This window comes from Salmo trutta, chromosome 7 (genome assembly GCF_901001165.1).
Source record: "Salmo trutta chromosome 7, fSalTru1.1, whole genome shotgun sequence".
NCBI classification, from domain to species: Eukaryota; Metazoa; Chordata; class Actinopteri; order Salmoniformes; family Salmonidae; genus Salmo; species Salmo trutta.
In genome coordinates, this window is record NC_042963.1 from 56,147,736 (window position 1) to 56,211,713 (window position 63,978).

The 63,978-nt window shown below is 43.8% G+C and overlaps 2 protein-coding genes across 2 annotated transcripts; both read right to left on the bottom strand.

Moving 5' to 3' along the window:
• Positions 1-3,920: 3,920 nt before the first annotated feature.
• LOC115196597 (cAMP-regulated phosphoprotein 19) lies at positions 3,921-6,503 on the bottom strand. Its single transcript, XM_029757460.1, has 3 exons — positions 6,284-6,503; positions 5,584-5,706; positions 3,921-5,314 (listed from the first exon to the last, which is right to left on the bottom strand). The coding sequence occupies exons 1-3, from the start codon at positions 6,335-6,337 to the stop codon at positions 5,138-5,140; spliced, it is 354 nt and encodes a 117-aa protein (XP_029613320.1). The 5' UTR covers positions 6,338-6,503; the 3' UTR covers positions 3,921-5,137.
• Positions 6,504-19,608: 13,105 nt separating this feature from the next.
• On the bottom strand, positions 19,609-56,229 carry LOC115196645 (protogenin B-like). The gene is made up of 20 exons (XM_029757490.1): positions 56,146-56,229; positions 54,849-55,148; positions 48,799-48,943; positions 47,578-47,714; positions 47,213-47,393; positions 46,861-46,976; positions 45,633-45,792; positions 45,091-45,338; positions 40,094-40,258; positions 39,369-39,674; positions 38,640-38,828; positions 28,941-29,036; positions 28,535-28,721; positions 26,721-26,848; positions 25,484-25,654; positions 24,017-24,205; positions 22,476-22,599; positions 21,928-22,060; positions 20,336-20,443; positions 19,609-20,196 (listed from the first exon to the last, which is right to left on the bottom strand). Exons 1-20 carry the CDS (start codon positions 56,213-56,215, stop codon positions 19,609-19,611), a joined length of 3,741 nt encoding a protein of 1,246 aa, XP_029613350.1. The 5' UTR covers positions 56,216-56,229.
• Between the last annotated feature and the right edge of the window lie 7,749 nt (positions 56,230-63,978).

The following is a 63,978-nucleotide window of genomic DNA, read 5'->3' on the forward strand; positions in this document are numbered from 1 at the left end:
TCCAGATTTGTCAAATTACAAATGTGTCAAGTAAGTAAAATAAATAACCCCTTTTAGGTTATCAAGCTTCCAATAGCCATTTAAAATTAGAAATGGAAAAATAATTGGAAAACGACTTTGGGTCGCTACATATGTATTATTATTAGAAATCAACTTTGTTTCAATAGTTCTGTTTTGAAAAAAATAAGCCAAAACATGTGGGATACTGGATTAATCAATCTGAAAAGAATACATCAATTGTGTTTTGTTCCCCAGTTTCTGTGTTGTGATTTTGTTTGTATGTGTGTGTTTCAGGATGGCTTCCTGAAATTCCCCCAAGCAGCTGATTGGTCAGCCCCATTGCAAATTGGAGCTGACCCCACCCCCTTCATCAGGATACACCTGTATCCCATTAGACTCCCTCTAGCTACATAAACCAGTGTTACATTTACATTTAGCAGACACTCTTATCCAGAGCAACTTACAGTAGTGAATGCATACATTTCATACATTTTTTTTCTTTTTTTTCTCTCCGTACTGGTCCCCCATGGGAATCGAACCCACAACCCTGGCATTGCAAACACCATGCTCTACCAACTGAGCCACACGGGACTGTTGCGCAGATGGATATATCCTATATTGGTTGTAGCTGAGAGATGATGAGTGTGTCCTGTCTTGGTTGTGGCTGAGAGACAGGTTTTGTTAAGTATTTTTGTAGCTGCTGATATGAGGTATGTGCGTGCCTATAGAACTGTGTTTTTGATTCTTGAAATTGTTTAATTACATTTGGATTATTCTGTTTCATTTGTTGCCAGGGGGGTAGGGGGAAGGCATCTAGGGAGTGCTTAGGCCAGAGGCCCGTGGGCATACATTACCCGTAGTATTCATTGTCTATGCACACTAGGTCAGACCTGAGCAGACCACCCCCTGTATTTTGGTTAGCGCACCAGGTGGTGGGTAGGCAGGTAAGGTAGGAGAGGGGGCTTTGACATTTACTTTGGTTCCATTCAGCCCCTTTTCCTCAAATTTACCGTGTGAAGGAGTAAATTCCCAGTAAACGGTAAATTCTCTGCCTTTTGCCATCCTTACTTGCACCTACAGTCCCATACCTCTATACCTCCACCTACAGTCCCATACCTCTATACCTCCACCTACAGTCCCATACCTCTATCCCTCCACCTACAGTCCCATACCTCCATACCTCCACCTACAGTCCCATACCTCTATACCTCCACCTACAGTCCCATACCTCTATACCTCCACCTACAGTCCCATACCTCTATACCTCCACCTACAGTCCCATACCTCTATACCTCCACCTACAGTCCCATACCTCTATACCTCCACCTACAGTCCCATACCTCTATACCTCCACCTACAGTCCCATACCTCTATACCTCCACCTACAGTCCCATACCTCTATACCTCCACCTACAGTCCCATACCTCTATACCTCCACCTACAGTCCATTACCTCTATACCTCCACCTACAGTCCCATACCTCTATACCTCCACCTACAGTCCCATACCTCTATACCTCCACCTACAGTCCCATACCTCTATACCTCCACCTACAGTCCCATACCTCTATACCTCCACCTACAGTCCCATACCTCTATACCTCCACCTACAGTCCCATACCTCTATACCTCCACCTACAGTCCCATACCTCTATACCTCCACCTACAGTCCCATACCTCTATACCTCCACCTACAGTCCCATACCTCTATACCTCCACCTACAGTCCCATACCTCTTTACCTCCACCTACAGTCCCATACCTCTATACCTCCAACTACAGTCCCATACCTCTTTACCTCCACCTACAGTCCCATACCTCTATACCTCCACCTACAGTCCCATACCTCTATACCTCCACCTACAGTCCCATACCTCTATCCCTCCACCTACAGTCCCATACCTCTATACCTCCACCTACAGTCCCATACCTCCACCTACAGTCCCATACCTCCACCTACAGTCCCATACCTCCACCTACAGTCCCATACCTCTTTACCTCCACCTACAGTCCCATACCTCTTTACCTCCACCTACAGTCCCATACCTCTATACCCCCACCTACAGTCCCATACCGCTATACCTCCACCTACAGTCCCATACCTCTCTCCCTCCACCGACAGTCCCATACCTCTATACCTCCACCGACAGTCCCATACCGCTACCTACAGTCCCATACCTCTATACCTCCACCTCCAGTCCCATACCTCTATACCTCCACCTACAGTCCCATACCTCTATCCCTCCACCTACAGTCCCATACCTCTATACCTCCACCTACAGTCCCATACCTCTATACCTCCAGTCCCATACCTCTATACCTCCACCTACAGTCCCATACCTCTACCTACAGTCCCATACCTCTACCTCCACCTACAGTCCCATACCTCCACCTACAGTCCCATACCTCTACCTACAGTCCCATATCTCTATACCTCCACCTACAGTCCCATACCTCCACCTACAGTCACATACCTCCACCTACAGTCCCATACCTCCACCTACAGTCCCATACCTCTATACCCCCACCTAGTCCCATACCTCTATACCTCCACCTCCAGTCCCATACCTCTATACCTCCACCTACAGTCCCATACCTCTATCCCTCCACCTACAGTCCCATACCTCTATACCTCCACCTACAGTCCCATACCTCTATACCTCCAGTCCCATACCTCTATACCTCCACCTACAGTCCCATACCTCTACCTACAGTCCCATACCTCTACCTCCACCTACAGTCCCATACCTCCACCTACAGTCCCATACCTCTACCTACAGTCCCATATCTCTATACCTCCACCTACAGTCCCATACCTCCACCTACAGTCACATACCTCCACCTACAGTCCCATACCTCCACCTACAGTCCCATACCTCCACCTACAGTCCCATACCTCTATACCCCCACCTAGTCCCATACCTCTATACCTCCACCTACAGTCCCATACCTCTATACCTCCACCTACAGTCCCATACCTCTATACCTCCACCTACAGTCCCATACCTCTATACCTCCACCTACAGTCCCATACCTCTATACCTCCACCTACAGTCCCATACCTCTATACCTCCACCTACAGTCCCATACCTCTATACCTCCACCTACAGTCCCATACCTCTATTCCTCCAACTACAGTCCCATACCTCTATACCTCCACCTACAGTCCCATACCTCTTTCACTCCACCTACAGTCCCATACCTCTATACCTCCACCTACAGTCCCATACCTCTCCCTCCACCTACAGTCCCATACCTCTATACCTCCACCTACAGTCCCATACCTCTATACCTCCACCTACAGTCCCATACCTCTATACCTCCACCTACAGTCCCATACCTCTTTCACTCCACCTACAGTCCCATACCTCTATACCTCCACCTACAGTCCCATACCTCCATACCTCTCTCGCTCCACCTAGTCCCATACCTCTACCTACAGTCCCATACCTCTATACTTCCACCTACAGTCCCATACCTCTACCTACAGTCCCATACCTCTACCTACAGTCCCATACCTCTACCTACAGTCCCATACCTCTATACCTCCACGGGGAGTTGAGTTGTAGCAGGGTGTTGCGTTCCCTCTTCCTGGAGGCGTGCGTAACAATTGTCAAATGCAGATGAGCTCATAGAGCCAACCTGGTTCCAGATCAGTTTGTGTTCTTGTCAGCTCCATTGCAGTCATTTGGCATGACAATTCCATAAGGAGTTGGCAAGAGAGCAAACAGACCATCACCCAGACTAATAAATTGATGGATTTGAAGGTAAATGGGTCTATTATATTCTCTTCCATGTTCAGTGTGTTCTTTGCCAGTGTTGGTCAACTTAGACACTACAGCTGTAGTATTATGGCTACTGTGAAAATCAGCAAACAAGTAAAACATCAGCCAAGAGAATAAAGTTAAGTCAAAACAAAAGCTATTGTGCAAAACTATTTTATATACAAATGGCACAACGTGACCGCACACAGTCAATGCACATGCACACCGTTCAAACCGACACTTCATTTAAAGCGAGTTGCTCGACTACTAAACCTAAATGACCTGAGTCTCAGATATAGAGGCAGGCAGGCATTCCTAGGCTAGATTCACAGAGGCTGTGTCATCAGAAATGGCATCCTATCCCCTATATATAGTGCACTACTTTTGACCAGAGCCTCACAGGTAGTGCACTATATATGGATCCATTTCAGACAAGCGGAGATTCTCTCACTGGAGTGAGTGAGCAAATATTGCCCAAGAGAAAAACAGCGGCTCATAAACTGTTAAAGGCCATTTAAGAGGTTTAGATGAGATTCATAATATACATGACAGCTACTGTGCGATACAGGCTATTTTCAATCAACGCATCAAAACAAACATAGCTTTTGGACAGTGGAGGAGGGCATTAGACTGACGGTACCAGATCGGTTTGTGTTGTCTAGACAACAGAAATAGATTTGGAACCGGAACAAGAGAGGATTCTAGGAGTAATCAAGAATTCTCATCGGTTGGTTCTAGAATATTACCTCATAATTTAAATATCAAAATGGAAGCTATAGAAGGTAAAACATGTCTAAGATATTGACCTGGCCTCTCCCATACATGGTGATAGGCTACGATACAGTTTACATCAGTCACTACAGTAGATACAGGCCACTTTGAAGTAGACTTGGCAAAAATGTGTTCCTTTAAACCAATCATTTCAATCACTATCCGAACACAATCACCCTCTGGCAGCAATATCTCTCAGGAGTCTTTCTGCTTGATTCTCAAAAATATTATTTTTCAGAATTCATATAGGGAAGGTGGTGATGGTGATGAAAAAAAAGGGGGGGGGGAAGAGGCAGAAGACAAGTCTAGGAAAGAGAGAGAAAGAGAAAGTGAAAGAAAGAGAGAGAAAGAGAGAGAATGCACTGATCTGAATTACCTCTCTACCTGTTCCCTTTAGTCCTAACCTTTCAATGTTTGCAAATCTGTAAGGTTTAGGTACTGTGGTGGAAGCGACAGCAAGATATATCAAACATTGAAGGGTTAGGGCCAAGAGGTAAAGGAAGTAGGGATTCAATTGGGACCAGATAGAGAGAGAGCGAGGGAGAGAGAGAGATGGAATGGTAACACCAGAACAGGTCAAAGTTCCAAAGCTTCCCTAGTTCCATCAGCCTGCCAGTTTGCTGGCCACAATGGAGGGCTTCCTCTGGGGGATGTCCTGGGGTGTGGGGATGTGGTCCCCGGTTATCTCTGCCTTCTCAGCCGGCGTCACTGCAGGCAGCTGCTGCTTGTTCTTCACCTTAGCCTTGGCCATGTTGTAGTCCCCAGAGTCAAAGAACTTTTGCTGCACAGAGAAAAAATATATATATATATAAATAAAATCACAGATCAGATATGTTACAGCCTTTACAAACATGTTTGTGTTGTCCAAGAAAATGAAAACCAATGCTTATAAAAAACATGACAATGATTCCATAACAAAAAAAATGCATTGCTGTGAAAGTAAGTGAATGTAAAGTGTAAATAGGCTGAACATGCAAACTAGGCTAACTAGAAGCATCTACAGCTACCAAAGTGTTGTGTTTGCAGGGCACAACCATAGGGCCATATTACCCCTTTCTGAAGGCGTTTCCGGAGCAGGTCTGAGCCTCCAGGCTTGGCTCCAAGATGAGGGAACCTGGCCTTCAGTTTCACCTCCTCTGCCTTCTCCGGGCTGAGGACTGTGTCATCCATCTCCTGTGTTGACAAAACAATACCGAGTAGAAACACAAATTAATGGGGTTTGGGGTGACATGTTACCATCGTTACAGTTCACACAGCAACAAAATTATGTTTTGTCAATCTCGAGGTTGACAAGTCGATTAGCTTAGCTACTGGTTATGATTCAATCAGATAAATGATGGCCTTTGATTTGATTCTCAAATGAGTGGGGAGGTTTAGGTTACTATCTGGAAACATAACCTTCTGCTTATCTGCAATGTGGCCCAAAAAAACCATAGCTTTGCGGCATGCATGAACGCAGACAGACACGAATGTGGAAAACATCTAGCTAAGCTACATAGCTACATAGCTAGCAACCGGTAAATTGATAACGCTATCACTGTGTTGCTAACTAGCTAACCACTCATCGTGTAGGTAAAACAAATAATGGTTATTTGCACAGTTCAATACACGGTGATGATACATTTGAAAATAAATTAAAGTTACTAACTAAACTGCTGCTTTGATGAGCCAGATTTGACATAACCGTCATGTCTACTAGCAATGCATCATTAACTTAGCTCGTTAGCATCAAAATAATACAACTCTTAACCTCACGGGTTGCCCCCCCGATGGCAGGCCTTGTTCCTTCAATCTCCTCGGACATGGCGAACTATGGAAATATCCAGTTTTCTACTAAAACTGAAGTTTACACCAACAACACTAGAGACACACAGCTACTAGCCAGACCGCCTAAACACACACACACACAAAAAAAGGCCGTGTGTTTAGACGCTCCCTCCCTTTCTCTTGTATGTAGATAGTTTTGGGGTTTTATTGGCGGACTACATCCCAAAATGTGTGTTGCCGCCACCTACTGGGTGGAGTAAAAACTGAGATGCATACTTTTTGGGGTCGTTAGAATATGGAACCAACAAGGGACGGTCTAAAAGTACCGCATCACAGTACTTGAGGTATCACTACAGACCCAGGTTCGATCCTGGCTGTGTCACAGCCGGATGTCACCGGGAGGCCCATGAGGCAGAGCACAAATGGCCCAGCATCGTCCAGGTTTTTAAAAACATTTTATTTCACCTTTATTTAACCAGGTAGGCCAGTTGAGAACAAGTTCTCATTTACAACTGCGACCTGGCCAAGATAAAGCAAAGCAATGCGACACAAAACAACAACACAGAGTTACACATGGAGTAAAAACAAACATACAGTCAATAATACAGTAGAAAAATCTATATACAGTGTGTGCAAATTTAGTAAGGTTAAGGAGGTACGGCAATAAATAGGCCATAGTGGCAAAAATGTATTTTTTTTTTATTTCACCTTTATTTAACCAGGTAGGCTAGTTGAGAACAAGTTCTCATTTGCCACTGCGACCTGGCCAAGATAAAGCATAGCAATTCGACACATACAACAACACAGAGTTACACATGGAACAAACAAAACATACAGTCAATAATACAGTAGAACAATAGAAAACAAAAAGTATATATACAGTGAGTGCAAATGAGGTAAGATAAGGCAATAAATAGGCCATGGTGGCGAAGTAATTACAATATAGCAATTAAACACTGGAATGGTAGATGTGCAGAAGATGAATGTGCAAGTAGAGATACTGGGGTGCAAAGGAGCAAAATAAATAAATAAATCCAGTATGTGGATGAGGTAGATAGATGGGCTGTTTACAGATGGGCTATGTACAGGTGCAGTGATCTGTGAGCTGCTCTGACAGCTGGTGCTTAAAGTTAGTGAGGGAGATATGAGTCTCCAGCTTCAGAGATTTTTGCAGTTCGTTCCAGTCATTGGCAGCAGAGAACTGGAAGGAAAGACGACCAAAGGAGGAATTGGCTTTGGGGATAACCAGTGAGATATACCTGCTGGAGCGCGTGCTACGAGTGGGTGCTGCTATGGAGACAAGTGAGCTGAGATAAGGCGGGGCTTTACCTAGCAGAGACTTGTAGATGACCTGTGGCCAATGGGTTTGGCGACGAGTATGAAGCGAGGGCCAACCAACGAGAGCGTACAGGTCGCAGTGGTGGGTGGTGTAAGGGGCTTTGGTGACAAAACGGATGGCACTGTGATCGACTGCATCCAGTTTATTGAGTAGGGTATTGGAGGCTATTTTATAGATGACATCACCGAAGTCGAGGATCGGTGGGATGGTCAGTTTTACGAGGGTATGTTTGGCAGCATGAGTGAAGGAGGTTAGGGGAGGGTTTTATAAATAAGCATCAACCAGTGGGTCTTGCGACGGGTATACAGAGATGACCAGTTTACAGAGGAGTATAGAGTGCAGTGATGTGTCCTATAAGGAGCATTGGTGGCAAGTCTGATGGCCGAATGGTAAAGAACATCTAGCAGCTCGAGAGCACCCTTACCTGCCAATCTATAAATTATAAATTAACTTTAGCCTGCAGCTTTGATATGTGCTGAGAAAAGGACAGTGTACCGTCTAGCCATACTCCCAAGTACTTGTATGAGGTGACTACCTCAAGCTCTAAACCCTCTGAGGTAGTGATCACACCAGTGGGGAGAGGGGCATTCCTCTTACCAAACCACATGACCTTTGTTTGGGAGGTGTTCAGAACAAGGTTAAGGTTAGAGAAATATTTTTGGACACTAAGAAAGCTTTGTTGTAAAGCATTTAACACAAAATCCCAGGAGGGGCCAGCTGAGTATAAGACTGTATCATCTGCATATAAATGGATGAGAGAGCTTCCTACTGCCTGAGCTACGTTGTTATTATAAATTGAGAAGAGCGTGGAGCCGTGTGGTTAAGCGAGCAGTGTGTCAAGAAACAGTGCGGCTTGGTTGGGTTGTGTTTCGGAGGATGCATGGCTTTCGACCTTCGCCTCTCCCGAGTTCGTAGGGGAGTTGCAGCGATGGGACAAGACTGTAACTACCAATTGGGGAGAAAATGGGGTAAAAAATCAAACAAAAAATAGATCCATTGAGCCCTTTCTTCCCCACTTCCTGGAAGTAATCCCTAAACACTTATCCCATATGAACATCCATTTATGACAAACAAAATGTAAGTATTTTTCTCATAACATTTTGAAGAAGGAATTAGTGAGTACAAATTAATGTAACGGAGGTTTCATTCACCAATCATGGGTTGCATGTTTCGGCACAATATAGTTTAGAACTGATGTCCGACTGAGCATTCTACTCATTGCATCATCAGTGAGCGCTGATTAAGATTTCATCAAAAGTGCATTACAGTGGCTTGGAAATACAAGGACATTCAAAACGAGGCAAATTATTAGTAGGAAAACCTTTTGTCATCATATTGATGTCACCAGAGTGGCTTTAGATGCAGTATAACCACAGATAAAACAATGAGACAGATATTTCGCCGGATGTATAAATGTGAAGCATCCGCGCTTGGCGTTTCCACTCGCTACCAAGTATGGGTATTGAGAGGAAGCTCAGTGGTCCGCCAGTGGGAGAAGATGGAACGAGATGCATTTTGGCCGACATTCTGCTAATTTTCTCATCGATGAAACCTTTGATCTCAATACGGTTATCCGTTCCCAAAACTGAAATCTGTTACGAACAGAGTGGACAAAGTTTTTGTAGACTTTATCCTTTGCCAAGTTGCGTTATTTAGGAATGCAAAAGCAAATTTAGTTATTGCACACGCACACTTTAGAGTAGGCGTTCCCATATGCAAATATAACACGGCCAATAGGATCTCGCTAACTCGTGCTTGGCTCTGCCCACTATGACTCATTTGTTCCCACTTGAAACGACAGGCCGCGGTCTATCTTGGTTTAGTTATAAAGATCTTTGATATAACGTTAGCATTGCTAGCGATTTTTGATAAACTTTGCTTGTTTAATGACAACATTTGTTGTCTAAAGTAAATTTGACTACATGATGGCAAAGTTGTTAGCTACTAAATATGACTACTTTAGCAATGTCTTCGTATTTCCAAACACTATAGTGTAATTTAGACGAAACAGCTGCCTCCGTCCAGAATGACTGGGCTTGTCACTACTTTAGGGCACCACTATGATGCAGCTCATTGGTGGCTTGAAAACGTTTAGAGGTGCAACCTACAGTATCAATAACATTCGCTGTGTTTGTCACACCACAAACAGTGGTAGACACTGTCGTGGAAATATAGAATTTTCTCCTACAACACAAATATAAGAATGTCAATGGCAAGTAACAGAATACATACATTTCCCCCAAACAGATAAAATCACATTTTATTTGTCACACGCTTCATAAACAACAGTGTAGTCTAACAGTTAAAACGCTTACTTACAGGTTCCTTTTTTAACAATGAATTTACGATAAAACATTAAATAAATAGAAAATGAATAGTGGCACGAGGAATATAACAAATTTACATTTTAGTCATTTAGCAGACGCTCTTATCCAGAGCGACTTACAGTAGTGAATTCATACATTTCATTAAAAAAAACGTCTCCGTACTGGTCCCCCGTGGGAATCGAACCCACAACCCTGGCGTTGCAAACACCATGCTCTACCAACTGAGCCACACGGGACCAAATAACAAATGACTAGTAACATCAACCTCCATCTCCATCTACAGGCTGTATAACCTAGAAATGTTGGTCCCGTGTGGCTCAGTTGGTAGAACATGGTGTTTGCAACGCCAGGGTTGTGGGTTCGCTGAACCTACCAGGTACAACCCCAAATCCGTAAACACGGGCATCCTCATAGATATCATCCTAACTAACTCGCCCTCCAAATACACCTCTGCTGTTTTCAACCAAGATCTCAGCGATCACTACCTCATGGCCTGTGTCCGTAATGGGTCTGCGACCAAACGACCACCCCTGATCACTGTCAAACGCTCCCTAAAACACTTCTGCGAGCAGGCCTTTCTAATCGACCTGGCCGGGGTATCCTGGAATGACATTGACCTCATCCCGTCAGTAGATGATGCCTGGTTGTTCTTTAAAAGTGCCTTCCAAATGCTCACCTTCGATGGCCACTGTCGTGCTGGAGAAGTGTGTTCTTCACGGATGAAACCCGGTTTCAACTGTACCAGGCAGTGTATGGCGTTGTGTGGGTGAGTGGTTTGCTGATGTCAATGTTGTGAACAGAGTGCCCCATGGAGGCGGTGGGGTTATGGTATGGGCCCCATGGTGGAGGTGGGGTTATGGTATGGGCCCCATGGTGGAGGTGGGGTTATGGTATGGGCCCCATGGTGGAGGTGGGGTTATGGTATGGGCCCCATGGTGGAGGTCGGGTTATGGTATGGGCCCCATGGTGGAGGTGGGGTTATGGTATGGGCCCCATGGTGGAGGTGGGGTTATGGAATGGGCCCCATGATGGCGGTGGGGTTATGGTACGGGCCCCATGGTGGCGGTGGGGTTATGGTATGGGCAGGCATAAGCTACAGACAACGAACACAACTGCATTTTGTCGAAGGCAATTAGAATGCACAGCGATACCGTGACGAGATCCTGAGGCCCATTGTCGTGCCATTCATCCGCTGCCATCACCTCATGTTTCAGCATGATAATGCAAAGCCCCATGCCGCAAGGATCTGTACACAATTCCTGGAAGGTGAAAATGTCCCAGTTCTTCCATGGCCTGCATACTCACCAGACATGTCACCCATTGAGCATGTTTGGGATGCTCTGGATCGACTGCATGTTCCAGTTCCCACCAATATCCAGCAATTGTGTTTGCAATTGCAACAAATAATCTGCTCAGACCCCAACCAAGGAGCATTAAAAGTCGTGCTATAAATTCTCAGACAACCCAAAGATTCCTTGATGCCCTTCCAGACTCCCTCTGCCTACCCAAGGACGTCAGAGGACAAAAATCAGTTAACCACCTAACCGAGGAACTCAATTTAACCTTGCAAATACCCTAGATGCAGTTGCACCCCTAAAAACTAAAAACATCTGTCATAAGAAACTAGCTCCCTGGTATACAGAAAATACACGAGCTCTGAAGCAAGCTTCCAGAAAATTGGAACGGAAATGGCGCCACACCAAACTGGAAGTCTTCCGACTAGCTTGGAAAGACAGTACCGTGCAGTATCGAAGAGCCCTCACTGCTGCTCGATCATCCTATTTTTCCAACTTAATTGAGGAAAATAAGAACAATCCAAAATGTATTTTTGATACTGTCGCAAAGCTAACTAAAAAGCAGCATTCGCAAATGGAGGATGGCTTTCACTTCAGCAGTAATACATTTATGAACTTCTTTGAGGAAAAGATCATGATCATTAGAAAGCAAATTACGGACTCCTCTTTAAATCTGCGTATTCCTCCAAAGCTCCATTGTCCTGAGTCTGCACAACTCTGCCAGGACCTAGGATCAAGGGAGATACTAAAGTGTTTTAGTACTATATCTCTTGACACAATGATGAAAATAATCATGGCCTCTAAACCCTCAAGCTGCATACTGGACCCTATTCCAACTAAACTACTGAAAGAGCTGCTTCCTGTGCTTGGCACTCCTATGTTGAACATAATAAACGGCTCTCTATCCACCGGATGTGTACCAAGCTCACTAAAAGTGGCAGTAATAAAGCCTCTCTTGAAAAAGCCGAATCTTGACCCAGAAATTATAAAAACTATCGGCCTATATCGAATCTTCCATTCCTCTCAAAAATTTTAGAAAAAGCTGTTGCGCAGCAACTCACTGCCTTCCTGAAGACAAACAATGTATACGAAACGCTTCAGTCTGGTTTTAGACCCCGTCATAGCACTGAGACTGCACTTGTGAAGGTGGTAAATGACCTTTTAATGATGTCAGACCGAGGCTCTGCATCTGTCCTCGTGCTCCTAGATCTTAGTGCTGCTTTTGATACCATCGATCACCACATTCTTTTGGAGAGATTGGAAACCCAAATTGGTCTACATGGACAAGTTCTGGCCTGGTTTAGATCTTATCTGTCGGAAAGATATCAGTTTGTCTCTGTGAATGGTTTGTCCTCTGACAAATCAATTGTAAATTTCGGTGTTCCTCAAGGTTCCGTTTTAGGACCACTATTGTTTTCACTATATATTATACCTCTTGGGGATGTCATTCGAAAACATAATGTTAAATTTCACTGCTATGCGGACAACACACAGCTGTACATTTCAATGAAACATGGTGAAGCCCCAAAATTGCCCTCGCTAGAAGCCTGTGTTTCAGACATAAAGAAGTGGATGGCTGCAAACTTTCTACTTTTAAACTCGGACAAAACAGAGATGCTTGTTCTAGGTCCCAAGAAACAAAGAGATCTTCTGTTGAATCTGACAATTAATCTGGATGGTTGTACAGTCGTCTCAAATAAAACTGTGAAGGACCTCGGCGTTACTCTGGACCCTGATCTCTCTTTTGAAGAACATATCAAGACTGTTTCAAGGACAGCTTTTTTCCATCTACGTAACATTGCAAAAATCAGAAAGTTTCTGTCCAAAAATGATGCAGAAAAATTAATCCATGCTTTTGTTACTTCTAGGCTGGACTACTGCAATGCTCTACTTTCCGGCTACCCGGATAAAGCACTAAACAAACTTCAGTTAGTGCTAAATACGGCTGCTAGAATCCTGACTAGAACCAAAAACTTTGATCATATTACTCCAGTGCTAGCCTCCCTACACTGGCTTCCTGTTAAGGCAAGGGCTGATTTCAAGGTTTTACTGCTAACCTACAAAGCATTACATGGGCTTGCTCCTACCTATCTTTCCGATTTGGTCCTGCCGTACATACCTACACGTACGCTACGGTCACAAGACGCAGGCCTCCTAATTGTCCCTAGAATTTCTAAGCAAACGGCTGGAGGTAGGGCTTTCTCCTATAGAGCTCCATTTTTATGGAATGGTCTGCCTACCCATGTGAGAGACGCAGACTCAGTCTCAACCTTTAAGTCTTTACTGAAGACTTATCTCTTCAGTAGGTCCTATGATTAAGTATAGTCTGGCCCAGGAGTGTGAAGGTGAACGGAAAGGCTGGAGCAACGAACCGCCCTTGCTGTTTCTGCCTTGCCGGTTCCCCTCTCTCCACTGGGATTCTCTGCCTCTAACCCTATTACAGGGGCTGAGTCACTGGCTTACTGGTGTTCTTCCATGCCGTCCATGGGAGGGGTGCGTCACTTGAGTGGGTTGAGTCACTGACGTGGTCTTCCTGTCTGGGTTGGCCGTGGCGGAGATCTTTGTGGGCTATACTCGGCCTTGTCTTAGGACGGTAAGTTGGTGGTTGGAGACATCCCTCTAGTGGTGTGGGGGCTGTGCTTTGGCAAAGTGGGTGGGGTTATATCCTGCCTGTTTGGCCCTGTCCGGGGGTATCATCGGATGGGGCCACAGTGTCTTCTGATCCCTCCTGTCTCAGCCTCCATTATTTATGCTGCAGTAGTTTATGTGTCGGGGGGCTAGGGTCAGTCTGTTACATCTGGAGTATTTCTCTTGTCTTATCCGGTGTCCTGTGTGAATTTAAATATGCTCTCTCTAATTCTCTCTTTCTTTCTTTCTCTCGGAGGACCTGAGCCCTAGGACCATGCCTCAGGACTACCTGGCATGATGACTCCTTGCTGTCCCCAGTCCACCTGGCCGTGCTGCTGCTCCAGTTTCAACTGTTCTGCCTGCGGCTATGGAACCCTGACCTGTTCACCGGACGTGCTTGTTGCACCCTCGACAACTACTATGATTATTATTATTTGACCATGCTGGTCATTTATGAACATTTTAACATCTTGACCATGTTCTGTTATAATATCCACCCGGCACAGCCAGAAGAGGACTGGCCACCGCTCATTGCCTTGTTCCTCTCTAGGTTTCTTCCTAGGTTTTTGGCCTTTCTAGGGAGTTTTTCCTAGGGAGTTTTTCCTAGCCCCCGTGCTTCTTTCACATGCATTGCTTGCTGTTTGGGGTTTTAGGCTGGGTTTCTGTACAGCACTTTGAGATATCAACTGATGTACGAAGGGCTATATAAATACATTTGATTTGAACTTAGCACAGCCATTGAAGAGGAGTGGGGAACAACATTCCACAGGCCACAATCAACAGCCTGATCAACTCTATGTGAAGGAGATGTGTCGCGCTGCATGAGGCAAACGGTGGTCACAACAGATACTGACTGGTTTTCTGATCCACACCCCTTGTAACGCCCTGCCCATAGAGAGGGTTTTTTTGTTATTTATTTTGGTTAGGCCAGGGTGTTACATTGGGTGGGCGTTCTGTTCGTTTTTCTATGTTGGTTAGTTTCATTGATTGTGGCTTCCAATCAGGCACAGCTGAAGTTCGTTGTTGCTGATTGGGAGTCACACAATAGTGCCTGTTTTTCCGTTGGGGTTTTGTGGGTAATTGTTTCTGTTGAGTGTTTTACACCTGACAGGGTTGTTTGGCTGTCAGTTTTCTCGTTTTGTTTTGTGTAGTGTTCTTTATTAAATTAAAATCATGATGAACACTAACTCCGCTGCGCCTTGGTCTACTCTCTGTCCCGACAGCCGTTACACCCCTACTTTTTATTAAAGGTATCTGTACTCCCAGTCATGTGAAATGTATAGATTAGGGCCAAATGAATATATTTCAATTGACCGATTTCTTTATATGAACTGTAACAAACATGATCTGAACTTCAGCACAACTGGGTAGTTTTTTTGTGTTTTGGTAACTTATCTTTTGTGATGTCCCCACAATGTTCCCAATAACCTAATGACACACGCTGGTAACCTTCAAAATAACAGATTAAATATTTTCTAGGAATGTCCTTGTAATATCAGGCAAATGTTTTAATAAAACAAACATTCTATAATCATCAGCACGACTAGACAGTTTTTGAGTAATGTGATCATTTGCTGCAAAAAGTTCCCAGAATGCAATTTTCACACAGAACCATTTTTTTGGTTTGCTGGGCAGACTTAGATCCACATAGACGAACCAATTCTGTATCTGTTGACACTGTATAGTGTATTTTGGTGACATTGAGGTAAAACTGTCCTCATCTCATCGATATCAACTGAGAATGATTAAAAAAAAACTATCAATGGAATACTTTTTTCAGGATTTTTTTTTATTCAAATGATGAGAGGATCAAATATTGTGGTTTTGTAACAGAAACACTGTTTGCTTTAATACTTGCCAGAAAGAAATACATGATATGGTAAATATGCATTACAAAAAGCAGGAAATTACAACAAAAACATACGTTTAAATAGTAGAATTAAAAGGACACATTCAAATTGGTATCCGGGAAAAGGCAGCAAACTCCCCTAGCCGACAAAACCTGTCACTGCCGCAGGCTCTGAGAACACAGTCTTTTCTTATATCCACCTAAGGCCGTGTCTACACTTTGGTATTCTGATCATGGAATTCCGTGTCTAAACCTACATTTAAATGTGTCCACAGTGTGTCCGGATTCCCCTTTTTCCTGCGCTATATTCAAATGCCAGTATGCATTTTACAAACGGTGGAATAGGCAGAATATGATAACAACACAACAACAACAACTGATGGCAGTAGCTAGCCAGCAAGCTAACCTCTGTAGCTAGCCAGCAAGCTAACCTCTGTAGCTAGCCAGCAAGCTAACCTCTGTAGCTAGCCAGCAAGCTAACCTCTGTAGCTAGCCAGCAAGCTAACCTCTGTAGCTAGCCAGCAAGCTAACCTCTGTAGCTAGCCAGCAAGCTAACCTCTGTAGCTAGCCAGCAAGCTAACCTCTGTAGCAAGCCAGCAAGCTAACCTCTGTAGCTAGCCAGCAAGCTAACCTCTGTAGCTAGCCAGCAAGCTAACCTCTGTAGCTAGCCAGCAAGCTAACCTGTGTAGCAAGCAACACTAAAGGGATTGCAAAAGGGTTTGCGTAACTCTAGCCCCCCCCCCCCCACCCCCCCACAAAAAAAAGCTTTTCTAAAAATTTGCTTGTTGGCTAGCATTTCTGAGGCCAGCAAACACATTCCTCACTAACAATGTATGTCCTCCAACATTATAATGAAAAAAGGCGCCTCTCGATTTCAAAACAAGCTTTCTGGAGACTTATGGGAGGAGTGCTGAGGACGTCGCCCACTGTATGCACTTTCCGTAGCCGGTTTGTGTCCAGACTGAGGAGAAATCCGCACACAACGCATCCCTGACCAACTCCTGAAGTGGTAACCAGATCTGAACACAATCAGACCACAAAGCGACTTTGGTGCGTTTAGACCCGTTTTTTTTTTCAATGCGACGTTCGTATTCTGATAGCAGAAGTCACATGCAAGTGTCAAGTGTAGACACGACCTAAGAAAAATATGCTTTAACACGAAATAAAACTATCCTAAAATATACAACATGTTTAAACAGTCCCACAGTAAACTTTTAACATATTTCAGGTGAAATCTCATAAACACGATCCAATTGACAACTGAACACTCTTTGACCTCTCAAGCCACTCAAAACAAAATGGAACTTGGCATCACAATGATTCAACTATAAAAATGCCTTTTCTAATGAATCGAAATCCTAGAAACTTATAACACATTATACTGTTATGTAAAAAAAAAAGAAAGTTAAACCAAGTAACTAATTATTTAAACAACATCTTCTTTGGTCAAGATTATTTGCTTTTCAAAGATATAAAACTTGATTATGTCGCTCTTCATACATAGGGGTTATTGATTTGATAGTCAGAATCTTGTGGTATTGTCAAACTGGGGTCTGTAGCCTGCTTCCAGTCATTGTCATTGTCATGGGTGGCATGCTACACAGCACAAACAAATCTGGTACCAGGCTAGAAATATAGTGGATACAAATATACATTTCTCCATCATACAACATTCATTAAAAAAAAAGTATATTCATGTGAATTGTGACCACAGGTGATATCAGCTTGATGAATGCAAATTCAAAAAAAGCAAAATGCTTCACCATTCATCTACTATCACTGTCAATACACTGACTGGATTCTTTGTTTTGGTGTGAGGCAGTGTTGGGCTTAATTCCATTCCAATTCTGTAAGTTAACTGAAGTGTAAAAATCCCAAATTTCCCTGTTGAAAAGCATTGGAATTTCAGTTTACTCCCAGAACTGACTGAATTGAAATGGAACTAGCCCCAACCCTGGAATCTCCTGTGACATCATCCCAAGGATCTATCTGGAGGACCCATGAGTCCTCCCATCTGATCTATCTGGAGGACCCATGAGTCCTCCCATCTGATCTATCTGGAGGACCCATGAGTCCTCCCATCTGATCTATCTGGAGGACCCATGAGTCCTCCCATCTGATCCATCTGGAGGACCCATGAGTCCTCCCATCTGATCTATCTGGAGGACCCATCAGTCCTCCCATCTGATCTATCTGGAGGACCCATGAGTCCTCCCATCTGATCTATCTGGAGGACCCATGAGTCCTCCCATCTGATCTATCTGGAGGACCCATGAGTCCTCCCATCTGATCTATCTGGAGGACCCATCAGTCCTCCCATCTATCTGAATCCCCCCATCTGAGGAAGTAGACAACTCTTTGGCATCTAACAGCACAGTGTCAACGCTGCGTTTAGCATCAATGATCTACTGTACATAGAAGGCAAATGGAGAACACTCGTCTGAAAGACAGAGCACTAAAGCTTTCAACAAGATATAAAACGCGTCTTGAAAATGTACAATAAGAATTGTATTCAACTCGATAATTCAACGAGAAATATACATACTTGACACGGCAGCAAAATGATTCAGAGTACACTTACAATACTGTACGGCTGTTATGTCACGTGTTCCTACTCTTTCTTTGGTTCTCTGTATCTACAATCATCGGCAAAGCCCTTTTCCACGTAATAAGGCCATTTTAAAGCTTTTAAGGTCCGCTGCACTGGAAATGCCAGTTCAACGTTTAATTTCAGTTACTTGATCTTACTCAAATAGAGACTGGTGATACAGTATCTAATGCACTTCAATGTTAGAACTATACTGAAAAGACTCATCATTAAAAAAACATAAAAGCTTTTCCAACCTTATAAAAACAACAAATAATTCCAAAAGGAATTTTCACAAATCTAAAAAAAAAAAAAAAAAAATCTGCCTATATAACTCCTGCAGGTAAGACAACATGGCTTTGAAATGTTTTCAACCTCATTCCCTGAGTTAGGGAAAATAATACTGCACAATAATACTCTTAAAATGAGGTAGTAGTATAATACGGTACTGCACAATATATTGTTAAAACGAGGTAGTAGTATAATACAGAGTCAAAGTAACTGAGGTAGACAATCAGCAATGAGGGGGGTCACCAACTAAACCCTCTGCTTCAATGGAAGAAAACAATCTACTTAATTATAGAAGTAAACGTATCATAAAGCGATATATTTTTACATTCTTTTGAACATTCATTGTTGGGTGGGCTTTGGTTTAGGATAGACATTAAGGACTGGTTTCCCGGACAAAGATTAAAGCTTAGTTTGGTACAACAACAAAAAGAGAAGCCCTTCCAATGTCCAATCTTCACTGAATATGCTTTTCAAGATCCCATAACATCCCTTTCACCAATTCATGACAAAGCGTCATCTGTGTGATGTTTCTTTGTTTGTTGTGCTAACGGGGGGTGGGGGAGGTTCTCTCCTACACTGTTCAACCAATCCTGTAAATGTAGAGGAGGAGTTAAGATGGAGTGTCGCCTTGTTAACGTCCAAAAGCGGGAAGGCTCTCTTTCCGATTCCCCTGAAAACCGGATGCATCCGGTTGTCACCGATCCCGATTAGGTTGGTGTCTAAGAAATCATCCCTAAAGACCTGACACAAAGACAAATACCAGACAGACATGAAAATAAGATACAAATGAAAACAGGAAAACAACAACATTCATTACAAATATCTTGAGGTAGACCTGAAGCGAACACCCATTTCCTCCATAAATCTTCAACTTCCTGATCCCTCTACGTAACTGTATGTTCTTTGCCCAAGGAACTATTTCAAGAGGCAAAGAAGCGAGAAAAGCGGGCTGCTTCAACTGAAAATAAGCCACATTCAGGTTGGGTAACCTATCACCAGGACGAGCCTGCTGACTGGACGGTGGCCTGGGCAGGATAAGCAGCTTCCTCAGCCGATAGGGAACAGGAACGTGAGGGATGCTGGGCGGTGGCCTGGGCAGGATAAGCAGCTTCCTCAGCCGATAGGGAACAGGGACGTGAGGGATGCTGGGCGGTGTCATGACCAGGCTGGTGGAGACCATGGTGGTGACGGTAGGGATGTCTTGGTGGCGTCACCTCAGAATCCACTTTAAAACCAGGCTTTTCTTCTTCTTCTTCATCTGGAGTTGGGCTGTCATCCAACTCCGACCCGAAGGACGGAGGCCGGGAGTTACAGCCTGAGGTGGCGGTGGACCGGTTGCTCATCTCATTGCTTATCTCTTCGTTGGAGTAGTGACCAGAGTCTCCTGTCTCCTGACTCCCCTCGCTGGTCTCAGTAGTCCCAGAGCTGCTTCCCTCACTGAAGCCCCCGGAGCTCTCCAAGTCCCCTAGTGGACCGAACAGGATCTGCAGGCTGGAGGGTGGGAGGGGCGACGCGCCCTCCCTCTCCTCATAACACAGAACGGTCTTCCCTGCCTCGTACAGACATGCTCTGTTCTCAGCCTAGAGATAAGGGAGAGGAGCGATATTTGTTAGTTTTGTCATTGTAAAACAAATTACCAATACTCAATACTGTAAACTCTATGTTGAAGACTGGTATTTTAATAGCAGCAACAGGATTGGTTCGTGTCTGAAGACCTACCTGGCTTGTATTTCTATTGTGTCTCTCCGTCTTAAAAAACTGCCATGTCTTACTACGGTTGATACCGCAGACTGGACCAGTTCCTGTAATCACCAGGTTTGTCCCACCCTGAAACAGAGAGATAACCAGATTAGAAACAGATAAAGGAGTAGAGCACATTCAGAAAGTATTCAGACCCCTTTGACTTTTTACACGTTTTGTTTCGTTACAGCCTTAATTCTAAACTGAATTAAATAAATAAAAATCCTCAATCTACACACAAAACCACATAATGACAAAGCAATTTTTTTATATATATATATATATATATATATATATATATATATAATAAAAAAAAGATTGATAAAAAAACAGAAATACCTAATTTACATAAGTATTCAGACCCTTTGCTGTGAGACATGAAATTGAGCTCAGGTGCATCCTGTTTCCATTGATCATCCTTGAGATGTTTCTACAACTTGAATGGAGTCCACCTGGGGTAAATTCAATTGATTGAACATGATTTGGAAAGGCACACACCTGTCTATATAAGGTCCCACAGTTGACAGTGCGTGTCAGAGCAAAAACCAAGCCATGAGGTCGAAGGAATTGTCCGTAGAGTTCAGAGACAGGATTGTGTTAATGCACAGATCTGGGGAAGGGTACCAAAACATTTCTGCAGCATTGAATGTCCCCAAGAACACAGTGGCATCCATCATTCTGAAATGGAAGAAGTTTAGAACCACCAAGACTCTTGCTAAAGCTGGCCGCCCAGCCAAACTGAGCAATCAGGGGAGAAGGGCCTTGGTCAGGGAGGTGACCAAGAACCCAATGGTCACTCTGACAGAGCTATAGAGTTCCTCTGTGGAGATGGGAGAAACTTCCAGAAGGACAACCATCTCTGCAGCACCCCACCAATCAGGTCTTTATGGTAGAGTGGCCAGATGGAAGCCACTCCTCAGTAAAAGGCACATGACAACCCGCTTGGAGTTTGCCAAAAGGCACCTAAAGACTCTCAGACCATGAGAAACAAAATTGAAACCAAAATTGAATTCTTTGCCCTGAATGCCAAGCGTCACATCTGGAGGAAACCTGGCACCATCCCTACGGTGGAGAATGGTGGTGGCAGCATCATGCTATGGGGATGTTTTTCAGTGGCAGGGACTGGGAGACTAGTCAGGATCGAGAGAAAGATGAACGGAACAAAGTACAGAGAGATCCTTTATGAAAACCTGCTCCGGAGCCCTCAGGACCTCAGACTGGGGCGAAAGTTCACCTTCCAACAGGACAACAACCTTAAGCACACAGCCAAGACAATGCAGGAGTGGCTTCGGGACAAGTCTATGAATGTCCTTGAGTGGCACAGCCAGAGTCCGGACCCGATTTAATACGTTAGCAAAAACATTTTAAAACCTGTTTTTTCTTTGTCATTATGGGTTATTATGCAGGTTGATGAGGGGGGGAAAAAACAATTTAACACATTTTAGAATAAGGCTGTAACCTAACAAAATGTGGAAAAAGTCAAGGGGTCTGAATACTTTCCGAAGGCACAGTATATGACATAAATACAGTCTCATACATACACGGCCTGTGTCTGTGGAGTCATGTCTCACCTTGGCATCAATGAAGTGTGGTGCCATCATGGGCATCAGGGCCTCTATGTTCTCAGCCTGGGCCAAACTAGCATGTGGACCATGGGTTCCCTCACCATTCACTACATCAATTATCTTACAGATGGAAGATTTCCTATTGGAGTAAAGAGTAGAAGTTAAGGGACAATAGGAAAGAATCTATTTGAAGAGAGTTCTTTCAAAAATGGCTGATGCATTAGAATGAGTAAATGGACTATAGTCTGAGAAGAAGAAGGAGAAGAAGAAACAGAAGCAGAAGAAGAAACAGAAGAAGAAGAAACAGAAGGAGAAGAAGAAGAAGCAGAAGGAGAAACAGAAGAAGAAGAAACAGAAGGAGAAACAGAAGAAGAAGAAACAGAAGAAGGAGAAGAAGTAACAGAAGAAGAATGAGAAGAAGTAACAGAAGAAGAAACAGGAGAAGAAGAAGAAGAAACGGAAGGAGAAGAGACAGAAGGAGAAGAAGAAGAAACAGAAGAAACAGAAGAAGAAGAAGGAAAAGACTGTTACTAAGATGAATATTGTGTAAATACCTGGATCTGCCTTTGCTGATGAGGATGATGGTACACATCACTATACAGGACAGAGCGATGCAGACCCCCACGATGATCCCTGTCATGGAATTCTGCTCTGTGTGGTACAGGCCGTCAGAGAACACTGGAAGATATGGGAAATCATGTCACACTGAGTAATCACATCAATTTAATAACTCTACCTACATGTACATATTACCTCAATTACCTCGACATCGGTGCCCCCGCACATTGACTCTGTACCGGTACCCCCTGTATATAGCCTCCGCATTGACTCTGTACCGGTACCCCCTGTATATAGCCTCCACATTGACTCTGTACCGGTACCCCCTGTATATAGCCTCCACATTGACTTTGTACCGGTACTCCCTGTATATAGCCTCCACATTGACTCTGTACCGGTACCCCCTGTATATAGTCTCCACATTGACTCTATACCGGTATCCCCTGTATATAGCCTCCACATTGACTCTGTACCGGTACCCCCTGTATATAGCCTCCACATTGACTCTGTACCGGTACCCCCTGTATATAGCCTCCACATTGACTCTGTACCGGTACCCCCTGTATATAGCCTCCACATTGACTCTGTACCGTAACACCCTGTATATAGCCTCCGCATTGACTCTGTACCGTAACACCCTGTATATAGCCTCCGCATTGACTCTGTACCGGTACCCCCTGTATATAGCCTCCACATTGACTCTGTACCGGTACACCCTGTATATAGCCTCCACATTGACTCTGTACCGTAACACCTGTATATAGCCTCCACATTGACTCTGTACCGTAACACCCTGTATATAGCCTCCACATTGACTCTGTACCGTAACACCTGTATATAGCCTCCACATTGACTCTGTACCGTAATACCCTGTATATAGCCTCCACATTGACTCTGTACCGTAACACCCTGTATATAGCCTCCACATTGACTCTGTACCGTAATACCCTGTATATAGCCTCCACATTGACTCTGTACCGTAATACCCTGTATATAGCCTTGCTGTTGTTATTTACTGCTGCTCTTTAATTATTTGTTATTCTTATCTCTTACCTTTTTTTTGTTTGTATTTTTTTTAAACTGCATTGTTGTTTAAGGGCTTGTAAGTAAGCATTTCACTGTAAGGTCTACGTTAACCAATCTAATCATGTGACAAATACAATTTGATTTGATTTAAACAATGCCTACTAGAAGCACTGAAAGCAGGTAAAGTAAGAGACTGTATTCTGTTTAGGGTCATGTTGTCATCAACTGCAGTATGCTCAAAGTCCAAGATATGACAGGTCCTATGTCTCTGCAGTCCAACAATACTGACCACAACACTAACTTCAATACTCTCTAGTCCAACAACACCACAACAATACTAACTTCAATACTCTCTAGTCCAACAACACTACAACAATACTAACTACAATACTCTCTAGTCCAACAACACTACGACAACACTAACTACAATACTAACTACAACACTCTCCAGTCCAACAACACTAATAACTACAACACTCTCCAGTCCCAACAACACTACGACAATACTAACCTGTGGTGTCTGAGGAGGATCCGCTGTCTGAGTGCCTGGGGCTCTTCCCTCTGTGTCTAGACCCAGGCCCCGGGGCCAGCTCCACAGTAGTAGAGAAGGGCCCGTCTCCCACCTGGTTGGAGGCAGAGATCTTCACCAGGTAGATGTTACCAGGCTCCAGACGCTCCAGCAGGGCCATGGTGTTACTTCCTGTAGGGACAGCAGACAGGTTTTTAGAGAGGACTGGAGTAGAATGCATCATAACACAGCCATTCCCAAAAACCCCAGACACAAATCTTGGATGGACACTGGCCAGATACTCAGAAATGTTTAAATCTGCACTCAACGGACTCAAACAGTAGCTACAACACTCTGCTGTCAAAGCTTCTGCCCAAGTCTGTCTCCAGCCCCTCCCCTTCAAAAACATCCACCTGTGTTTACAATTCCTCTATAATATCTAGCTGTTCCACTCACCCTCCCTCTGCAGTGTCTGGCTGATCCACTCACCCTCCCTCTGCAGTGTCTGGCTGATCCACTCACCCTCCCTCTGCAGTGTCTGGCTGATCCACTCACCCTCTCTCTGCAGTGTCTGGCTGATCCACTCACCCTCCCTCTGCAGTGTCTGGCTGATCCACTCACCCTCCCTCTGCAGTGTCTGGCTGATCCACTCACCCTCCCTCTGCAGTGTCTGGCTGATCCACTCACCCTCTCTCTGCAGTGTCTGGCTGATCCACTCACCCTCCCTCTGCAGTGTCTGGCTGATCCACTCACCCTCCCTCTGCAGTGTCTGGCTGATCCACTCACCCTCCCTCTGCAGTGTCTGGCTGATCCACTCACCCTCCCTCTGCAGTGTCTGGCTGATCCACTCACCCTCCCTCTGCAGCGTCTGGCTGATCCACTCACCCTCCCTCTGCAGCGTCTGCCAGTATCTAGCTGTTCCACTCACCCTCCCTCTGCAGCGTCTGCCAGTATCTAGCTGTTCCACTCACCCTCCCTCTGCAGCGTCTGCCAGTATCTAGCTGTTCCACTCACCCTCCCTCTGCAGTGTCTGCCAGTATCTAGCTGTTCCACTCACCCTCCCTCTGCAGCGTCTGCCAGTATCTAGCTGTTCCACTCACCCTCCCTCTGCAGCGTCTGCCAGTATCTAGCTGTTCCACTCACCCTCCCTCTGCAGTGTCTGCCAGTATCTAGCTGTTCCACTCACCCTCCCTCTGCAGCGTCTGCCAGTATCTAGCTGTTCCACTCACCCTCCCTCTGCAGCGTCTGCCAGTATCTAGCTGTTCCACTCACCCTCCCTCTGCAGCGTCTGCCAGTATCTAGCTGTTCCACTCACCCTCCCTCTGCAGCGTCTGCCAGTATCTAGCTGTTCCACTCACCCTCCCTCTGCAGTGTCTGCCAGTATCCGGCTAGCCAGGCCCTCTGCAGCGTCTGGCTGATCCACTCACCCTCCCTCTGCAGCGTCTGCCAGTATCTAGCTGTTCCACTCACCCTCCCTCTGCAGCGTCTGCCAGTATCCGGCCAGCCAGGCCCTCTGTGAGGCGTACAGGATGGTGTAGTGCGTCACTGCCAGGTTGTTCTCCTCTGGTTCTCTCCAGGAAACCAGGGCTGTGCCGTCCTCAATCAGACTCACCCTCACACCTTCAGGAGGGTGGCTGGGCGCTGATGAACAGAAACGGGTCATTTGAGTCTCTTAACCTTAAATGTATCTTGGTCCGTCATCTAGTACCAACGGCTTTGATTGGTGAATGTTATTGTGTGCACACGGGTCGTTGGTTCTCGCCCATCTCAAATAAAATAACGTTTATTGTCGCATACACAAATGTGTTATGTGTTATAGCAGGTGCTATAGCAGGTGCTATAGCGGGTGCTATAGCGGGTGCTATAGCGGGTGCTATAGCGGGTGTTATAGCGGGTGCTATAGCGGTTGTTATAGCAGGTGCTATAGCAGGTGCTATAGCGGGTGCTATAGCGGGTGTTATAGCGGGTGTTATAGCGGGTGTTATAGCGGGTGCTATAGCGGGTGCTATAGCGGGTGCTATAGCGGGTGTTATAGCGGGTGTTATAGCGGGTGTTATAGCAGGTGTTATAGCAGGTGCTATAGCAGGTGCTATAGCGGGTGCTATAGCGGGTGTTATAGCGGGTGTTATAGCAGGTGTTATAGCAGGTGCAGCGTAATGCTTATGTTACAAGTTCCAACAGCGCAGTAGAATGTCTAGTAAATACAATACAAATACACAAATAATCAAAATACAAAAACAACAACAAAAAAATGTCAGAATGAGTCCGACAACCTAGAGGAGATCTATCAGTGTGAACAGTGTCTGAATACACAATATAAAATACGTGCTGTGTTTAGACAGCAGATCGTTTGGATGAAAATGGTATATACAGTAGTAGGTATATTAGAATAAGCTATGTTAAGAATACAGTATATACATAAACAGTGAGTCAACAACAGTATATACACAGAATATGAGGTGACCAGTGTTCAATAACACTATCTATATAATCGGGGCATTAGTCTCAAGGTGCAGAGCAGAGTACCGGCCGGGTACATCTCAAGAGTAGACTGGGAAGGAAGCTATACTGTTGATGTCACTTAAAGTTAAATAAACTCCTTCATAATGTATAGATCATGAAGGAATCTTTATCCTTGTTATCCTTGTTATCCTTGTTATCCTTGTTATCCTTGTTATCCTTGGGAGAGAATAAGAGGACTGTTTACCTGCTGGTAGAGTCCTCTGAAAGACAACCGTGCTCCAGGGACTGGCCAGTTGGTCGACATGAAGACGCACCACTAACTCGTAGCGGGTGTTGGAGTCCAGGCTCTGTATCAGCACACTCTGGTTGGTACTGACGAGGACAAAACAGACATCACAGAATAAATATTAGCAATCAAAAAAAATCGGTCAAGTGTTCATAACAATGTTGCGTTTCAGTCTCTTGTCAGAAGTAAAGTGTAAAACTAGATCACCACATGCAATATCAATTTCCATGATCTGAAAAATGACAATAGCATAGTAGTAAAGTACACTGCAACATGTAAAGTGTTGGTCCCCATGTTTCATGAGCTGAAATAAAAGATCCCAGAAATGTTGCCATACGCACAAAAAGCTTATTTCTCTAAAATGTTGTTCACAAATTTGTTTACATCCCTGTTAGTGAGCATTTCTCCTTTGCCAAGATAATCCATCCACCTGACAGGTGTGGCATATTAAGAAGCTGATTAAACAGCATGATTATTACACAGGTGCACCTTGTGCTGGGGACAATAAAGGCCACTCTAAAATGTGCAGTTTTGTCACACAACACAACGCCACAGATCTCTCAAGTTTTGAGGGAGCATGCAATTGGCATGCTGACTGCAGGAATGTCCACCAGAGCTGTTGCCAGATAATTTAATGTTAATTTGTCTACCATAAGCCGCCTCCAATGTAATTTTACAGAATTTGGCAGTACGTCCAACCAGCCTCACAACCACAGACCATTTTATCGATGGCAATTTTAATGCACAAAACTACCGTGACGAGATCCTGAGGCCCATTGTGTGCCCCATTTATTTAAAAGGTATCTGTGACCAACAGATGTATATCTGTATTCCCAGTCATGTGAAATCCATAGATTAGGGCCTAATTTATTTATTTCAATTGACTGATTTCCTTATATAAACTGTAACTCAGTAAAATCAATTAAATTGTTGTATGTTGCATGTTGCATTTATATTTTTGTTCCACCTAGTGGTTAGAGCGTTGGACTAGTAACCGAAAGGTTGCAAGATCGAATCCCCGAGCTGACAAGGTACAAATCTGTCATTCTGCCCCCTTGAACAAGGCAATTAACCCACTGTTCCTAGGCCGTCATTGTAAAATAAGAATTTGTTCTTAACTGACTTGCCTCATTAAATAAAAGTAAAATAATAATCTTAGTATTAATATAGTAGTAAAGTATTCTTCTTCTTCAACAGACGCCAGGATACAGGTATAAACATCATAAGTATCTTGTATAAAGAGGAGGCAGGGAAGCGCTACTAAGGTCCACAATAGTAAATGTTGGTAGACAGAAGGTGCTCTTTGGTAAAAAGGGTGAATTGGTCATCAGAAAGAAAGGAGGACCAAGGCACATATAATTATGTATTAATGATTATTTATTAATTATTATTAATTATTTACTAATTATTCATTAGTATGTATTAATGATCAATTATTATGTATTAATGATTATTTATTACTGCTATTATTTATTAATTGTTATTTACTAATTATTAATGATTAATTATTATGTATTAATTATTATTTATCAATTGTTAATTATAATTTATTAATTATTATGTATTAATTATTAATTATTATTGACTAATGATTCATTATTATGTATTAATGATCAATTATCAATTATTTATTCATTATTATTTATTCATTATTATTTATTATTATTTATTCATTATATGAAGAGTGCCTTGGTCCTCCTTTCTTATTGATGACCATAAATATCTCGTTGAACTCGAGCAGTTCTGTTGCAGAACATCGGTCTTGAACTCACGTCTGTATGTAGCGTATGGCTGATGCGTTCATCAGGCCCACAGGTGTACAGCGAGCTGTGTAGCTGACAGCCTTCCTAGAGGCGAAGGCAGGACGGCTCCAACGCAGGTACACCGCTGACGAACTGTTAGCCACCGCAGTCACATGGTCCGGGGCTGGAGGGGAGGCCACCGGATGATCTCGTACAGCTACGAGACACACCCACACACAGATGGAAGAAGAAGAAGAAAAAAGGTCACAAACAAGAAAAATACCATTTCCTGGAGAAAACGTGCGCTTGCTTCAGCTGTCGAGAAGTATTTTTATGGTAGTGGGAGATGTGTTAGAGGCCAATGTAGAATTCAGGATGAACAGAAACTGAAGCAGATCAATAGTAAAGAATTGATCCGATTTTTGTGTTTACTTACACACACATCCTGGGGTGCTGAGTGTCTGGTCGGCCTGGTAACCATCTCCTACAAGGCTTAACGCCAACAGTTTCACATGGTATTTCCTCCTTGGGTCTGGAAAACAATAAATGGTAGATTAAAAAAAATTATTCCTGTGGAAATAAATATTATATTTTCTGTCTATTGTCAACTGACCCACATACGCGTTAAAAACATCGGTGCAAACAAAAAGGCACATCTGAAATGGCCTTTTATCAGTCAAAACATAAGAAATAAATGAAAAGTTAACAAAAGTTTGCTTTTTTTTTAGTTAAAGTACTAGCCTCTAAGAGCTGGAGGGCAGACGAACCCTTGGTCTTAGCTGACCGTTCTCTATTTACACAGAGTTCAGTGTCTCCTGTCGTCCGTCCTCCCCCCTCCGACCCTACTCTATCTAGCATATCTTGTCACAGAGAAGAGAAGGAGCCCACAGTCTGTGAAGACCTCTAGAAACAAAAGGTTTCTAAAAGGAAGAAAAAAAAGTTCCGGAACCCTATAACAGTCAGGATTACTGACCGCCTCTCCTCAATCCCAAAAATAAAGGAAGTCCCCAATGCTCTGCTAGATGAACTAGTTCTGACTTTCATCCATGCTGTTACTGCAAAGTCAACTCTACACAGAGGAGAGCATGACTACTAGGCTGTGCTATACCATATAAACAGTAGGAAAGGAAGAGCAGCTTTGAAGAGGCCAGCTGAAATGATGTCTCTAGAACTTTAGTGTATATAGAACTACTGTAACTATACACTGAGTGGACAAAACATTATGAACACCTTCCTAATACGGACTTGCCCCCCCCACCTCCCCTTTTGCCCTCAGAACAGCCTCAATCCGTCAGGACATGGACTCTACAAGGTGTTGAAAGTGTTCCACAGGGATACTTGTCCCATTTTGACTCCAATGCTTCCTATAGTTGTGTCAAGTTGGCTGGATGTCCTTTGAGTGGTGGACCATTCTTGATACACACAAGAAAACTGTTGAGCGTGTAAAACCCAGCAGCGTTGCAGTTCTTGACGCAAAATGGTGCGCCTGGCACCTATTTTCGCGCTTGTTAGATACTTTATGTCCAAAATTATTCTATTTACATTTTGTAGTCCATTTTGACACGAGAATCAATGTTTCTGACTCATATCGATGCCAAGTTGGCCATTTTCAAAATGAGAAGTTGATTTTTAGTGCCAATCGCTCTTCAAAAACGGTGCAATTCAATTCAGTGTCTTTCATTTGAAAACACGCCACAGCCACGCTAACCATCTCCTGAATCATGCCGTATTTTAGGGGAACGTTAAGGATTTGTTTTATATCTTGGTGTGAAAGGTTAGGTTCTGGGTATTGACCAGTGGAAAGGGGAGAGGTGGTGGGAGGTGGTGTGTGTGTGTGTGTGTGTGTGTGTGTGTGTGTGTGTGTGTGTGTGTGTGTGTGTGTGTGTGTGTGTCCAGGCCTGTTGTTACGGTGGTGGGGGATGGGGCCAAGACGCTTGTTGGGAGGCCTGGGACTAGGGGCTGGGGTGCGGGGGCCAGAGGCAGCATTCAGCTGCTAGGATCCAGGGCCCATGGGACAAGGGGGGGGTTGACTAGGGTCAGGGGTCAGGCCAAGATAGAACAGAAGGAATCTGGGCTTCAGGACTGTGGGAGAGGAGAGAGTAGACCATTCTATGACATTTGAAAATGTCTTTATTCTTTTGGAACTTCTGTGAGTGTAATGTTTACTGTTCATTATTATTGTTTATTTCACTTTTGTATATTATCTACTTCACTTGCTTTGGCAATGTTAACATATGTTTCCCATGCCAATAAAGCGCCTTGAATTGAATTGAGTAGAATAGAGTAGAGGAGGGGAGGAGCTGGCCCCCTTTGTTACCCCTTCTCGGGACATTCTGTTCCAACTGGCTGCCCCTCCACCCTTCTATCTACCCTCCACCTGGCTGCCCCTCCACCACTCCACCTGGCTGCCCCGCCACCCTTCTATCTACCCTCCACCTGGCTGCCCCTCCACCCTTCTATCTACCCTCCACCTGGCTGCCCCTCCACCCTTCTATCTACCCTCCACCTTGGATTGATATAATATATACCATAGAAATGGTTGTCCACTCAAATGACCCTTTCAATTTGGACACATATACACTGAGGGTACAAAACATTAAGAACACCTGCTCTCTAGTGGTTAGAGTGGAGGGGCGGCAGGTAGCCTAGTGGTTAGAGTGTAGGGGCGGCGGGTAGCCTAGTGGTTAGAGTGGAGGGGCGGCAGGTAGCCTAGTGGTTAGAGTGGAGGGGAGGCTGGTAGCCTAGTGGTTAGAGTGGAAGGGAGGCTGGTAGCCTAGTGGTTAGAGTGGAGGGGAGGCAGGTAGCCTAGTGGTTAAAGTGGAGGGGCGGCAGGTAGCCTAGTGGTTAGAGTGGAGGGGTGGCAGGTAGCCTAGTGGTTAGAGTGGAGGGGCGGCAGGTAGCCTAGTGGTTAGAGTGGAGGGGAGGCAGGTAGCCTAGTGGTTAGAGTGGAGGGGAGGCTGGTAGCCTAGTGGTTAGAGTGGAAAGGAGGCAGGCAGCCAAGTGGTTAGAGTGGAGGGGCGGCAGGTAGCCTAGTGGTTAGAGTGGAGGGGTGGCAGGTAGCCTAGTGGTTAGAGTGGAGGGGCGGCAGCTAACCTAGTGGTTAGAGTGGAGGGGAGGCAGGTAGCCTAGTGGTTAGAGTGGAGGGGCGGCAGACAGCCTAGTGGTTAGAGTGGAGGGGCGGCAGGTAGCCTAGTGGTTAGAGTGGAGGGGAGGCAGACAGCCTAGTGGTTAGAGTGGAGGGGCGGCAGACAGCCTAGTGGTTAGAGTGGAGGGGCGGCAGGTAACCTAGTGGTTAGAGTGGAGGGGCGGCAGGTAGCCTAGTGGTTAGAGTGGAGGGGCGGCAGGTAGCCTAGTGGTTAGAGTGGAGGGGAGGCAGGTAGCCTAGTGGTTAGAGTGGAGGGGCGGCAGGTAGCCTAGTGGTTAGAGTGGAGGGGTGGCAGGGTAGCCTAGTGGTTAGAGTATAGGGGCGGCAGGTAGCGTAGTGGTTAGAGTGGAGGGGAGGCAGGTAGCCTAGTGGTTAGAGTGGAGGGGAGGCAGGTAGCCTAGTGGTTAGAGTGGAGGGGAGGCAGGTAGCCTAGTGGTTAGAGTGGAGGGGAGGCAGGTAGCCTAGTGGTTAGAGTGGAGGGGTGGCAGGGTAGCCTAGTGGTTAGAGTGGAGGGGCGGTAGGTAGCCTAGTGGTTAGAGTGGAGGGGCGGTAGGTAGCCTAGTGGTTAGAGTGGAGGGGATGCAGGTAGCCTAGTGGTTAGAGTGGAGGGAAGGCAGGTAGCCTAGTGGTTAGAGTGGAGGGGTGGCAGGTAGCCTAGTGGTTAGAGTGGAGGGGGGCAGGTAGCCTAGTGGTTAGAGTGGAGGGACGGCAGGTAGCCTAGTGGTTAGAGTGGAGGGGGGGCAGGTAGCCTAGTGGTTAGAGTGGAGGGGCGGCAGGTAGCCTAGTGGTTAGAGTGGAGGGGCGGTAGGTAGCCTAGTGGTTAGAGTGGAGGGGAGGCAGGTAGCCTAGTGGTTAGAGTGGAGGGAAGGCAGGTAGCCTAGTGGTTAGAGTGGAGGGGTGGCAGGTAGCCTAGTGGTTAGAGTGGAGGGGAGGCAGGTAGCCTAGTGGTTAGAGTGGAGGGGCGGCAGGTAGCCTAGTGGTTAGAGTGGAGGGAAGGCAGGTAGCCTAGTGGTTAGAGTGGAGGGGTGGCAGGTAGCCTAGTGGTTAGAGTGGAGGGGAGGCAGGTAGCCTAGTGGTTAGAGTGGAGGGGCGGCAGGTAGCCTAGTGGTTAGAGTGGAGGGGCGGCAGGTAGCCTAGTGGTTAGAGTGAAGAGGCGGCAGGTAGCCTAGTAGTTAGAGTGGAGGGGAGGCAGGTAGCCTAGTGGTTAGAGTGGAGGGGGCGGCAGACAGCCTAGTGGTTAGAGTGGAGGGGGGGCAGGTAGCCTAGTGGTTAGAGTGGAGGGGAGGCAGGTAGCCTAGTGGTTAGAGTGGACGGGCGGCAGGTAGCCTAGTGGTTAGAGTGGAGAGGCGGCAGGTAGCCTAGTGGTTAGAGTGGAGGGGGGCAGGTAGCCTAGTGGTTAGAGTGGAGGGACGGCAGGTAGCCTAGTGGTTAGAGTGGAGGGACGGCAGGTAGCCTAGTGGTTAGAGTGGAGGGGCGGCAGGTAGCCTAGTGGTTAGAGTGGAGGGGCGGCAGGTAGCCTAGTGGTTAGAGTGGAGGGGCGGCAGGTAGCCTAGTGGTTAGAGTGGAGGGGCGGCAGGTAGCCTAGTGGTTAGAGTGGAGGGGCGGCAGGTAGCCTAGTGGTTAGAGTGGAGGGGCGGCAGGTAGCCTAGTGGTTAGAGTGGAGGGGCGGCAGGTAGCCTAGTGGTTAGAGTGGAGGGGCGGCAGGTAGCCTAGTGGTTAGAGTGGAGCGGCGGCAGGTAGCCTAGTGGTTAGAGTGGAGGGGAGGCTAGACTGATCTTAAATAAAGGTCAAAGGTCTATCTGATCTCTATCAGTCTAGGGACTATAGCACAACCACATGCACTCCTCTGCATCTGTTGGACACTATTTACATGTGAGTCAGTAGGGAGTCATTTAACAGACTCTCTTATCCAGAGCCACTTACAGTAGTGAGTCATTTAACAGACTCTCTTATCTAGAGACACTTACAGTAGTGAGTCATTTAACAGACTCTCTGATCCAGAGCCACTACAGTAGTGAGTCATTTAGCAGACTCTCTGATCCAGAGCCACTACAGTAGTGAGTCATTTAACAGACTCTCTGATCCAGAGCCACTACAGTAGTGAGTCATTTAACAGACTCTCTTATCTAGAGCCACTTACAGTAGTGAGTCATTTAACAGACTCTCTGATCCAGAGCCACTACAGTAGTGAGTCATTTAACAGACTCTCTGATCCAGAGCCACTACAGTAGTGAGTCATTTAGCAGACTCTCTTATCTAGAGCCACTTACAGTAGTGAGTCATTTAGCAGACTCTGTGATCCAGAGCCACTACAGTAGGGAGTCATTTAGCAGACTCTCTGATCCAGAGCCACTACAGTAGTGAGTCATTTAACAGACTCTCTGATCTAGAGCCACTTACAGTAGTGAGTCATTTAACAGACTCTCTGATCCAGAGCCACTACAGTAGTGAGTCATTTAGCAGACTCTCTGATCCAGAGCCACTACAGTAGTGAGTCATTTAACAGACTCTCTGATCCAGAGCCACTACAGTAGTGAGTCATTTAACAGACTCTCTTATCTAGAGCCACTTACAGTAGTGAGTCATTTAACAGACTCTCTGATCCAGAGCCACTACAGTAGTGAGTCATTTAACAGACTCTCTGATCCAGAGCCACTACAGTAGTGAGTCATTTAGCAGACTCTCTGATCCAGAGCCACTACAGTAGTGAGTCATTTAACAGACTCTCTGATCCAGAGCCACTACAGTAGTGAGTCATTTAACAGACTCTCTTATCTAGAGCCACTTACAGTAGTGAGTCATTTAACAGACTCTCTGATCCAGAGCCACTACAGTAGTGAGTCATTTAACAGACTCTCTGACCCAGAGCCACTACAGTAGTGAGTCATTTAACAGACTCTCTGATCCAGAGCCACTACAGTAGTGAGTCATTTAACAGACTCTCTGATCTAGAGACACTTACAGTAGTGAGTCATTTAGCAGACTCTCTGATCCAGAGCCACTACAGTAGTGAGTCATTTAAAAGACTCTCTGATCCAGAGCCACTACAATTATGAGTCATTTAGCAGACTCTCTGATCCAGAGCCACTACAGTAGTGAGTCATTTAACAGACTCTCTGATCCAGAGCCACTACAGTAGTGAGTCATTTAGGAGACTCTCTGATCCAGAGCCACTACAGTAGTGAGTCATTTAGCAGACTCTCTTATCTAGAGCCACTACAGTAGTGAGTCATTTAATAACAGACTCTCTGATCCAGAGCCACTACAGTAGTGAGTGCATACATTTTCATACTGGTCCCCCGTGGGGAATCGAACCCACAACCCTCGGGTATCACAGAGGCCATTGTGAAATAGGGGACAGACAGTGTAATTCTCTATATCCAAGTCCACTGTCTCAAGACCATAGGTCCTTTGTCTGTCTAGCTCTGGCCAGTCCCAGGGGGCCGTGGGGTATGGTGGTAACCACCCCCATCCTGATGGAGATCGGGTGCTAGTCAAGGTGTCGGAAGAGGGGGTTGGTGGTCAGGGTGCCATAGGCCAGCTCTGGCCCAGGGGCTATAGCACAATAGCCAGGGATAACATATACAAGACATGGATGAGATCTATGGGAAACGGTGGTGGGAATAACATCTGGACCCTGACCTCTGGGCCAGAACATCTGGACCCTGACCTCTGGGCCAGAACATCTGGACCCTGACCTCTGGGCCAGAACATCTGGACCCTGACCTCTGGCCCATAACATCTGGACCCTGACCTCTGGGCCAGAACATCTGGACCCTGACCTCTGGGCCAGAACATCTGGACCCTGACCTCTGGGCCAGAACATCTGGACCCTGACCTCTGGGCCAGAACATCTGGACCCTGACCTCTGGGCCATAACCCCTTGGAGGCTTTGCTGCTCACACAATGCTGGGAGAGGTAATGGAGAAACACTGCGGAGGGGACTGGAGAGGGACTAAAGTAGCCTGGTCCCAGGTCTGTGTGTGCCGTCTTCACAACTCCTACGTTCATCGTGCTGCCAAATGTGACAATGACCACAAAGAGTTGGTAAGACAGCACAAACAAGACCAGGATAGGGATGGAGAGGGGGGCAGGGGAGGAGAGGGACCTCTGTTTAGGAAACAAGGGTCAGGCCGTACTGTTCGGGCACGGACGGAGAGAAAGAAGACATTAAAAGATGTCAGTGCATTTACAAAATAAGCCCCTCCCCCACTCCCTCCCTGATGTTTCACAACTACACAGGAGCCAGAAACTCCCCAGGCCACTGATGTTTCATTCTGTGTCCTCAAGCTGGAGTTCTATACCCACCTACACCCAATCTATACTTATACCCACCTATACCCAATCTATACCTATACCCAATCTATATCTATACCCACCTATACCCAATCTATATCTATACCCACCTATACCCAATCTATACCTATACCCAATCTATACCTATACCCAATCTATATCTATAACCACCTATACCCAATCTATACCCACCTACACCACCTATACCCAATCTATACCTATACCCACCTATACCCAATCTATACCTATACCCACCTATACCCAATCTATACCTATACCCACCTATACCCAATCTATATCTATACCCACCTATACCCAATCTATACTTATACCCACCTATACCCACCTATACCCAATCTATACTTATACCCACCTATACCCAATCTATATCTATACCCACCTACACCCAATCTATATCTATACCCACCTACACCCAATCTATACTTATACCCACCTATACCCAATCTATACTTATACCCACCTATACCCAATCTATGTTTATACCCACCTATACCCAATCTATATCTATACCCACCTATACCCAATCTACACCTATACCCAATCTATATCTATACACACCTATACCCAATCTATACCTATACCCAATCTATACCTATACCCAATCTATATCTATAACCACCTATACCCAATCTATACCCACCTACACCACCTATACCCAATCTATACCTATACCCACCTATACCCAATCTATACCTATACCCACCTATACCCAATCTATACCTATACCCACCTATACCCAATCTATATCTATACCCACCTATACCCAATCTATACTTATACCCACCTATACCCACCTATACCCAATCTATACTTATACCCACCTATACCCAATCTATATCTATACCCACCTACACCCAATCTATATCTATACCCACCTACACCCAATCTATACTTATACCCACCTATACCCAATCTATACTTATACCCACCTATACCCAATCTATGTTTATACCCACCTATACCCAATCTATATCTATACCCACCTATACCCAATCTATACTTACACCCACCTATACCCAATCTATGTTTATACCCACCTATACTTACACCCACCTATACCCAATCTATACTTATACCCATCTATCCCCAATCTATATCCAATCTATATCTATACCAGCCTATACCCAATCTATACCCACCTATACCCAATCTATGTCTATACCCATTCTATATCTATCACCAATCTATACTTATACCCATCTATATCTATACCCAATTTATGTCTATACCCACCTAAACCCAATCTATACTTATACCCACCTATACCCAATCTATACCTATACCCACCTGTTCCCAATCTATACCCAATCTATACTTATACCCACCTGTACCCAATCTTGACCTATACCCAATCTAGGGTATAGGTATAGATTGGGTATAGGTGGGTATAAGTATAGATTGGGTATAGGCGGGTATAGGTATAGATCGGGTACAGGTGGGTATAGATTGGGTACAGGTATAGACTGGGTATAGGTATAGATTGTGTATAGGTATAGATTGTGTATAAGTACAGATTGGGTAGGCGGGTATAGATATAGATTGGGTATAGATCGGGTACAGGTGTGTATAGATTGGGTACAGGTATACATATACCCACCTGTACCCGATCTATACCTATACCCACCTGTACCAAATCTATACCTACACCCAATCTAAATCTATACCCGCCTATACCAAATCTATACCTAATCTATACCTATACCCACCTGTACCAAATCTATACCTATACCCACCTATACCCAATCTAAATCTATACCCGCCTATACCAAATCTATATCTATACCTAATCTATACCTACACCCACCTATACCCAATCTATACCTATACCCAATCTATACCACCTATACCCAATCTATACCACCTATACCCAATCTATACCACCTATACCCAATCTATACCACCTATACCCAAGTTATACCTATACCTACACCCACCTGTACCCAATCTATATCTATCTATACCACCTATACCCAATCTATACCTATACCCAATCTATATCTATACCCAATCACAGATCACTGCACCTGTAAACAGCCCATCTATCTACCTACCTCATCCCCATACTGTATTTATTTATTTATCTTGCTCCTTTGCACCCCAGTATCTCTACTTGCACATTCATCTTCTGCACATCTACCATTCCAGTGTTTAATTGCTATATTGTAATTACTTCGCCACCATGGCCTATTTATTGCCTTAACTCCCTTATCTTACCTCATTTGCACTCACTGTATATAGACTTTTTGTTTTCTTTTGTTCTACTGTATTATTGACTGTATGTTTTGTTTATTCCATGTGTAACTCTGTGTTGTTGTTTGTGTCGAATTGCTATGCTTCATCTTGGCCAGGTCGTAGTTGCAAATGAGAACTTGTTCTCAACTGGCCTACCTGGTTAAATGAAGGTGAAAAATAAATAATAATAATCTATACCTATACCCAATCTATACCTATACCTGTACCCAATCTATACCTATACCCAATCTATACCCAATCTATACCTATACCCAATCTATACCCAATCTATATCTATACCCAATCTATACCCAGTCTATACCTATACCTAATCTATACCTATACCCAATCTATATCTATACCCAATCTATACCTACCTGTACCCAATCTATACCTATACCCACCTGTACCCAATCTATACCTACTGTAACTATCACTCACCCAGACCACTGATGGTGTATTCTGTGTCCTCAGGCGGGAGCTGGATGGAGGGCTGTTCTGGTTGGCCCTCCTCATGGTAACAGAGCCGGTAACCCTGGACGACCACGGAGCCTGGAGATGGCTGCCAACGAACCAAGATGGAGGTGCAGTTGAGAGGCTCCAGTTGCTGCAGCAGTGGGGCTGGTGGCACTGTGGGGACAGAGGAAGGAGAGTCAGTATGAAGAGGATGATGAAGGACACATACTGGCACCACTTCAGGCCAGGGCACATATGGGCCGATTCAGACTTAGGAGTTCACGTCTGTCCTACGCACATCTTGTAACGTCTGCTTCCAACTCACACCCTCAAACACATAGATCCCCTGAACGCAGCTCACTCTCCAGCCCACTTTCCAACTCACACCCTCAAACACATAGATCCCCTGAACGCAGCTCACTCTCCAGATCCCAATCACCTGAATTCTAATCACCTGTTCACACACCTGTATGTCATTATCACACACTATTTAGTTCAGTTCTTTACACCCCGTCACTGTGAGGTATTGTTTGTTTTGTGACACACGTCTGTCTGAGCTCTTTTTTTCCCCGTGATTTACTCCTCCTTTGTATGATAGTTTTTGCCTGCCTCACTAACAACGCCTTTTCCCTGCCTGTACTTTAGCCTATCAGATTTCCTGTTACCATTATTAATGGAGGTTTTGGGTTAGGGTTAGGCTGTGATATTAGTTACCTTTATTAATGGAGGCTTTGGGAGTGCGGTGGGAGGTCCAGGAGGAGGGTTCACACCACCCCACCCTGGTGGCTGCAGCGATCCGGAGAAGGTAGATGGTATCAGGCTGAAGGTCTCCCAGGAGGTACTGGGTGTTGTTCTGGGCCAGCTCCACAGACAAAACCGTGGCGTCTGCAGCCGTGCGGTAGGAGAGGCGGTAGGCCCAGATGTTACCACGGGACAGTTTGGTGGACAGGGGTTGCCACGACACCTGGATGTCTGTAGGGCTGTGGCTGGTCAGACTGAGCTCCGGGGTACGCAAGGGTACTGAGGGAAACAGGAAGAGCGATATCATATACATCATTATATTTTAGTCATTTAACAGATGCTCTTTTCCAAAGCGACTTCCAATCAGTGCATCAACTGAACTGGGTAAAACAATCACACAATCTGTTTAACATCATTACAAGGTAAAAACATTCTTCAGAAGAGCCACTATCTGAAAAATCATGCGAGTGAATATGTATATTCAATATAATAAATAGTAATATAATAATACATCAACTCACATCGTTTACCTGAATATTACCAGAATATTACCTCAATATTACCTCAATATTACCTCAAATGAAGTGAGTTAGTGACAGGAATCATTGAGTCCCTGTCCTCTACTGCTCAATTCAATTCAATTCAAGTATATTTTATTGGTGTGAAGAAAGTATACAAATTTGTACGGCTCTACTCACCGTCCTCCAGAGTGTGTTGACAGACTTGGTCAGACATACGGCTAGCTCCCATCGGCATATAGGCCACAATGTAGAAAGAGTAGTTCCAGGCTGGCTCCAAGTCATCTATGATGTAGCTGGTCGTGTCGTTGCCGATCACTGCCTGATACTCTTCATTGTTTAGTCCTGGAATGCATAGGGAGGAGATGAAAAGCATAGGTTGGATAGGTAATGTTTAAGATGCCTCAAATGTAGGGCTCCCTTTAAAAAAAAAGGAAATACCTCAATGGGACCTGGTTAAATAAATGAGAAATAAAATGAATAAAATAGATATAAAAAAAAAAAAGACCAGAGATCTTCATAACCCTGTGGTGTATAAACAAATTGTATTCACTGTTTGGGTAAACTACCCAGCAAACCAAAAATGGTTCTGTGAACGTTGCTCTCACATTTTGTTTGCGACATATTTTGAGCATACTGTCTTATTACATTACCTGGAAACCTAATTAGAACATTTGGGGAGGTTGTTACAGATGTTGTGCACAACATTATAGTTAATGTTAGGATAACATTCTACGGATATTTCATTTAAAAACATTGTTGGAATGTTTTTTTGGGATGTTATCATCCTAACGTTAGATAAAACCACCACCCTTGAAACAGAACTGGAAAATGGCAACATCATTTTGTAGATAATTGTAATTAACTTGAAGAATTTGTGATCTACAACTTGTAAAAATAGCAAATTAATTAAATATTATAAATAAAATAAAAAAGGTACAATTTTGAAATCGTAGCTCATTTTGGGTAATTTCCCCTAGCAACATTATGAGGTTGTCATGTTAAATCTTGGTTACTTTTGTTACACACGTTCCATTGTCCATGTTTGCAGAAAGAAACGTACGTACCGGACCGGAGGAATCCCAAAATAATGCAATATAAGAAGCTGTTGAAACACGCTAAATAGCAACAACAACAAAAATCTCAGATGCCAGAACAGTATTTTATTTAGTTGTCGGGACCCTTGCATATTTTGAGTGCTGTGTAAGCTAGCAAACGTTGACCTGTCCTTAGTTTGGCTAGCAGGAAAGAGCAATGATGGCCCTTGTAGGCTAAGTAGAGCTGCCCAAAGGGCCTTATATTAACCAATAAGTTCTGTGAGCCAGTGTGCAACAAAAGTAACCAAAGTGTTTTTGATGCTAAATATCATAACTTTTAATAAATATTTTTTTTTTTTTACAAGTCTTGAATCATTCATGCTCATAACACTATCTACATAATGTTGCAGTTCAGTTTTCTGGGTCAGGGAGCAACACATTTTTGGTTGGTGTCCCTTAGACTATTACAGGGAATCTTAGCTAAAGTTCCGGGAATGTTTCTGGTTTGCTGGGGAATCTTTCTGCTAATAGTCTCTCTTGCCCCTCAGATTTTCTGTAAACATTGACCTAATGCAGAGCAGAGTCACATTCCCTGTGACATGTCTTTCCTGCCCACAGGCCTCAAACAGTCCTAACCTGTGAGTTAAAGAAAAACATTTTGTTTACTTTTGTCTGCATCCCCTTTTTAAGAGTGTTTTTTTTTTAGCAACTGTCAGCAATTATTGTTGTTTAAAATGTCAGTTAACTAATGTTTGTAGATTATCTTCAGATTATAAAACATGAGCTGGCGCACACCCAGAAAAATGTGTTTGTGTGGAGGTGCTGACTAATGGCGAATAAACTATAAACTATCAAAATAAAGAAAGTCGCACACTCCATATATAAACTCCCAGGAATTTAATGGGTATTTACCAACATTTCGGCATCACTGTGCCTTCCTCAGGGTCTCCTTGTCTAACATTACAAGTGTTTGGAGGTCTGTTTGGTCTGGAGTAGTAGACCTATTAAGTAAGTCCTATTTCAAAACCATTATATCAGGCTTAAAGAAAATGGTTTCCTGTCCCTTTAAGAGCGAGAGCGGTGTGGTTGAGAAGGTTGAGGGTGGACAATGGCACACCGTGGCTGTTGTTTATTTTTGGAGCGTTGGCCATTCTTCCTGCTTAAACCTTGACCTCACCGTGGCGACAACAGATGGCCTCCAAGGAAAGCTGGTCACACATTAGACTACTAGAACCGTAGAGGTTAGAGCCCTGCCTGCCTCCATAGCCTATTGAGGTGGACTGAACTCCCTTTCACTCCTTTCAATACCTTCATTGTGAAGGTCAACAAGTTCAATCAAAATTCGCAACACTTCTCTGTGACCTTTGGCGCCTGTAATCTATTGGTACCAAATAAAACATATTTTAAATTAAATTATTTTCTGGACAGAAAAGATAAATGTATGAAGAAAAGAAAAACTTTTCCACACCTCTGTTATTCTCGCCAGTGATTTCTTTAGAGCGCCCACATATCAAACAATATTTGAATTGTCATCATGTTTTAACCAGAAAGTCCCTTGAGATAAATCATCTCTTTTCCTAGAGAGATCAGATAGCTGTGACTTGTGGACATTCCTTTTGTCATCTATCCTTGTAACCCTACATGCTAATTTCTCCCTCTCCCTGTCTTTACTCCTGCCTTCAGCCTTCATGTAGGGTACAGAGTATGTGATGACTTAGTCAGCATTATACAGATGTAGGATGTAGAGGTCGACCGATTAATCGGAATGGCCGATTAATTAGGGCCGATTTCAAGTTTTCATAACAATCGGTAATCGGGTATTTCTGGCCACCAATTTGTTAAATTAAAAAAATAAAAAAATAATATTTTTTTTAACTAGGCAAGTCAGTTAAGAACACATTCTTATTTACAATGACGGCCTACCAGGGAACGGTGGGTTAACTGCCTTGTTCAGGGGCAGAACGACAGATTTTTACCTTGTCAGCTTGGGGAGTCAATCTTGCAACCTTATGGTTAACTAGTCAAACGCTCTAACCACCTGCTTTACATTGCACTCCACGAGGAGCCTGCCTGTTACGCGAATGCAGTAGGAAGCCAAGGTAAGTTGCTAGCTAGTATTAAACTTATCTTATAAAAATCAATCAATCAATCATAATCACTAGTTAACTACACATGGTTGATGATATTACTAGTTTATCTAGCCTGTCCTGCATTCCATATAATCAATGCGGTGCGCATTCGCGAAAAAGGACTGTCGTTGCTCCAATGTGTACCTAACCATAAACATCAATGTCTTTCTTAAAATCAATACACAAGTATATATTTTTAAACCTGCATATTTAGTTAATATTGCCTGCTAACATGAATTTCTTTTAACTAGGGAAAATGTGTCACCTCTGCAACAGAGTCAGGGTATATGCAGCAGTTTGGGCCGCCTGGCTCATTGCGAACTGTGTGAAGACTATTTCTTCCTAACAAAGACAGCCGCCTTCGCCAAACGGGGGATGATTTAACAAAAGCACATTTGCGAAAAAAGCACAATCGTTGCACGACTGTACCTAACCATAAACATCAATGCCTTTCTTAAAATCAATACACAGAAGTATATATTTTTAAACCTGCATATTTAGCTAAAAGAAATCCAGGTTAGCAGGCAATATTAACCAGGTGAAATTGTGTCAGTTCTCTTGCGTTCATTGCACACAGAGTCAGGGTATATGCAACAGTTTGGGCCGCCTGGCTTGTTCCGAACTAATTTGCCAGAATTTTACGTAATTATGACATAAGATTGAAGGTTGTGCAATGTAACAGGAATATTTAGACTTATGGATGCCACCCGTTAGATAAAATACGGAACGGTTCCGTATTTCACAGAAAAAATAAACGTTTTGTTTTCGAGATGATAGTTTCCGGATTCGACCATATTAATGAACTAAGGCTCGTATTTCTGTGTGTTTATTATATTACAATTAAGTCTATGATTTGATATTTGATAGAGCAGTCTGACTGAGCGGTGGTAGGCAGCAGCAGGCTCGTAAGCATTCATTCAAACATCACTTTCGTGCGTTTTGCCAGCAGCCCTTCGCAATTCTTCAAGCATTGCGCTGTTTATGACTTCAAGCCTATCAACTCCCAAGATTAGGCTGGTGTAACCGATGTGAAATGGCTAGCTAGTTAGCGGGGTGCGCGCTAATAGCGTTTCAAACGTCACTCGCTCTGAGACTTGGAGTAGTTGTTCCCCTTGCTCTACATGGGTAACGCTGCTTCGAGGGTGGCTGTTGTCGATGTGTTCCTGGTTCAAGCCCAGGTAGGAGCGAGGAGAGGGACGGAAGGTATACTGTTACGCTGGCAATACTAAAGTGCCTATAAGAACATCCAATAGTCAAAGGTATATGAAATACAAATCGTATAGAGAGAAATAGTCCTATAATTCCTAAAATAACTACAACCTAAAACTTCTTACCTGGGAATATTGAAGACTCATGTTAAAAGGAACCACCAGCTTTCATATGTTCTCATGTTCTGAAAGAGGCACTTAACGTTAGCTTTCTTATATGGCGCATATTGCACTTTTACTTTCTTCTCCAACACTTTGTTTTTGCATTATTTAAACCAAATTGAACATGTTTCATTATTTATTTGAGGCTAAATTGATAGTATTTATGTATTATATTAAGTTAAAATAAGTGTTAATTCAGTATTGTTGTAATTGTCATTATTACAAATAAATATATAAATAAATAAAAATCGGCAGATTAATCGGTATCGGCTTTTTTGGTCCTCCAATAATTGGTATCGGCGTTGAAAAATCATAATCGGTCGACCTCTAGTAGGATCTTAATTTGATCACTATTTTGTTGCTGAGAATTTTCCTGCACGGCAGGAAATGCAAACTTGCAATGTTTTTGAGGGTTAAAAAGGCTTCTAAAGTTTGTAATTTCCACTTTGAAACTTCAGACTTGATTTGCCCTAACGAAACATTTATCAACCCTGACCAAAATGTCCATTAGAATCCACATAATAATAATTCTTGTTGCTGCAGGATTATTTTCCTGCTGTAGCAAACTTGCTCAAATTAAGACCCTACATCTGTAATAGGACATTATATAGGCTCATACACTCTTATAACAAATAATTTACCCTCAGCCTTCATGTAGTGTACAGAGTAAGCAATGACTTTATCAGCGTTGTAGACGGGTCTGTCCCAGGCCAGTAGGATGGCTGAGGAGGAGATGGTTTCAGCGTGGATGTTCCTGGGCGCGCTGGGCCGGTCCTCAGACATCACCACGATGAGGCGTGCCAGGGACAGAACACTGCCCTGCTCATTCTCCGCCACACACTGGTAGATGGCATCATCCTCCGGGGTGATCTGAGTGATAACCAGTTTACTGTGGATGGAAACACAGACTTAGTGAACATCGAGTACAATCAGGAAATGGGGGGGTGGGGATTTTTTTTCTCCCAATGCCCCTTTATACAGTTTTTATTATGTATACATTGTGATTAGGTTTCCTCAAATTTATTGTAGGGCACTATTACTACAATCTGTTCTTGTTATACTGAAACTGTGAAGTTTTCTGATCCAAAAGAAAATGAAATAGCTAAATCTATTTTGATTTGTTTAGGGATAAGTGGTGAATTGTCTAATAAGTTTAATAAGGTGGAATAAGTTAAGGTTCTACCTGTTGTACATCTTGATCCTGCCGTTCAGGTGTACCTCCTCTCCATTTTTCAGCCAGGTGATGCGAGGTGGGGGCACACCCTGAGCCTGGCACATGAAACGGGCAGTGCCAGCCCTGGGACGAGTCTGGCTCTCTGGCCTCTCCACCATGGATGGAGGCTCTGGAGGGACATAACAACGGGTAGATGAGGTTAGTTTCCCTCTTTAACAGGTAGATGAGGTTAGTTTCCCCTCTTTAACTGGTAGATGAGGTTAGTTTCCCCTCTTTAACAGGTAGATAAGGTTAGTTTCCCTCTTTAACTGGTAGATGAGGTTAGTTCCCCTCTTTAACTGGTAGATGAGGTTAGTTTCCCTCTTTAACAGGTAGATGAGGTTAGTTTCCCCTCTTTAACTGGTAGATGAGGTTAGTTTCCCTCTTTAACTGGTAGATGAGGTTAGTTTCCCCCTTTAACAGTTAGATGAGGTTAGTTTCCCTCTTTAACAGGTAGATGAGGTTAGTTTCCCCTCTTTAACGGGTAGATGAGGTTAGTTTCCCCTCTAACAGGTAGATGAGGTTAGTTTCCCTCTTTAACTGGTAGATGAGGTTAGTTTCCCCTCTTTAACAGGTAGATGAGGTTAGTTTCCCTCTTTAACTGGTAGATGAGGTTAGTTCCCCTCTTTAACTGGTAGATGAGGTTAGTTTCCCTCTTTAACTGGTAGATGAGGTTAGTTTCCCCCATTAACTGGTAGATGAGGTTAGTTTCCCTCTTTAACAGGTAGATGAGGTTAGTTTCCCTCTTTAACAGGTAGATGAGGTTAGTTTCCCTCTTTAACTGGTAGATGAGGTTAGTTTCCCTCTTTAACGGGTAGATGAGGTTAGTTTCCCTCTTTAACAGGTAGAGGAGGTTAGTTTCCCCTCTTTAACTGGTAGAGGAGGTTAGTTTCCCCCTTTACGTTATAAAGCTCTTTGAGCGTCTGAAAAAACACTATTCAATTCCATCCAAAACATACACGGATGATGGTTGAGGTCAAAGATAATATAACAGTTCTCTACATCTCTCCAGTTCTCTACATTGTTGTCTGAAATAACATATATTGGAGCAATGAATAAGGGCATACGATTCTGGAATCCGAGACATAGATTTAAGCCAGTCCTAGACAACAAAAAAAAACACTTTCAATGAAGATTATCGACTGAGCAGGCTTATTCTGTTGTGCAGGAAGGAAATGTACCCAAGTATTGTACCCACCTAGCACGGTGAGGTTGGCAGCAGCGATGGTGTAGTTGCGTGTTCCTGGTGTGGTGGCTCTACAGAGGTAGACTCCACTATGCCGAGGCTTCAAATTACTGATCAAGAGGTTCCCACTGATGACAAAACACATCAAACTTGACACATTTTGAAAAACACTTTTACCGTTAAAACAAACTTTTACCGTTAAAACAAACACCGTAGTGAAACAAAAGAACATAAAAAAAAACAACAGATGTCTTAAATAATAGGAATACAACCACTGATTAAAGTCCAAGCTAAATAGGACGTTCATTAAGGTATAGTCAGCCACGAACAAAGTACAAACATCCATGGTGTATTTCTGTCTTACCTGCCCAGCACCCTGGCATTGTACACGTCAATGGGTTTACTGTCGGCTCGACTCCAGGATATGACGGGTCTGGGGTTTCCTGTAGCAATACACTCCAGAACCACAGTGTGGTGGAGGGACACCGTCATATTCTGGGGGCCCGCTATGATCCGGGGCCTCTGACGGGGCTTAGGGCCAACACCTGAAACAGATAAGAAGACCAAGACACATGTCAAGTAAGCATTAAAGCAATAAACAACGTTTCTATGTACATTTAATAGAAATATACCGGGAAATGGAGGGGTGATACAGCTGTCAATAGGAGAAATAAACAGATTGCTTCCTTTATTGAATAAATGTGGTGTTGACAGTTTATTCTCAATCACCTGGTTTGATAACGGTGAGCGTTGCCTCGCTGCTCTTGACGCAGTTGCCGATGTTGGTGGCCACACAGCGGAACTTCCCAGCATCCTCTAGCTGGACGTTGTGGATCTGGAGAACTCCGTTGGGCAGGACTGTGATTCTAGAGAGACATGGTATAGTAAGTGATAGTTAGTACCAGGACCTGATAGAACAGTATAGTGGATGGTGAAGGTCAGGACCTGATAGAACAGTATAATGGATAGTGAAGGTCAGGACCTGATAGAACAGTATAGTGAAGGTCAGGACCTGATAGAACAGTATAATGGATAGTGAAGGTCAGGACCTGATAGAACAGTATAGTGAAGGTCAGGACCTGATAGAACAGTATAATGGATAGTGAAGGTCAGGACCTGATAGAACAGTATAGTGAAGGTCAGGACCTGATAGAACAGTATAATGGATAGTGAAGGTCAGGACCTGATAGAACAGTATAGTGAAGGTCAGGACCTGATTGAACAGTATAATGGTTAGTGAAGGTCAGGACCTGATAGAACAGTATAATGGTTAGTGAAGGTCAGGACCTGATTGAACAGTATAATGGTTAGTGAAGGTCAGGACCTGATAGAACAGTATAATGGTTAGTGAAGGTCAGGACCTGATAGAACAGTATAATGGTTAGTGAAGGTCAGGACCTGATAGAACAGTATAATGGTTAGTGAAGGTCAGGACCTGATTGAACAGTATAATGGTTAGTGAAGGTCAGGACCTGATAGAACAGTATAAACACAAACCCCAAAAAGCGATGAGATTTAAGTAAAATCAAGAGACAAATGCGGTCTTGTATATTGAATTGTATCATAACATAAACAACAGGTAACATATCAATACCATACTAGTATGATTTGAAAAAAATGTAAAAAACTACACAGCTATGAGTAGAATGGCAAATGCTTCCTGACCCCAGCTCGTGTAAGTAAGCATGTTCCAGCTGCAGACCCTAAACATTGCTTGTAGAACCTTTCACATGAAAACACATTTTGCCCCCCGATATTCATATACATTTTAGTCATTTAGCAGACGCTCTTATCCAGAGCGACTTACAGTAGTGAATGCATACATTTCAGACATTTTTCCCCCCCCGTACTGGTCCCCCGTGGGAATCGAACCCACAACCTTGGTGTTGCAAACACCGTTGCAAATACCATGCTCTACCAACTGAGCCACACGGGACCACGGGACTGTACCTGTCTGTCTCCAGCTGTAGTGTGCTTTGGTCTAGCTCCCAGGTCACGCTGGCAGGAGGGTTAGAGGTCACCTGACAGGTGAACCTGGCCACGGAACCCTCAGTCACCTCCAAAAGCACGGGATGCACCACGAACGGTGAGACATCTGGAACACACAATGAAAGACCAATTAGCTACGAGACACAACACACAGTCTGGCCAAAGGAAGCAGTGGTTACTCAACGTAAGACTCAATGTATTTCTACTCAACGTAAGGCTCAATGTATTTCTACCCACGAGGCTCAATGTATTTCTAGCCAACGAGGCTCAATGCATTTCTACCCAACGAGGCTCAATGCATTTCTACCCAACGAGGCTCAATGTATTTCTGCCCAACGAGGCTCAATGTATTTCTACCCAACGAGGCTCAATGTATTTCTACCCAACGAGGCTCAATGTATTTCTGCCCAACGAGGCTCACTGTATTTCTGCCCAACGAGGCTCAATGTATTTCTACCCAACGAGGCTCACTGTATTTCTACCCAACGAGGCTCACTGTATTTCTACCCAACGAGGCTCAATGTATTTCTACCCAATGAGGCTCAATGTATTTCTACCAACGAGGCTCAATGTATTTCTGCCCACGAGGCTCAATGTATTTCTGCCCACGAGGCTCAATGTATTTCTGCCCACGAGGCTCAATGTATTTCTGCCCAACGAGGCTCAATGTATTTCTACCCACGAGGCTCAATGTATTTCTACCCAACGAGGCTCAATGCATTTCTACCAACGAGGCTCAATGTATTTCTACCAACGAGGCTCAATGTATTTCTACCAACGAGGCTCAATGTATTTCTACCAACGAGGCTCAATGCATTTCTACCAACGAGGCTCAATGTATTTCTACCAACGAGGCTCAATGTATTTCTACCAACGAGGCTCAATGTATTTCTGCCCAACGAGGCTCAATGTATTTCTGCCCAACGAGGCTCAATGTATTTCTACCCAACGAGGCTCAATGTATTTCTACCCAACGAGGCTCAATGTATTTCTACCCAACGAGGCTCAATGTATTTCTACCCAACGAGGCTCAATGTATTTCTACCCAACGAAGGCTCAATGTATTTCTACCCAACGAGGCTCAATGTATTTCTGCCCACGAGGCTCAATGTATTTCTGCCCACGAGGCTCAATGTATTTCTACCCAACGAGGCTCAATGCATTTCTACCCAACGATGCTCAATGTATTTCTACCCAACGATGCTCAATGTATTTCTGCCCACGAGGCTCAATGTATTTCTACCAACGAGGCTCAATGTATTTCTACCCAACGAGGCTCAATGTATTTCTACCAACGAGGCTCAATGTATTTCTACCAACGAGGCTCAATGTATTTCTACCCAACGAGGCTCAATGTATTTCTACCAACGATGCTCAATGTATTTCTGCCCACGAGGCTCAATGTATTTCTACCCAACGAGGCTCAATGTATTTCTGCCCAAGAGGCTCAATGTATTTCTGCCCACGAGGCTCAATGTATTTCTGCCCTTAGAACATGGCAGAACTCTAATCTGATGATAGGCAGTCATGTATGTATGTATATAATAACCAGGGAGTTTATGAGTTCTAGATGCAAATTGGTGCAACATATTCAAATGTATTTATTTCCTTAACCATTAAGTCCAGGTGAGGCAGTTAAAAACAAATGACTGGCTGGAAGGGTCTGTAGGCCTAACCATTTAAAACGTTTCTCTGATGAACTTGTTATCAAGTGTTTCACAAAACAACTACATTGATTTCAACAACTTCGCTTGTGAATTTGAATATTCAGCTTTCAATCTAATTGTTTGAAGATACGAGGTCAAGCCTGTCAAATCCTGACGTTGATAAATGTGATCTGAACCCATGAGGGAGTTTGATACATCCCAGCCACCATGATCTTGTCTTTGAGCCAATCAGCTGTGCAGCTGGCCAGCTGGCCGGATCAATAGACCAATCAATAGATCAATGGGAGAATGGCATTGAATGATGATTGGTCATAAATTAACACGAATCAATGGGCTTGCTCTCAGGAGATAAGGCTGTAAGACTGCAGATAGATGAAGAAGGAGGCGGAGGAGGAAGAGGAGAAATATAAATAATAAAAGTATGATAATGATTCATCACAGAGATCTTCAATAACGAACACTAGAATGATCTGTCTGTCTGACAATTGAGTACATAATACAAACCCAATGTGTCATTGGAAACAACAGAAACTAATGTAGTGTCCATTTGAGTCAGGATGGCCGAGTGATGAGCTCAGCCACGTCCTGCAATTAACTATGAATCTTTCCATAAGCATACCCTAAAACTCAACACAAATCCACTGTAAACATATAGGTACCATAGGCAATATGTTTACCCTTAAATATGAGGGTTTTTTAGTGATAACACATCTGACCCTTCCGCCCTCAGTCATAGGACCAGGTCAATACCATGTTAAAGACCCCAGTCACAGGACCAGGTCAATACCATGTTAAAGACCCCAGTCACAGGACCAGATCAATACCATGTTAAGGGCCCCAGTCACAGGACCAGGTCAATACCATGTTAAAGACCCCAGTCACAGGACCAGGTCAATACCATGTTAAAGACCCCAGTCACAGGACCAGGTCAATACCATGTTAAAGACCCCAGTCACAGGACCAGGTCAATACCATGTTAAAGACCCCAGTCACAGGACCAGGTCAATACCATGTTAAAGACCCCAGTCACAGGACCAGGTCAATACCATGTTAAAGACCCCAGTCACAGGACCAGGTTAATACCATGTTAAAGACCCCAGTCACAGGACCAGGTCAATACCATGTTAAAAACCCCAGTCACAGGACCAGGTCAATATCATGTTAAAGACCCCAGTCACAGGACCAGGTCAACACCATGTTAAAGACCCCAGTCACAGGACCAGGTCAACACCATGTTAAAAACCCCAGTCACAGGACCAGGTCAATACCATGTTAAAGACCCCAGTCACAGGACCAGGTCAATACCATGTTAAAGACCCCAGTCACAGGACCAGGTCAATACCATGTTAAAGACCCCAGTCACAGGACCAGGTCAATACCATGTTAAAAACCCCAGTCACAGGACCAGGTCAATACCATGTTAAAGACCCCAGTCACAGGACCAGGTCAATACCATGTTAAAGACCACAGTCACAGGACCAGGTCAATACCATGTTAAAGACCACAGGACCAGGTCAATACCATGTTAAAGACCCCAGTCACAGGACCAGGTCAATACCATGTTAAAGACCCCCAGTCACAGAAAATCAATGACTAGTTTCTCCTATTAAAGTCAACATAAAACTGTTGCTCTAAAGCAGGCTTGAATTAAAGATATTTCATTTACATTTTACATTTTAGTCATTTAGCAGACGCTCTTATCCAAATATTTCCTATTTAATTTTAAGCCTAATAAGGACAACAATATTGAACACAAATAAAAGCTAAACCTAATGTGGAGAAGGTCATCCTTGCCCTGGATTGGATAGAAAAGCAATAAAATGGCTGCCTTCCCCATTGCATATGATAATCAACTAAATATCTTATTAAAAAAATGTTAAGGGCCTCCCGAGTGGTGTAGCGGTCTAAGGTACTGCATCGCAGTGCTTGAGGCATCACTACAGACCTGGGTTCGATCCCAGGCTGTGTCACAACCGGCTGTGACTGGGAGTCCCATAGGGACCCAGCATCGTCCGGGCTAGGGGAGGGTTTGGCCAGGGGGGGCTTTACTTGGCTCATCGCGCTCTAGCGACTCCTTGTGGCGGACCGTGCCTTTGCAAGCTGACTTCGGTCATCAGTTGAACGGTGTTGCCTCCGACACATTATTGGTGCTGCTGGCGTCCGTGTTAAGAAGCGCGGTTTGGCGTGTCATGTTTCGGGGGACGCATGACCTCGACCTTCCCCCTCTCCCCCGAGCACGTTGAGGAGTTGCAGCGATGAGACAAGATTGTAATTGGATCGAAATTGGGAAGAAAAGGGGGGTGTAAAACATCTTGAAAACAATGGTCCTCACCACCCAGAGCAAACTACCCTGGGGCCTGCTAAGATTATCTAAATGCCCACCCATAGATAAGAGGCCAGGCCATCCTCTCTGACGGTGGGTTTCTGCCAGTGGTTGGGGTCAGCCATGTTGAGGGGTGTGGCCTGGGCAGCAGACTACTCCACTAATATGGTCAGCCCAGCCTAGCTTTGTCGTAATCAGCAGATCAATGGACAGGTCAGACTGCACAAAGGTTCCCTTAAAAGAGGTCAGGGTTCAAACCCAGCCTCCCCCTGTCCATCCAATTTCAGCTCAAATTGGGGGAGGGGGGGGGGGGGGGACCCGGTCGGATCGAAGACTGTTATCGGTCTGGTCAGCTATTGTCTACCAAAAAAAAATAAATGGGACATGTTGGGACTTATTTTTTTTTTGTTGTTAGTTGTTTTGTATTAGAATATGAAACAATGTTGCTGCAGTATGACTGGCAAGATGAGGAAGTAGTGTGATGTCATAGAGCATGTGACATCAGCGGTATAACACTGACTGTTATCAAACTGAAATCAGATATAATAATAATAAGCATCACAGAAGTCTTGTAGCTTTCCTTTCCTGAGCGTTTTTTTTGTTTTGTTTTTTTCAGACGTTTTGATAATATAACCTAGTCAACCCGTATGACAGATCGAGCCTAGTCTATACATACGTAGAACAATAGGAGTTGCCCTTGACAATGATAGTGAGTGTGGGAGAGGTCAGCGACTGGAGAGCCACTGAAAGGACCAACGGACTAGTGAAAGGACAGAGGACAGCAGGACAGGGCAACCCCCCCAGGCCCAGCACAGAGCTCAGAGCAGGCCAGGCCAGGCGGTGACATCACAAAGCCTTTCCCATGCAACCTTTGACCTCTCTGGGCCTCTGGGACCGATGGGGAGCGGGCAGAGAGAAAGAGAGATGCCCCTCCTCCAACCCCAGCCTCCATACAGCTGGACAAAACCTTTAACCCTTTAGGGGCCACGCTCATCATTGCCAGATCTAACAACTATTATCAAAACTTACAATAAACTACGAAACATTGATATTGGTGTTGCTTTTGATAAACAAGGAATATGTGAAACTTATAATACCCCCCCCCCATCCCTAAATGATGTCCTACAGGAAAATATTGTAAAAATATCCTTCCCAAAAGATAAACCAGACTAAACTAAAGCCCCTGTGGTTTTGTGTCTAAGAACTGGCCTGGTGATGCTAAATAGACCATAGATCTGGACAGATGTCCTGTCCACTGAGATGTGGACAAACTAATGCCCTGCAACAGAGTCTTTTCTTTAGGGCCAGTCAGGAACCGTCAGGGCCAGTCAGGAACCGTCAGGGACAGTCAGGGCCAGTCAGGGACAGTCAGGGCCAGTCAGGGCCAGTCAGGGCCAGTCAGGGACAGTCAGGGCCAGTCAGGGCCAGTCAGGGACAGTCAGGGACAGTCAGGGCAGGCCAGACAAAGGGCTAAAAGTGACAGACAATCACACAGAGAGAGCACTGGTCTACACTGACAATGAACCAACACAAGAACACGGCAGACTGACTGATCCCATTTTCCAGGAAATTGTGTGTGTGTGTGAAAGTGTGTAGGCCTGTGTGTGTGCGCGTGTGTTTCCATATTACTTTTCCTAAATTACACATATAACCTATTAACCTGAGTATTTAATTATCTTTCAGACTGTCCATCAATACTTAACTGATCTTTCAAAGTTTTTATTTTTATTTTTTTAAACAAGTCTATAACTCCACAAGATACTTTTACCACCAATAAGGAGAGGCCTGTCCACTCCCTGAAACACTGGACAACTTCTAATAACATGGAAACTTTACTGAGGCAAGCTTTAGAGAACTTTTCTCAATAACATGTTTGTGTGCGTCAGTACAAATGTTGTTGTTCTATAGCATTCTACATACAACCTGCAATGATGTGTTTGATATAGCTTTAATAAGCGGTGTATATACACAATGTATGCTTTCCAGTGACACATTGTATTTACCTCATGATCCATACTTACTTGTGATTGTCAGTCGGGATCTTTGGCTTAATATGGCTCCATATCTATTCTGAGAGAGGCATTGATAGAAGCCTTTGTCTGACTCCTCTCCGTCTCTCCTGACCTCGGGTATGTACAGTGATCCGTTGGACAGGATCTGGAGCCGGCCGCTCTCCGTAACCCTGACTCCATTCCTCAGCCATCTGATGGTGATGGGAGGCTGTCCGTGGGCCACGCAGTCCAGGACCACTGGATCCCTGGTTATTACTACAACATCACTGGGTTCTGTGATGAAGGAGAGCTCACTGAAACAAAAAACACCTGGAAATGGAAAAGAGAGGGGACCGTTAATGAGATGGAAGGATGGAGGGATGGATGGAGGGATGGAGGGATGGAGGGAGGGATGGAGGGATGGATGGATGGATGGATGGATGGAGGGATGGATGGAGGGATGGAGGGAGGGATGATGGAGGGATGGATGGATGGAGGGATGGATGGAGGGATGGAGGGATGGATGGAGGGATGGAGGGAGGGATGGAGGGATGGAGGGAGGGATGGAGGGATGGAGGGAGGGATGATGGAGGGATGGATGGATGGAGGGATGGATGGAGGGATGGAGGGATGGAGGGAGGGATGGATGGAGGGATGGAGAGGAAGGCATTGATATGTTAGGCCTGTCCTGTCAGGTATGTGGGACTCTATCGGGCCCTTATGTATTGCACAATACTTGCATGGTTATCATAGCAGTGTATTATAGCAGTGTATAGCTTTTAGTGTAACGTTCTCTACCTATTCATGTATTTCCTGATAAATACATCACAAATAGAAGAAAAAAGAAATAACTCTGATATAGAGCATAGCGTAGTTATTGCTCAGGTTACTTGGTACACAATACAGTGTTGATGAAACCAACAAAAGATACTAAATTGTCAGTTTGAATTGGGAAAAATGAGTTATTTTGAATGCACGGTTCTGGTCCATGCAGGAATTAACAACTGGACACCGGCCAAAACAATCACCGCCACTCAAGTCAGTCACTCTATTCCTCTAAACGTAATGTAATCATAGCATTTTACAAAGGAATATTAACTATTTTTTTCTCCCTTTTATCATTATAAACTATATTTTTCTCGTGCATCCTTTTTTTTTGCCCGGGTATATTATCCACCCGAAAGGTTGTGTCTACAATCTGTGGTCGTCCAGTCTGGTACGGTTTATGTCTGGTCACACACAAACACGGACCTCAAACTCTCTTGCAGTTAGTTGCAAAGAACTACTGACACAGAAAAGATAACAGGAAGAAAACAAATTACTTCACCTGATAGTTGAATAAACAAAACAAAACACAGCAAACAATGCTGGTATAGATTCCTTTTGAAAATCGCCATTTATTCCGATTGTTCTGTCATTCTATAAAGGAGGACCGCCGTTGCCCATCGTGCTGCGAGCCTCCCCAAATGACGCATGACACCGGTGCTGCAACATCTCCAGAGACCGACTCCGGCTGAGAGCCCTCCCTCCTGACGGCGCATGCGCTTCTTCAGCCACGCTTTAATCGAGGGGCGCGTGTAGTTTGTTTCTAAACCTGCAGAATTCCATCTGCCAACAATGTGGGTGTATGTGCAGTATGTGCGGTCATGAAATTTCCTCAGCTGGTGGTTGTCAAGCAAATAAGTGTTGGTCTCACGGTAGCTGACCGTTAATTAACGTAAACACATTTAGTATCTCCCGGCTTCCACACAGCCTACAAGCCACTGATACAGACTTTTGGAACATCTACATTTTATAAAGTCTAATAAATCCATGTAATAAAGCCTACACCTTCCCAATAAATTCATTATTTATTTTAGACAGGTCTAAAGAAACATGCTATGAAAAAAATGTAGTCAGAAGAACAGAATAGCATCCTCTGAGTTGTCGTTATGTTAGGTCCTGATCTGGCTGTGTCATATGGCTGTGGTTCTACACTAGTTCATTTAGCAGGTCCTGATCTGGCTAGGCCATATGGCTGTGGTTCTACACTAGTTCATTTAGCAGGTCCTGATCTGGCTAGGCCATATGGCTGTGGTTCTACACTAGTTCATTTAGCAGGTCCTGATCTGGCTAGGCCATATGGCTGTGGTTCTACACTAGTTCATTTAGCAGGTCCTGATCTGGCTAGGCCATATGGCTGTGGTTCTACACTAGTTCATTTAGCAGACAAGATTTGCTTAGACTTCCATGGTATTATTTTACATTATTTTATAGTATGAAGAATACATTTCAGTAAAGCTGAATAAAATATAAATATTTTCTCCAAATGATTTGATTTGAGGCTATTCTATGTTGAACAGTTAACAAAGAAATAGGTACTCCTATATGCTTAATTTAGAGTTATTAATGTAACTTTAATTGTTTTATAAACGTTGGGCTGCTAAACAGTGCATTCGGAAAGTATTCAGACCCCTTGACTTTTTCCACATTTTATTATGTTACAGCCTTATTCTAAAACAGATTGAATAGTTTTTTTCCTTATCAATCTACACACAATACACCATAATGACATCACAATACCCCATAATGACATCACAATACCCCATAATGACATCACAATACCCCATAATGACAAACCAAAATTCTCCAAAAGTCTCCAAAAAAGGGAAGTTTCTTATGCTGTGCATCATTCACGAGTGATGGGCTAATATTGTCACCCATCACACTATTATTGATTTAATCTTGTCTTTATTTACTCAATAAAATATGTGTGAAATTTGTTTTGATTTAGAATGGACCATTATCATGCACCTGTATCAAAACAGGGCAGCGGATGCACTTAAATATCAAATATGAGGATGCTTTTCCCGTGGTTCATTTTCTTGCCAGCCAGGAAGATAGGCTATACTCCTGTTGTAAAGAGAAGCAATGTGCTTAATATTAGGAAAGTTGATAAATAAATATAGTAGGCCTGGCCTATAGAAAGCTGATGGGATCCTCCTCTTTTTAGTAGAGGCCATCACTCTGTTTTTTCCCACAATTGCATAGCCTAGAGAAATGTTGCGCAACGAGCTCATGGGCTCTCATGAAGAGTTTGATTAGATTTTCGATTACATTAGTCATGGTAATTAGGCTTCTCCAAGTTCTGATGCTGCTGATGGCATCAGAGCTTGGAGAAGCCTAATTACCATGACTAAATGGTCACATGGAATTTGACTGCCTTCATGACTTGTGACCGTCAGTGTGGCTGAAATACGTTCACCGCAACAGCCCTACTTGTGCCCATAGAAATACACTTGGTGCGTGTAGTTGGTGGCCCGGGACATTCCCCAATGCTGCACCATATGATATACAATAATTGCTGGTATCACCATATATTTGTTAGATGTGGTTTATGGGTTTAGCAAGCGGTTACCAAAGACCAATGCATTGATTAAAAAAAACCTGGTGATCAGGTCCCTATATGAAACAGCTCTGAAACAGCTCTGCTTTGTTTGACCATAGAACTTGGTAATTATGAGGAGATATTGACGGTGGTAGCCAGTCAGCTGGCTTCCTAAATTAATTCAGCTGTTGATCCAACCGGCCACCATGGACCTGGAGTGGCTATGACTTTTGCCAATGACCCTCCTCCCTCCTATCCCCTTAAACCCTTTTATCCCTCCACCCTCATTCAATGAACACACAATAGGCTCCAGCTGTGGGGTTGAAATCAGCTGTGCTGTGGTCAGCTAAAAAATATCCAATCTCTCTTTCTCTCTCTCTCTACTCTCTACATAGGCAGGCAAAGATTAAATCTAGACATTTTGTCTCACTTTACACTTGAGAAAAATACTTTAAATACTTTAAATGCATTCACCGCAACAGCCCTACTTGTGCCCATAGAAATAGACTTGGTGCGTTGATTTCAACTCCCTTTACACTTGAGAAAAATACCTTATTCATTGGTTTATTTATTTGTTTTGTCCCCTTTTAACCATATCATTGCAATAAAAGCTATAGCCTGCCTAGTTACAAGAAATATCCTCTCTATGCAAATTAAACGTTAGGACAGAAAACCAAAGAGGGATTGTGTCACATTAGGATATAGTAGAATTAATACAAATATATATATATATATATTTTTTTTTTCACTACAAACATTTGCAAAAGCTACCCACTGGGCACAGATGTTCGATGTACATTTGGTGAAGTTGTCAACTAACCTGAATTCAACGTGAAAATACAAAAAAAATGTCAACATGTAATTGGATTTAGGTTAAAGTGGATTTAGGTTAAAAGTTGATTTAGGTTAAAAGTTGATTTAGGTTAAAAGTTGATTTGGGTTAAAAGTTGATTTAGGTAAAGTTGATTTGGGTTAAAAGTTGATTTAGGTTAAAAGTTGATTTAGGATAAAAGTTGATTTAGGTGAATTACTTTTTTCAAATACAATCAGTTTTCCACGTTCACGTGTATTTTTTTTTAAATGACATGGGAACAATGTTGATGCTATCCAGTGATCCAGTGACCCAATTATTACTGAACAGAAATATAGACGCAACATGTAAAAGTGTTGGTCCCATGTTTCATGAGCTGAAATAAAATATCCCAGATATTTCCCATAGACGCAAAAATATTTTTTTCTCTAACCTTTCGGGCACAAATGTGTTTAGATCCCTGTTAGTGGGGCGGCAGCGTAGCCTAATGGTTAGTGCGTTGGACTAGTAACCGAAAGGTTGCAAGATAGAATCCCCCAGCTGACAAGGTAGAAATCTGTCATTCTGCCCCTGAACAAGGCAGTTAACCCACTGTTCCTAGGCTGTCATTGAAAATAAGAACTTGTTCTTAACTGACTTGCCTAGTAAAATATAAATGCCTCCTTTGCCAAGATAATCCCATTCACCTGACAGGTATGGCATATAAAGAAGCTGATTAAACAGCATGATCATTACACAGGTGCACCTTGTGCTGGGGACAATAAAATGCCACTCTAAAATGTGCATTTTTGTCACACAATGCTACATATGTCTCATGTTTTGGTCCACCAGAGCTGTTGCCAGAAATGTAATGTTCATTTCTCTACCATAAGCCGCCTCCAACGTAATATTAGAGAATTTGTCAGTACGTCTAACTGGCCTCACAACCACAGACCACGTGTAACCACGCCAGCCCAGGACCTCCACATCTGGCTTCTTCACCTGCGGGATCGATCGTCTGAGACCAGCCACCCAGACACCTGATGAAACTGTGGGTTTACTGAACCAAAACATTTCTGCACAGTCAGAAACCGTCTCAGGGAAGCTCATCTGCGTGCTCGTTGTCCTCACCAGGGCCTTGACCTGACTGCAGTTGGTAGTTGTAACCGACGATGGCAATTTGAATGGACAGAGATACTGTGACGAGATCCTGAGGTCCATTGTCATGCCATTCATCTGCTGCCATCACCTCATGTTTCAGCATGATAATGTAGTTTACATTTCTCAAGGATTTGTACACAATTTCTGGAAGCTGAAAATGTCCCAGTTCTTCCATGGCCTGCATACTCACCAGACATGTCACCTATTGAGCATGTTTGGGATGCTATGGATCGACGTGTAGGACAGCGTGTTCCAGTTCCTGCCAATATCCAGCTAACTTTGCACAGCCATTAAAGAAGAGTGGGACGACATTCCACAGGTCACAATCAACAGCCTTTAAATATAACCTTTATTTAACTAGTTAAGAACAAAAACAGTGGGTTAACTGCCTTGATCAGGGGCAGAACGACAGATTTTTACCTTGTCAGCTCGGAGATTTGATCCAGCAACCTTTCGGTCCAGCAACCTTACTGGCCCAACGCTCTAAAGGAGATGTGTCGAGCTGCAAGAGGCAAATGGTGGTCACACCAGATACTGACTGGTTTTCTGATCCACGCCCTTACTTTTTATTTTTTAAAGGTATCTGTGACGAACAGGTGCATATCTGCATTCCCAGTCATGTGAAATCCATAGATTAGGGCCTAATGAATTTATTTCTATTGACTGATTTCCTTATATGACCTGTAACTCAGTAAAATCGTTGAAATTGTTGCACGTTGCGTTTATATTTTTGTTCAGTGTATATGAAATGTTGGCCTAGATAAAATGCATCATTAAGGTTGCTTGTGAGCTTCAACTGTCAGTAAGGGAAAGTTTAAATATGGTCTTAAACACCCTGTCAAAATGAGATGGAGTGTGCAGTGTAATTATATATTGATTAGAGAGCTGACCATTAGATTGATTTAATCATATCTGCCCCACTTCAGTCAAAGCTCAAGACCAATGGTCAGGATAACGCTAACGTCCGATAATCTCTTTAGTATTCATTCATTTACAAATATGCTCTGTTTCATTTAAAGGTTTCGTAATGCAGGTGAAATCAGTACAGGCCATCTGTTATTGGTTTGAATCAAAACCTCAACATCTCCCCTTTACTTGATGTTTTAATGTAGAAACAGTTAAAGGGGTATTTTACTTAAAAAAATGTTTTATTTTTTTTCATATTCAAAAAGGAGTGCCTACATTATCCACCAGCCTGTACTTGTGTGTGTTGTTAGACTACATCTGTTATCATGATCCTCATTTGTAGAGTACCTGCCCTCTCCACCACCCTGTACAGTCCCTGGTAAAATCATATAGACCTAAAGGTGCTGTAACTCACACAGGCCCAATACTGAGCTGCTGTTTATATATCTGTTTATAGTATTGTATCATTCATTCCCTGTTCAAATCTGGCCACTTATGGCAGTGTTGGGTGCAAAACACTCTGAAAATATAGTTTACTAAGTTACCCATTACCTCACACCAGAAGAATTTAAGCTACACTAAAGCTACCCTTAAGAAAAATATCGTTTACTTAACTAAAGTTACTTTGATAAAGTAATTTACTAAATCCAAACTACTTTGTGAAAAAGTATCATATCTCAATCTGAAATGTCATAGAATGCAAATTGAAAGAACAGATCTGGAGTCAGATGTTAACAGAATGTGTAATTTAGCCTATTAGAGAAAGGGAAAGGAGGATACCTAGTTAGTTGTTCAACTGAATGTATTCAGCTGAAATGTGTCTAACGCATTTAAACCCCTTTGAATCAGAGAGATGCGGGGGGGCTGCCATAATCTACATCCACGTAGTTAGCTACACCGCTACATGGTAAAACAGTATAGTTCCAGTAGTTAGCTACACCGCTACATGGTTAAACAGTATAGTTCCAGTAGTTAGCTACACCGCTACATGGTAAAACAGTAGAGTGTCGTTCCAGTAGTTAGCTACACTGCTAGATGGTAAAACAGTATAGTTCCAGTAGTTAGCTACACCGCTACATGGTAAAACAGTAGTGTGTAGTTCCAGTAGTTAGCTACACCGCTACATGGTAAAACAGTAGTGTGTAGTTCCAGTAGTTAGCTACACCGCTACATGGTAAAACAGTAGTGTGTAGTTCCAGTAGTTAGCTACACCGCTACATGGTAAAACAGTAGTGTGTAGTTCCAGTAGTTAGCTACACCGCTACATGGTAAAACAGTAGCGTGTAGTTCCAGTAGTTAGCTACACCGCTACATGGTAAAACAGTATAGTTCCAGTAGTTAGCTACACCGCTACATGGTAAAACAGTAGTGTGTAGTTCCAGTAGTTAGCTACACCGCTACATGGTAAAACAGTAGTGTGTAGTTCCAGTAGTTAGCTACACCGCTATATGGTAAAACAGTATAGTTCCAGTAGTTAGCTACACCGCTACATGGTAAAACAGTAGTGTGTAGTTCCAGTAGTTAGCTACACCGCTACATGGTAAAACAGTAGTGTGTAGTTCCAGTAGTTAGCTACACCGCTACATGGTAAAACAGTAGTGTGTAGTTCCAGTAGTTAGCTACACCGCTACATGGTAAAACAGTAGAGTGTAGTTCCAGTAGTTAGCTACACCGCTACATGGTAAAACAGTATAGTTCCAGTAGTTAGCTACACCGCTACATGGTAAAACAGTAGTGTGTAGTTCCAGTAGTTAGCTACACCGCTATATGGTAAAACAGTAGAGTGTAGTTCCAGTAGTTAGCTACACCGCTACATGGTAAAACAGTATAGTTCCAGTAGTTAGCTACACCGCTACATGGTAAAACAGTAGTGTGTAGTTCCAGTAGTTAGCTACACCGCTACATGGTAAAACAGTATAGTTCCAGTAGTTAGCTACACCGCTACATGGTAAAACAGTAGTGTGTAGTTCCAGTAGTTAGCTACACCGCTACATGGTAAAACAGTAGTGTGTAGTTCCAGTAGTTAGCTACACCGCTACATGGTAAAACAGTAGTGTGTAGTTCCAGTAGTTAGCTACACCGCTACATGGTAAAACAGTATAGTTCCAGTAGTTAGCTACACCGCTACATGGTAAAACAGTAGTGTGTAGTTCCAGTAGTTAGCTACACCGCTACATGGTAAAACAGTAGTGTGTAGTTCCAGTAGTTAGCTACACCGCTACATGGTAAAACAGTATAGTTCCAGTAGTTAGCTACACCGCTACATGGTAAAACAGCAGTGTGTAGTTCCAGTAGTTAGCTACACCGCTACATGGTAAAACAGTAGTGTGTAGTTCCAGTAGTTAGCTACACCGCTACATGGTAAAACAGTAGTGTGTAGTTCCAGTAGTTAGCTACACCGCTACATGGTAAAACAGTATAGTTCCAGTAGTTAGCTACACCGCTACATGGTAAAACAGTATAGTTCCAGTAGTTAGCTACACCGCTACATGGTAAAACAGTATAGTTCCAGTAGTTAGCTACACCGCTACATGGTAAAACAGTAGTGTGTAGTTCCAGTAGTTAGCTACACCGCTACATGGTAAAACAGTATAGTTCCAGTAGTTAGCTACACCGCTATATGGTAAAACAGTAGAGTGTAGTTCCAGTAGTTAGCTACACCGCTACATGGTAAAACAGTATAGTTCCAGTAGTTAGCTACACCGCTACATGGTAAAACAGTAGTGTGTAGTTCCAGTAGTTAGCTACACCGCTACATGGTAAAACAGTAGAGTTCCAGTAGTTAGCTACACCGCTACATGGTAAAACAGTAGTGTGTAGTTCTAGTAATTAGCTACACCGCTACATGGTAAAACAGTAGTGTGTAGTTCCAGTAGTTAGCTACACCGCTACATGGTAAAACAGTATAGTTCCAGTAGTTAGCTACACCGCTACAT

Excerpts from the sequence above, each read along its gene's own strand:
- LOC115196597 (XM_029757460.1), bottom strand. The coding sequence starts at position 6,337 with ATGTCCGAGGAGATTGAAGGAACAAGGCCTGCCATCGGGGGGGCAACC. Across the intron at positions 5,707-6,283 it reads TCGGGGGGGCAACCCGTGAG|GAGATGGATGACACAGTCCT; the intron begins GTTAAGAGTTGT and ends TTGTCAACACAG. Across the intron at positions 5,315-5,583 it reads GGAAACGCCTTCAGAAAGGG|CAAAAGTTCTTTGACTCTGG; the intron begins GTAATATGGCCC and ends TTCTCTGTGCAG.
- LOC115196645 (XM_029757490.1), bottom strand. The coding sequence starts at position 56,215 with ATGGCGATTTTCAAAAGGAATCTATACCAGCATTGTTTGCTGTGTTTT. Across the intron at positions 38,829-39,368 it reads CAAAGCCTCCATTAATAAAG|TGCCACCAGCCCCACTGCTG; the intron begins GTAACTAATATC and ends CTGTCCCCACAG. Across the intron at positions 24,206-25,483 it reads GCAGACGCTGCAGAGGGAGG|GAAGTAACACCATGGCCCTG; the intron begins GTGAGTGGAACA and ends CTGTCCCTACAG.